This window comes from Rosa chinensis, chromosome 3 (assembly GCF_002994745.2).
Source record: "Rosa chinensis cultivar Old Blush chromosome 3, RchiOBHm-V2, whole genome shotgun sequence".
In the NCBI taxonomy this organism is placed as follows: domain Eukaryota; kingdom Viridiplantae; phylum Streptophyta; class Magnoliopsida; order Rosales; family Rosaceae; genus Rosa; species Rosa chinensis.
The window spans coordinates 37,846,379-37,917,701 of record NC_037090.1 but is presented as its reverse complement, the minus strand read 5'-3'; the positions used below and the strand labels follow the sequence as shown (position 1 = coordinate 37,917,701).

At 39.0% G+C, this 71,323-nt stretch overlaps 3 protein-coding genes and 1 long non-coding RNA gene across 6 annotated transcripts; 3 read left to right on the top strand and 1 right to left on the bottom strand.

Moving 5' to 3' along the window:
• The first annotated feature begins 36,145 nt into the window (after positions 1-36,145).
• Positions 36,146-38,684, top strand: LOC112192974 (plasmodesmata-located protein 7). Of its 3 annotated transcripts, none has more exons than XM_024332944.2 (4): positions 36,146-36,655; positions 36,877-37,732; positions 38,046-38,159; positions 38,308-38,684. In XM_024332944.2, the coding sequence occupies exons 2-4, from the start codon at positions 36,997-36,999 to the stop codon at positions 38,313-38,315; spliced, it is 858 nt and encodes a 285-aa protein (XP_024188712.1). In that variant the 5' UTR covers positions 36,146-36,655; positions 36,877-36,996; the 3' UTR covers positions 38,316-38,684. The 3 variants fall into 3 exon arrangements, with proteins under 3 accessions (XP_024188712.1, XP_024188710.1, XP_024188709.1); XM_024332942.2 differs by having other exon boundaries at positions 36,873-37,732; XM_024332941.2 differs by having other exon boundaries at positions 36,146-37,732.
• Positions 38,685-39,408: 724 nt separating this feature from the next.
• On the bottom strand, positions 39,409-40,753 carry LOC121052136. Its single transcript, XR_005808162.1, has 2 exons — positions 40,560-40,753; positions 39,409-39,712 (listed from the first exon to the last, which is right to left on the bottom strand). It is a non-coding gene; the product is annotated as an uncharacterized LOC121052136 (long non-coding RNA).
• Positions 40,754-43,887: 3,134 nt separating this feature from the next.
• LOC112194539 (plasmodesmata-located protein 7) lies at positions 43,888-48,237 on the top strand. Its single transcript, XM_024334765.2, has 3 exons — positions 43,888-44,626; positions 47,589-47,702; positions 47,851-48,237. The coding sequence occupies exons 1-3, from the start codon at positions 43,888-43,890 to the stop codon at positions 47,856-47,858; spliced, it is 861 nt and encodes a 286-aa protein (XP_024190533.1). The 3' UTR covers positions 47,859-48,237.
• Positions 48,238-67,607: 19,370 nt separating this feature from the next.
• Positions 67,608-69,897, top strand: LOC112195341. The gene is made up of 3 exons (XM_024335759.2): positions 67,608-69,153; positions 69,280-69,398; positions 69,499-69,897. Exons 1-3 carry the CDS (start codon positions 67,608-67,610, stop codon positions 69,895-69,897), a joined length of 2,064 nt encoding a protein of 687 aa, XP_024191527.1.
• Positions 69,898-71,323: the final 1,426 nt, after the last annotated feature.

Sequence of the window (71,323 nt, the reverse complement as noted above, 5' to 3'; positions counted from 1 at the left end):
CTTATATTTGATGTAAACTTCTCCATGCCTCCTCATCCAAGAAAATTGATTCTGCTTGCTGCCAAGTAATGGTTAGAAGCTAGTGTTGCAGCTTGTAGAAAATAAGACACAAACTGACAAAAGTTTGTGGAAGTTTTCTGGTATATTACTTCATGATAAAAACTATTTACAATCTACATCTATATAGGAGATGGAGTGAATAAACAAACTTCAATCACTCCCTAAATTACTCGATCAACAACTTTCCCTTAATTTAAGGGACAAGCCATACATTATTTTTCAAACCACTCTATCAACTGAAAACTAGGAGAGATTTACTTACACGATCCTATCTTAGGAGCTAGAGATTTAATTGCACAGTAACAGCAAGTATGCAACTCCCAATACAGCATGTAACTCCTTCCAAGACGGATTCTTTTATCTTGTGAGCCTCCTCCAAGTGAACTTTTAAGTTTTAAGCCAAATGCTATTCTTCTACTCGCAAAATCGATGCCGGTGTTATCCTCTGAGAATGGAAAGGTGCTTGGGTTGGAAGCTGCTGTTGAAGTAAGTTGGATTTTTTTATTTTTTTTTATTTTTATTTTTTATTTTTATTTTTTTTTATATAGCAGAAAACGATATATATTAAGGGGTGAAGATTACACATGACGTCCCTCCTTTTCAGGGCATAACAGAAACGGACTTCACTCAAGTAACTTCACCTATTCTCTATTGTGCTGTATAAGAATTGACAGATTCTCGAACATACAATTTAAAAATGTGGATCTCAATGTCTGAAGCTTCCCTCGTTGTTCTACTAAAAAAACAAGCTATGTCTAATTGTCTAGAGGGAGGCACAACAACATCTCTTCGTGTACTGGAATAGGTCGTGCACAGTTATCCACACCATATAGTTATGCTAAAAAGCCTGAACTAGCACAAGTTGGGGAAAAATCCTTCTTCCCTAGTAGAAGTAGTTCAACATAAATAGAACCGATGAAACAATAACAGAAGTACGAAGCAATCTGGCTCCAGTGGCAGACCTAGAAAATTAGTTATGCGGGGGTGAATTTAAACCATAATAGCTAACGAAAACTGAAATCCTTGTCCACCCATTTCCAAAAAAATAATTTATGCATAAAACATATGGAAATAAGGAGAATTTTTTATGATATTAGATTAAACATGCATGAAATCATTAAAATCATGAAACTTGTGGGGGCAAAAGCTACATAATACACTTTCAAATGCATAAAATTGTCCAAAGCTTATATATATATATATATATATATATATATATATATATATACAGATCCTATCTAGAGCGGAGCTCCGCATTGAAATTAACGTGTGAAGTTCGATTTTTGGGTCACTTTTCGGTCGCATATCCATATCTCAACCGTTCAGTTTTTAGGTACTAGTGTATAGATCATCCCTGCAAATTTTCAGCCAAAATGATGATCGTTAGGGCATTGATAATTGCCTTAAAGCTAGTACGATCCATGTTGACAAATTCAGTCCGTCCATTGGTTTAATGAGTTAGATACCTTAACGATCATCAATTTAGCTGAAAATTTGCAGAGATAATCTATACACTAGTATCTAATAACTGAACGGTCGAGATGTAGATATGCAACCGAAAAGTGACTCCAAACTCAAACTTCATACGTTAATTTCAAAGCTGAGCTCCGCTCTGGATAAAATCTATGTGTGTGTGTGTGTGTGTGTGTGTGTGTATTAGTGTGTATATGATGATGCAGTGTGGGCGGCAGCCCCCACTAGCTTTATGCTAGGTCCGCCAGTGTCTGGCCCCTATGCTCATACCTATGCCCAGGAGGGAACCTACCAATCGATAAACAACCATAAAAAGTTTGACCCAATAAGCCCTAGTTGACCAACCAGGCCAAATCCAACCATGAACCATTATATATAACGAGGATCTAGAGAGAAACTCCTTAAATTTGAAATGTGAAGATGTTTTTATTTTTAGCATGTGGTTTAATAATTTAAATCATTCATTCTCTAGTTACACACATATATGAATCATACAAAAAATTAGTTAAATTTCTAACCACTTATTAGCACAATGTTCTTTTTAGTTTTATCTAACGGATAACATTTGTTTACACAATTTTGAATGACAAAATAATTATGGATTTAGTTGATTTTTTATAAATACACTTCTTGTATAGGAATCTAAAAGATTAATGGTTAAAATTATTGAATTAGGTCATATACTAGCGTAAAGTAGTTAAAATTCTCAAATTAAATTCTTAAAGTAAAAACGTCATCTCTAGAATGGACCTCTATATATATAGTCTTTGCACTAAGAGATCTTTTTTTGTTGTTGTCATTTTAAGGGATTGATAGCGGGACCCATTTTTCGATCATATATTGACGTCTTGACTGTTCAGTTTTTGGAGCTCTATAAATAGATCAATTCTGAAACTTTCAGCCAAATTGAAAATCCTTTGGGTTTTTATAATCGTGATTTACTATTATGAACATAAACGTTCATGTTAGACAGATTTGGTTTGTTCATTGATTTGATCTAGTTCGGTACCTTAACGATTATCGATTTGACTGAAAATTTTAAAAAATGATTTACTCTTAGAGCAAAAAAAAACTGAACAATCGAGATGCCTGTATGTGATCCAAAAAGTGTGTTCCACAATTAATCCCTTAAAAAGGTAAAAAAACAAAAAAAACAAAAAAAACAAAGAATTCTTTAGTGGAAGAGCCTCTGTGTGTGTGTGTGTGCGAATTTATTTATGGGAGTGAAATTGGCAACCCGTTTTGCACCCACACCCCCTTTTTTCTTTTATTTTTTCATTAGTGTTTCACAGAACAAAGTTTTGTATAACAAAAGGGCTCTAGGTGTAGGTTACAAAAGAGGGGGTGCCAATTTCATCCCATTTATTACTTCGCTAATGCACACAATTGTGGTGCTCCAGAATCTTCTTTAACTAAGTGTAAAAACAATTCATAGAATGTAGGCTAAGAACTTCCCTAACCATTAGGCTCAAACCCACTGGACAATCCACTTCCTCTCAGACCAAGATTTAGGCCCAAAAGTCCAAACCCTAGTCCAAGAAAAAGTAAACCACCCAAAAAGTGCAAGCATGATATCCATCAGCAATGACCAACAATTCAACTTTGGCAGTCAACGCTACTAGCAGCCCATTGTACCTCCCTGGAAACCTGGATCAAGCCACCAAACCCCTATATACACGCTTCGAGATCAGCCTGTGCCGCTGACTGCCGATCTCTACTTCAAAATTAAAATCAGCTGAATTTGATCAAATCCAAGAGTACCCACTATCCTTTGTTGCCAAATCATTGCGTTGCGGAGGTCACTCTAGATGATCGTACTGTAGTCCTCCCACATTAGAACCGTCATAGCACCAAGATCAAGATGGACAAAGACGATGAAAGTAGTCGTTGTGGAGCAACAAACCAAGCCTAAGATTTAGTCGTCAGTAGTCGCCGAGCTGACCCCAAGAGGATGCCGTTGATTAGAGAAATGAGTTAAAACCCCCTAAGAAGGTTGTCACTGGTAGAGGCGGAGAAGCAAACCTCCAAGGAGGTCAGCCGTCGTTCAGAGAGAGCTAGGGTTTTTGTTTTTGCTCTTTTTTCTTTAATTCTATCCAAAATAATTTTTGGTAGATGAAGTTATTATCTATCCTATGTAAAATATTTTAAGAAATTTATGCTCAATAGAAAATACTTACGTCCAAACTAGTTTGAACCTGTGTGTCGTATTTGAATATATCAGTAATCTAAATCCATGACTTAACTGTTCAAAAGTCAAATCAACCTTCAAACTCTTAGCTGTTAGCTTTTACCAGAATTGTTCACTTGTTTAATATGATCGAATAAGTAATAATTCTTGTTTGTATTGATTTTTTTTTTTGTAGAGGTGATTTTTAAAGGATCGAATAAGCTCTAGACAATGTGTTCATGGTTTCTAATTGTCAATTCATTGACCGGTGTTGAGGAAAAATATTGCATACAGTGAGCATAAATGTCACCCAACATAATTTCACTTGTATTCATTTAGTGAATAGAGTTTTATTTATTTGGGGTTCGACCCATTCAAGACAGAATGTGTCTCTTCATTATATTCCCTTGTTACAGGGAAACACCCTTTGATTCCATTTATGAAGAAACCAATTGTGGATGTATGTTTGTTTGTTTTTGCGGCTGCACCTGGATTTGAATGGGTTGCCTACGTACCCTTGGAGAGGGATCAAGCCACTCGTAGTTCAAGAATTTCAATGAGTGAATGATCCATTAGAGGGTATTGCTTTTTGGAAAAGGAATTGTGTTTGGACGAATTTGGTATGAGTGAACAAGGGATTTGATTTGTGCCTGAGGTCATTTTGGGGATGGTTTGACCTTTCTGGTGTTTGGATGAATTTGACTGGTGAGGTCAGAGATTCGGATTGGATGAATTTGATTGGTGGAGTCAGGGATTTTGTTTGGACTTGCAGTTGCATCTAGTGGGTCGCTAGATTGCCTACATACCCTGTATAGGGATCAAACCATTGTAGTTCAGAAGAATTGGTATTTCTGGTGTTGGAAGAATTTGACTTGAGTCAGTGATTCAATTTAGGACTGGCTGAATTTAACTGGTGGAGTCGGGGATTCTGTTTGAATTTGTGGTTGTATCTAGTGGGTCGCTAGATTGCCTACGTACCCATTGTGGGATCAAACCGATCGTAGTTCATAAGAATTGGTATTTCTAGTTTTGTACCAACTTTTGTGTTCGACGGATGTGTGTGTGTGTGTATTTGTAGACACCAAAAATTTAATGAAAATAAAATTCATTAAATAATTCAATCAGCACTTGAAATTATGACCGAATAAATTTAGTCGGCATGTGGGTCCCACAAAATGTGCACAGGGCTTATAAGTAAGCAGAACCAGGCAGACTCAGGGAATGACACGTGGCGGCATACAAAAAAGCCCGACGGCAATAAATAAATTTGTTCCGACTTCATCAGCTGATATTAAGGCGGATCAATTAAATTAAATCAATTGATTCCGAGTCAAATCAAGTATTAAATTTTGTTTGCTGACTAGATGTCAATTTATTTAAATTGATAATCAAGAGGAAAATCAGCCATCAAATTAATTGGCTAATTCCTTAATAGTAGTGATTAAATCAGTTAATTAAAGTTGATTGATTTGATTATGCTATTAATGAAATTCAATTAAAATCAGCCATCAAATTAATTGGATAATTCCTTAATGGTCGTGATTAAATCAGTTAATTAAGATTGATTGATTTGATTATGTTATTAAGGAAAATGCAATTAATTACACGTCATCAAGGCATTCCAAATGAAGAGAGACGCCGACACTATAAATACCCTTTCTCAAATCAAGAAAAGAAAATACTCTCAAAATTTCTGAAGCCTCCCAAGCACGTGTGAAGAACCTTCAAGCTGCCAAATAGCCGGTTCTTTACCAACCTTAAGTCAAAACATTCGTCACGTGTCGACACTCGTGACCATCGAAAAAATCAAGATCACGCGTCAAGCCCTTGAGCGAAATTCATCGTCAATGATAGAATCAGAGGATTACCAAAGATTGTAACCCGCACTTAATTTAATAAAATTATTTTTGTACACGTGTCTGCATTCTGTTTGATTTCAGATTCCCGTGTTTACAAATTGGCACTCCCAGTGGGACCTCTTTGCCTCTCATTCCTTATCCGTAAGACGATTCCAAACAAATTCGTTCGAGCAATGGCTTCCAAGAACACTCAAGTCATCCCGAAGAACAAGTCCAAGACAACGACCTCAAAATCGAGCAGCAGCTCATTTGGTCACGTCACTCAAAGCATGGCAAAGGTTCAGCCAACAACATTTGTGACTTTGCCTTCTAAGCCTCGCTAACCAATCATCACCCTGGAAAGTTTAGGGGCAGGGAAGCATGTCCCTCGAAGTGAAGAGAGACAAGCTCCAAACACAAAACCAAGGGAATGGTCGTTCTCACCTGCCTTAGATGGTCACTCAAGCACCGGATCATACAAAGGGAGTTCTGATGCTGAAGAAGATAACACTTTTGGAATGCAGTCAGACTGTACGTCTCACCCCTCAGCAATGCAAGTCATGATGACTGGGGCAGCCATACTCGAGGAGCAGGTAGCTAATCTGATGGAGGCGGTTCAAAAGCTCACCAATACCGTCGAAGAAAAGGATATGCAGATTGCTCAACTTTGGAGTAGGCTTGGGAAAAAAATGATGAGGATTCTGCTAGGATTCCGTACAAGGATGACAGAGAGAAACAAGAAGAAACTTCAAAGACAAATGACAAAGACAGTGAAGGTCTACTTGGATCTTTATCTGTCCAGCAGCTGTAAGACATGATCAATAACTCCATTAGAGCTTAATATGGAGGCCCCTCTCGCAATTCTCTCACATATTCCAAGCCATACACAAAAAGAGTGGATAGCCTGAGGATGCCATATGGGTACCAGCAGCCCAAGTTTCAGCAATTCGAGGGCAAGGGCAATCCAAAACAACATATTGCTCATTTTGTCGAGACTTGCAACAATGTTGGAACGGAGGGAGATCATCTTGTTAAGCAGTTTGTACGTTCATTAAAAGGAAACTCCTTCGAATGGTACAAAGATTTGGAGCCTGAGTCGATCGATAGTTGGGATCAGATGAAGCGTGAGTTCCTGAATCGTTTCTATAGCACGAGACGTACAGTGAGCATGATGGAACTTACTAACGCCAAGCAATGGAAGGATGAACACACAGTTGATTACATCAATAGGTGGCAATCGTTGAGTCTCGATTGCAAAGATTAACTGTCAGAAGTATCTTCAGTGGAAATGTGCATCCAAGGCATGCACTTTGATTTGCTATACATCCTACAGGGAATGAAGCCCCGTATGTTTGAAGAGCTGGCTACACGAGCACACGACATGGAGTTGAGTATAGCTAGCCACAAAGGGAAGAAGGAGTCAATTGTTGACCAAAGGAAAGACAAGGGCTTCAGAGGCAAGTTTGACAAGACACCGAAGAAGTCTACAAAAGAGTTGATGCCCATCAATATTGCCCCAGTCAAAATCTCTACACGAGATAAAGGAGGTTAGGAAAGCAGAGCCAATTGGCACCTACGACAAAACAAAGCGTTTGTTGAAGGAATGGCAACAAAAGACAGATCCCTTCCCAGATTCCGACGTGGCAGGCATGTTGGAAGATCTACTTGAGAAGAAGGTGATAGAGCTCCCAGAATGCAAGAAGCCCGAGGAAATGCATCTTGTCAAGGACCCGAAATACTGCAAGTACCATCGGATCGTCAGTCACCTAGTGGAGAAATGCTTCGTTCTAAAAAATTTAATAATGAATCTCTCCAAGCAACGAAGGATTGAGCTGGATGTCGACGATGTTGCTGAGGTAAACTGCACTACCATCGTGTTTGGGTCATTCAGGCCTGCCCCTGTGCCCTCTCTTCCAATGAAAGCACCATATCAGCTTTCAAGAAAGCCATGCATAAAGTCAAAGTTAGAGAAAGTCAAGCCAATCCAGCAACCAAGCCTCGCGCCTGTTGCTACTCCTAAAGTTGACTCAGTTGTTGATGACGAGGGATAGATTCTTGTCACTCAAAGGAGGGCACACAAGAGCCCATCGCAAAGTTTACCTATAACTCAAGCAAAATGCAAGCAATCACAAGAAAGTCGTCGGTGTCTCGAGAAAGGAGGGACAAGATTTGTCAAAAAGAGGGGCAATCCTTTCGTTCGAAGACCCCATGGTGTGGTTTCATCAGCAAAAGTCTTTCCCAAGAGAGGCAACGAACAAGAAAAGGTGAGAGCTTCCCACATGACAACAAGCTACGAAATTAGTTCGAAGGATTCTGCCAAGGCTGAGTCAAGCATGGTCAATACGAACCAAACGTCAGAGAAGAACGAGCTATTGAAGCAGCTAGAAGATCTACCATTGCACTTCAGTATTTCTGATCTACTATAATTGCCAAAATTAGCAAGATGTGCTTTGGTACAGGTGCTGATCGACATAGGCAAGTACTCCACAAAGATTAACAAGGTAAAACCGAAGGAATGCGTCACGTGTGCTGCAGATTGTGATGCCATTCATTTTACGAATGAAGACCTTCAGTTAGGCTCTAAGCCGCATAATAGACCTCTCTTCGTGACAGGGTATGTGCGAGATCAAAAGTTAAACCGCATGCTTGTAGATGGAGGGTCTTCTGTAAACATTATGCCTAGGTCGACTATGAAGCAGCTTGGCATCATTGTGGAAGAGTTGTCCCGAAGCCATCTCATGATTCAAGGCTTTAACCAAGGGGGGCAAATAGCTAAGTCGAACACTTTGTTCCACGTGATCGATGAAAAGACCTCCTACAATTTATTGTTAGGACGACCATGGGTTCACAAAAATGGTGTCGTCCCCTCCACTCTTCATCAATGCTTCAAGTTCTACGATGTTGGAGTAAAAACGGTAGCAGGTGATACTAAACCATTCACTGAAGCTGAATCTTACTTTGCGGATTCCAAGTTCTACATGGATGATGAAACAGTAAAGGAAGTTCTCCCAGTTGGAGTACCCTCTACAGGGAAGACTGCAGAAGTGCGTAATAAGGAAGTGGAATCCAGCATGGCAAGAAGTCTCAATGAGGAACCACATCATAAAGTTTCGTCGGAAACTAGAGTGGCAGCTTCAAAGAACAAAATCTACTCCTCTACTCCAGTCCTTCGTAATGTGCCAAAGTCTAAGCGAAAAGAAGGGGAATCTCCTTTTGTGGAGGTAAATGAGCAAGAACGTCTGCGAAAGCTAGATGAGAAGGACATAGAATTGCTAAAAGAAACATCAACCATACCGTTGATGAAGTTAAGCAACGCAACTCCCACCAAGCAGCCGCTAAAGGGGTTTGTCAAACCTATTCAAGGCAAGATAGAGCACGGGACACTTCCAAACAAAAGAACAAAGGAAGGATTCGACCCTAACGCTTATAAGCTGCTAGCAAAGGCTGGATATGACTTCGGTTCGTCAAGCAAGGAAGGTGGCCAAGTCATCCCTGGTAAAAAGGTGCATGAGCTTAATGAATCTCAAAGGAGGTTGAGAGAGCAAGGATGCACAGCTGACCCTGCTAAAGCAGGTCTTGGTTTTGTACCAGGCAAACCAATTAAAATTTCAGGAAGAAGAAAATTTACAAAGGCAAGCACGCAACACATTAGTGTTGAAGTAGTAGAAGAAGAGGCTCAAGAATCTGAATCTGCCTCTCGCGTTTCGGCATTTGATCACATTCATCCTAATTCTCAAGTTGCGGTGCCTGAACAAGTGGATGAGTTGGCACCTCGAGTTTCTGTATTTGATCGTGTTGACACATCAACAAGCAGAATCTCAGTTTTCAATCGTATTACCCAAATGACCACTCGAGCTTCCGTGTTCAATAGGTTGTCATCTTCCGATGAAGGAAATAAGAAATCTGAGTCAGCCCCTCGAAAGTCGGCACTTGAGAGGATATAAGCACCCAAAGAGCAACAAAAACAAAAGAGAAAGAGGGTTGACGACCAAGGAAACGACAAAGAGATCCAAAGTCTCATCCCGTCACGCATGAAGCGACGCTCTGTGTTAGAGGTGAGCTCAAGTGAACAACTCAAAGTAAAGGAGCACACCATCGTACTCACTGGCGAAGTTGGAACAAGTAATGTTGATGGCAATGGCGAAGATGAGATTGTTTAGTCTGCCTATCATATCAAGGTAGCAGAAGCAGAGGCTTTTGAAGAAGAAGACCATGATCATTCCGAGGTTGAAGTGGATGAAGCTCCTCCAGAATTTGAAGACGGGGGGCAAGCTATTGTCGTCGATCTTAAAGAGCTCAATTTGGGAACTGATGAAGATCCAAGACCTATCTTTGTGAGCGCTTCGTTGAGTCCCGAAGAAGAAAAGGAATACTATGATCTGTTGCTTGAATATAAAGACGTCTTTGCATGGACGTACAAAGAAATGCCTGGCCTTGACCCAAAGGTAGCAGGTCATCGTCTCGCAGTTAAACCTGAGGCTCGACCGATCAAGCAAACACAACGACTCTTTCGAACAGAACTCCTTCCTCAAATTGTAGCTAAAGTTGATAAGTTGATTGCTACAGGTTTCATTAGAGAGGTTCAATATCCTAAGTGGATTGCAAACATTGCTCCTATCAAGAAGAAGAACGGATAACTCCGTGTATGTGTGGACTTCCGTGACTTAAATGACTCATGTCCGAAAGATGACTTTCCTTTGCCCATCATTGAACTCATGGTGGATGCAACAATAGGGCATGAAGCTTTATCCTTCATGGATGGGTCATCTGGATACAATCAAATAAGGATGACCTTAGAAGATGAAGAGCTTACTGCATTCCGCACTCCCAAAGGCATTTATTGCTACAAAGTCATGCCATTCGGGCTGAAAAATGCTGGTGCAACATATCAACGTGCTATGCAGAAAATTTTCGGAGACATGCTTCACAAGTACTTGGAATGTTATGTTGACGATTTAGTGGTCAAGTCAAAAAAGAGGACGGATCACTTGCAAGACTTAAGAAGGGTGTTGATAGACTACGCAAGTACCAGCTCAAAATGAATCATCTCAAATGTGCTTTTGGCGTCAGTTCAGGCAAATTCTTGGATTCATTGTGAAACATCGTGGCATTGAAGTGGACTAGTAAAAGATTAAGGCCATTCAAGACATGCCTGAGCCAAGAAATCTACGCGAGTTAAAAAGTCTCCAAGGACGACTTGCCTTTATTAGACGGTTTATATCAAACCTTGCAGGCCGTTGTCAGCCGTTTAGTCGACTTCTGAAGAAGGATGTACCTTTCGTATAGGATGATGCTTGCCATAACGCCTTTGAAAGCATAAAGAAGTACTTGGCAAACCCTCCAGTGTTAGGTGCACCCGTCTTTGGGAAGCCGCTTATCCTCTACATTGCTGCTCAAGAGCGATCACTCGGAGCACTCCTAGCCCAAGAAATTGAAGAAAAGAAGGAGAAAGCATTGTACTACTTGAGTTGAACTCTCACAGGATCATAATTGAACTATCCACCGATAGGGAAAATATGTCTTGCACTCGTCTTCGCCATCCAAAAGTTAAGACATTACATGCAAGCTTACACAGTGCATCTAGTGGCACGAGTTGACCCAGTCAAGTTTGTTATGTCACAACCAGTCTTAACAGGGAGAATGGAAAAATGGGCACTACTCCTCAATCAGTATGAAATCATCTACATACCGGCCAAAGCAGTTAAAGGACAAGCATTGGCTGATTTCCTAGCGGACCATCCTATTCCTGCTGATTGGGAGATCTCAGATGACTTGCCGGATGAAGAAGTCTTTAATACAGAGGTCCTCCCTGCTTGGCAAATGTTCTTCAATGGGTCTTCACGGGCAGATAGGGCAGGAGCTGGTATGGTCTTCATTTCTCCGCAAAGGCAGATATTGCCTTATGCCTTTACTCTTGGTGAACTATGTTCTAACAATGTTGCTGAGTACCAAGCGCTAATTATGGGACTACAAACCGTAGCTACAATGAAGATCTCAAATCTAGAGATGTATGGAGACTCGAAGTTAGTAGTTGATCAATTACTAACTATCTATGAAGTGAAGAAGGAGGATGTAGTTCCTTATTTTCAGCGCACCACACAACTCTTAACGGGTTTTGATGCTGTCACACTAACGCAAGTGCCAAGAAAAGAAAATCAAACGGCAGACGCTTTGGCCAACTTAGCAGCAACTTTGGCATTATCAGAGGATGAAATCATACACCTTCCAATCTGCCAACGGTGGGTCGTACCTACAATCTCTGAGCTTTGGCATGAAGACTCCAATGTTGTCTCTGTTTACGTGATTGATGTTGATGACTGGAGGTACCCATTGATTGATTACCTCAAGCGAAATAAGCTTTCCGATGACCCAAAGCAACGCTTGAACATAAGACGAAGAGTACAGCGCTTCTTCTACTATAGGGAGACTCTTTATCGACGATCATTCGATGGATTGCTTCTTAGATGTCTGGGGAAAGAGGAAGCTGCTAAGGCTATAGAGGAAGCTGCTAAGGCTATGGAGGAAGCTCATTGAGGAGTATGCGGAGCTCACCAGTCAGGTCCTAAGCTCCATTTTCAAGTGAAGAGGATGGGTTACTATTGACCCGCCATGGTTAAAGATTGCATGGAATATGCACAAAGGTGTCAAGCTTGCCAGTTTCACGCAAACTTCATCCATCAACCACCAGAGCCATTACATCCAATGATTGCTTCCTACCCCTTCGATGTGTGGGGACCTGATGCTGTAGGACCCATAACTCCAAAATCCTCCGCTGGTCACTCATACATTCTAGCGGCTACAGATTCCTTTTCAAAGTGGGCAGAGGCGGTGCCGCTTAAGGAAATAAAGAAAGAAAATGTTGTAGACTTCATCAAAGGGAATATCATTCAACGATATGGTGTTCCACGTTGCATCATCACAGACAATGCCAAGTACTTTTCTAATAGTGCCATGGAGAAACTCTGTGAGAAATATCACTTCAAGCTACACTTTTCTTCTATGTACAACGCCCTGACTAATGGGTTGGCTGAAGCATTCAATAAGACATTATGTAATATTTTGAAGAAAGCTGTCAGCAAAACAAAAATGGATTGGCATGAAAGAATGGGCGAGGCGCTCTGGGCCTACAAGACGACATATAGAACTCCCACGAAAGCTACACCTTACTCCCTTGTATATAGTGTTGAAGCGGTCCTACCCTTGGAGAAACAAATTCCATCTCTGAGGATTGCTCTGCAAGAAGGACTGACTGATGAAGAGAATGCCAGGTTACACCTGCAAGAGTTGGAAGCCTTAGACGAAAAGAGACTTGACGCGTAACAGCACTTGGAATGCTACCAAGCTCGAATGTCACGAGCTTTCAACAAAGGGGTTCGACCCCGATCCTTTCAAGTTGGTGACCTAGTGCTTGCCGTCCGCAGACCTATCATCATGACACACAAGACTGGTCCTAAGTTCAAGTCAAAGTGGGATGGACCTTATGTCGTCAACGAAGTCTACACCAATGGAGCCTACAAAATTGTGGTTGAAGATGGCTTGAGAATTGGCCCTATAAATGGAAAGTTCCTGAAGAGGTACTATGCTTGAAGAAAGTAAGAAGACGCTCCTACCTAGCACGAGCCTAAACTGCACATGGCACAAAAAAAAAAAGCACAAAAAATGACCTTGAGTCAAGTCTACCAACGAGGACAAACGAAAAAGAACGACGATAGACAGAGGAACGCAAGCAGACAGAGGAAATCTCTCCAAAGCTCAGAAGTCCCCAAGATCGTGAAGAACCATCAAGTTGCCAAATAGCCAGTCTCTTTACCTCACCGACTTCAGACAAATAAGGGAAATCGCCTACAAGCTCAGAAGTCGTCAAACTCGCTGAGGATTAACAAGCACCAAGCAAACGTGCCTATTTATCCGCCATCAAAACCATACTCGCCAAGTGACACCGCTCGTGGTTCAAATCTGATCAAGTTCAAGCCTCTGTAGCCCTTGATCTTCCGTCGTTTTTAAGTCGTCAACAAAGCAAAGCCTCTGCCAAGTTTTTTCATCAAGCTCATGGAGAATCAACAAGCACCATGCACACGTGCCGATTCATCCGCCATCAAAGCTAAAGAACACTCACCATGTGACACCACTCGTGGTTAAAATTCGATCAAGAGAAAGCCTCTGTATCCCTTGATCAACCGCCTTCCACAAGTGTTTGCCGTGCGCATACCTATCATCATGACACACAAGACTGGTCCTAAGTTCAAGTCAAAGTGGGATGGACCTTATGTCGTCAGCGAAATCTACACCAATGGAGCCTACAAAATTGTGGCTGAAGATGGCTTGAGAATTGGCCCCATAAATGGAAAGTTCCTGAAGAGGTACTATGCTTGAAGAAAGTAAGAAGACGCTCCTAGCCAGCACAAGCCTAAACTGCACATGGCACAAAAAAAAATGCAGAAAAAAAAAAGTCTGTTGAGTTGAAAACCCGAAAGGGCGGCTCAAGCAAAAAAAGGACCGAAAAAAAAAAATTCACTTCAACCATAAACCCTTGAACTACGTGATGACTTGATTCCTTCATTAGAAGGATACATAGGCAGCTTGGGAATAACAATCTCAAGTTCAGTCAAATCAAATAAAAAATAAAGTGTTTGTTTACTATTCATAAAGTAAATAAGTAGAAAAGTACTTATTTTCATAATAAGTTATGACTGTCAAAGTTAGACTTATTACAAGTGATAAAGGAAAATGAAAAAAAAATCATCATAAGTTACAAATGGAGAACAGCTCTTCACACCAAAGTCAAACCCTTGAAGCTATTGTGGTGGTTCTCAAAAGTATCTCGCATTGATTTTGTCGTCTCAAGCTCTGCAGTGGTCACCTCGGGGGTCTCTTGGATTTCAGTCTTCTCTTTTTCTAGGTCGACAAGCTTCTTCTCCTGTAGTAGAAGTCTCTCGTCTAGTAAAGTCATTGTTTGCTCCAATTTTCGCTGCTCTCTTTTAATTTCTCCAAAGACTTGAATGCAGATTGGCGATGATCAAAGTCAGCTTGACAAATTGAAATGACCTTTGCAACTTCTGATTCTGTGTCAGCCAGACGTTGATTGCGTATGCCTGGAGTAGCCTTGCGTGAACAAGCAAGCCTTGCTAAGTTGTATTAGTCAACACTAGTCAACAATCCTTCGACTTTGTCCCTTGCGGATGAAGGATCAATCCCATAAAGGCTAAGCTCAGCTATCAGCTTGTCAAGTTCCCCCTTGCTGGAAAGAATGGTCTTTGAGGAGTGCTTCATTATCAAATCTTCAATTTGTTCACAAACTTCAGCAGCAGCTTGTTGACGAATATCACAAAGTCTTTGGCTGGCATCTATAATAGCAGCTTCACCAAAAGAGGCCTCAGAAAAGGCTATGGTGTTCAAAGACTTGGGAGGATGCACCTTGGTAAGTGGACTTGTACACGTATCATTAGCTAAAAAATAGGGCTTAAAGTGCAACAAAAATACGCAAGAGTTAAGAATACAAATGATCAATTTGCTGTGAGTCATTCTTTGCATTGGATGTTCCTTTCGTGGGTAAAGAGTAAGCCTTAAGCTCCATTGCAGAAGGAACTCGTGCAGGGTCTGAAGAGGCGTCATCATTTTCCCAAAGTGGATGACCATCAATCTCTACACCCTGAAAAGATAGGAAAAGAACAATTCAAGTTCCAAAAAAAAAAAACTGACGCAATCCAAAAGAGGGTTACCTCATTACGTTGCAGCATCGGTTGTGAAGAAGTTGGAACGTCACCAAGAAAGTCGGTATTCAGAGTATATTCAGCATTGAGATCGCAATAAGTAGGGCCAAGGCTGATATCGGTCTTCTTACGCTTAAAGTGTACCTCGCTATTATTTCTAATATTGCTCCCACTACGCCTTCTTTCTTGGATTGCGGGTCTTTTCAGCTTAGCTGGACGGACCAAAGTGACGTGAGAATCTAAAGAGTCTCCATCATCCTCTAGAATGTTGACCGGATGAGCCTGACGGTAGCTATCTGGGAGCAAATTAGCAGTATTAGGAGGGGCAGGGACATTGGTGCTACATTCGACTTCACAAGCAATCACATTTTGGCGACGGGGCGGCGCTGCGCGGTTGATTTTCTTGTCTTCTTTTGCTTTCGGAGGCTTGTGCAGGGATTCATTAGTAGACGCCACTTTTGTTGTCTTCACTGGTGTAGAACAGTATACTTTAGACCACCAATTGACATAGTCTCGGGTAACCATGTACTCCGTGATAGCACTCTGGATCGGCAACGTTACCACGCACTTAGTGTTCATTCTGGTGCAAGAATCCCAATGCTTATAAATCAAAGCCAATACGCTGGTGCGAATGTCATTCTTAAGGCTGCCAGGAATGTCTTGGACATAACCAAACTGTCGATTGAACCGATGTGGACTGTATGGCTGAATGACTCGTCGGTTATATTGTCTGAGAGAAAGATACCCGGATCGAGGGCTGATGAGATATATGAGGTATAAATGGGAGATGTTATCGCGGTTGATAATCACTCTGCTCTCCGAAAATACCCTGGCAAATGCATCCATCCTCACATTATCACATGAATTGAACAAAGAAAGCGCATGTGAGTCCCCACAATGTTTAGCTGAAAATTCTCTGGAGAAGCGAACCATATGGGGCCTTAGGTCATTGGGAAGTGGAGACTGAAAGTGGGTGCCAAAGTACTCTGCTAGCCATGCATAAATATAATGAAATGGAAGAGCAGCCGAGCAGTTACCTGGATCGCTGGAAACGGAAATCTCGCCTAAACCCTGATAGATGCTAGCTAGCACTGGTACTGCTAGGCGAAACTGTACACCCTGTGACATTTTGCAGGCAACTTTGAATACTCTCGGACGAATCAAACCAGTGTCGTCTCTGGGTAAAACAAACAGGCACAACCAACAAGCAAGAAAGGCAGCCAAATAGGTGGGCTCTATATCTTCACCCTCCATGCCTAAGTCATCAAATACTGCGAGGTCCGCAGAAGTACGTTGTCGGATCTCATGGATCCTGCCAGATGGATTAAACACATTCGGGGGCGGATCTCTTTTGTTCCTGGAGCTTTCGTTTGGAGGCCTCTTATAGCACAAAGCTTATTGTATCCATGAGGTTATCTTCACTTTCTGCCCTTGCCCTTCCTTGCAAAGCTTATGGTAGGCGAGAAACAAATAGTGGCAACTCTGTTGACTCCCTTTGCTTGTTGCAGTAAGATCTTTAGCAGCTGGAACCACCTCATCATAAAACCGTCCAGTAATGGGCAAACCTTCAAGTTGGTCCAAATCCCAGAGGGAGATGGACATTTCTCCGCTAAATGTGTGGAGGGTATTAGTCGCGGGGCACCAGTACGAGCAGAAAACCTGTATGACAGGTGCAACATGGTCATAGCTGAATAGTGAGGCGAATATTGCTCGATAGAGACCAGCCTCTCGAGTAAGCTTGCCATTCCTGCTTAAGATATCATCTACCCATTCGTAGTAGAACTCTGTGTAAGAGAAGCCCCCGTTTGCTCGAAATGTACTGCTCCACTGCACTGAACCGTTGCATATACGATCGCTGAGAAGCGTGAATGGGGTCTGAGGAGTGTTCTGATCATGATGCGAAGACTTCAGCAATAGTACATTCGATTTTGTTGGTCTCTACCAGATCTCGGTTGTGGAAACATAGCTAGCTGGCGAGGTACCACATGAGTCCATTGGAGGATGTGAGCTGAAGGGTCATAAGAAGGGACATCGATTGCTTGAGGCCCAGTCAACGATGGATACACCTGCAGAGTAGTGCCATCACTTTGAGTGTCCTCCGAATCCTCGAAGATGGTGACTGTCAATTTCTTGAAGCACTTAAAGAAAACCATGGCCACAAAAGGACGGGAAGCGCGATCGCAAGTGCCTGACGATGTAGGCAAAGCTTAACCGTTTTCAGTGGACCCTACCACGCACAAAAGTGGAGGAATCCAAGCACTTAGGACGTTCGCGTTCTTCTCTTCGTGAGCCACCAAATACACAAAGCCTAACCGCTTTCAATGGACCATACCACGAGCAATGGTAGAGGAATCCAAACACTTAGGACACTCACGTTCTTCTCCTTGACTTCAGCAAACACGCAAAGCCTAACTGCTTTGAGTAGATTTTTCCCACAATCAAAAAGTGGAAAAATTCAAGCACTTAGGTTGTCTGCGTTCTTCAATGATCACTAAAAATCCTGAAAAGAAAGAGAAATAACATATATTTAAAATAAATTTTCAGAATGCATGTACGGTCCCAAAAAATGAACGGTACGGACCAAAAAAAAAGGGGCAGCGGCATTATCATCAGAACAAGAAGGAAGGGGGGGGGGGGGGGGGCATGTGAGAGAAATTTTTTTAAATAATGGGCCATGCTCTGGACGTCATCAATCATGCTTTTACTTGTTATAAAAAAAAAAAAAAATTATGCTTGGACTGCACGTGAATGTGTGTGTGTGTATATAAAAAGCATCAAGCATGAATCATGGAAATATGTCAGAGGGTACGTGCATACATATATATATATATACCGAAAAAAATTATCACGCTGGCTGCACATGTATATAATCATAATTATATATATGTTCATATGTCAGAGGATAGAGTCATGGCAAAAATCACAGTATGCAACTATGCATGAAGGAAATAGTAATCAATAAACAGATGAAGACAGAGCAGCTTACCTTGCTGCTACCAAGAACCTGCGTCAAATCACGATCCCAGGAGAAGCGGCACATCATTAGCAGTGGATTCCTGTCAGTAAACAGAAAAAGCAAGAATGGAGTTCTTCAATCACCAAAAAGCTATGAAAAAAAAAAAAGAGAAAAAAAAAACATATATTTTCAGAAAATGCCCGAAGCAATCCTGCGCCGTTTGTCAAAAAAAAAAAAAATCAGTAGTAAAATGTTGGGCACATGGGAATAGTCCTGGACATTATTCAATGACCTATACTCATAAACAATAATAACATAAATGGGTCCTTTTTTTTTGGTCTGAACATAAATGGGTCCTTAGTCCTCTCGGTCATCAATTCACAGCCAATGAATTAAGCTTTGGGTTGTTTGGGTCTGCACGTGCATGCATGTGTGTGTGTATGTATATATACATATACTGTCAGGAGATGGGCCAGTGATGGAAAGGTCAAGTTACTTTGGTCCTTTTTGGCCAAAAAAAAAAAAAGAGAAAAAAAAACAAGCAGGCTATGAAAACATAAAATATATATATCAAGGGAGGATTGATCGAGAGACGTACCTTTAGTCTCTTCTATGTGGTAACGACAACAAAGGCAGAGGCAAGGAACCATGTAGCAGCAAGTCCTGTCAGTAAAAAGAAAAAGGGCAAAAGTAAGTGCAGGCCATCTCTATTATTAATGAAGAAATAAGTGAAGACAAAGCACCTTAATTACTTGGTGTTCTTCTGCAACACAAGGATAACAGTCAACCAAGCAGGAAACTGAGAGCCACAGCCGAGTCTTTTTTCTTAGTCAAATGAAACTTCGATTAAGAGGCCCAAGGCCTAAGAAACAACACAGCCCAAAGGACATGCCCCAACAACACGGCTCACACGGTCAGAGCTAATTAAAGCAAAAGACCAGGACACCAAACAACATGGAAACAAAGAGAGCAGAAAACAAAGAAACTGGAAAAAAGAAAATCCGACAGCAGCATCACAGCTCCGATGAAAAAACACACCCGCCAACCTCGGATAAATCAGCGGTGTCTCAAGTGATCAATCTGAAAAGGTGGGCAAGGGAGGATGTCGCGAGATAGGACATGCACAAGGGAAGAAGGCGGTCGGTCAATCCAGACCTCCGGGCACTTCTTCCGCACTACTAGCGAGGCAACCAAATCAGCTGCAGAGTTCGCTTTCCGAGGAATCCAAAACCAAGCTAAGCGCGGGTTTGAGGTAATTGAATTCCTGATCAGAGACACTATCGGAGAAATTCTCCATTCACATGCACTTGTTGACCTATTGATAATGTCCACTAAAGACTTTGAATCTGATTCGAGGATAATCGGCGAGCCACAGCCGAGTCTAGAGTTACCGTTATTGAAGAAGAAGACAGGTTGAACAAGCAAGGGTGAGGAGGCCTTTATTTATATTGAAAGGTCAACGCATCATTTATTTCCTAGTTGAGACTAGGAAAATATGGCAAAAATCTTAAATTTTGTGCTATATATGGCACCAATATATTGATTGCTGAAATTTTGTGAACAAATATTTTATTCGGAAAAAAATCAAGGATTTATTCCATAAATATTTAACAAAAAAATACTCCTATATTATGGGCTTTGTCACCTGCCCATTTGGAGTCCTTGCCATATTTGCAAAATTAAATCTTGATTGCAAGAGAATCTCTAAATTAAATCAAGATTTCGGGAAACTCTCTACAATTTTAAATCAAAATTCCAAAGGAATCTCTACAACTTCAGAGTTCTAGAAGTTGGCTACAAGTGAAGCAAAGTGCTGTGTCAAGTTATGAAAAAAAAAAAAAAAAAAAGAAGTCAAATTCAAACTTCAAGTCACACCTCCAACACGTGACAACATGTTTATGGCGCACCTTGAAGTGGGGGCATTTGTAGACACCAAAAATTTAATGAAAATAAAATTCATTAAGTAATTCAGTCAACACTTGAAATTATGACCAAACAAATTTAGTCGGCATGTGGCTCCCACAAAATGTGAGTAAGCAGAACCAGGCAGACTCAGGGAATGACACGTGGCGGCATACAAAAAGGCCTGACATCAATAAATAAATTTGTTCCGACTTCATCAGCTGATATTAAAGCGGATCAATTAAATTAAATCAATTGATTCCGAGTCAAATCAAATATTAAATTTCGTCTGCTGATTAGATGTCAATTTATTTAAATTGATAATCAAGATAAAAATCAGCCATCAAATTAATTGACTAATTCCTTAATAGTCGTGATTAAATCAGTTAATTAAAGCTGATTGATTTGATTATGCTATTATTGAAATACAATTAAAATCAACCATCAAATTAATTGGATAATTCCTTAATGGTCGTGATTAAATCAGTTAATTAAAGTTGATTGATTTGATTATGTTATTAAGGAAAATGCAATTAATTATGTGTCATCAAGACATTCCAAATGAAGAGAGACGCTGACACTATAAATACCCTTCTCAAATCAAGAGAAGGACTTCAGCCAAAAAAAAGAAGAAAATACTCTCAAAATTTCTGAAGCCTCCCAAGCACGTGTGAAGAACCTTCAAGCTGCCAAATAGCCGGTTCCTCACCAACCTCAAGTCAAAACATTCGTCACATGTCGACACTCGTGACCATCGAACAACTTGTCAAGCCCTTGAGCGAAATTCATCGTCGGAGATAGAATCAGGGGATTACCAAAGATTGTAACCCGCACTTAAATTAATAAAATTATTTTTGTACACGTGTCTGCATTCTGTTTGATTTCAGATTCCCGTGTTTACAATATTATTTTGAATATGTCAAATGTATTTCTTTTAGACACCCAATTTGGTAGAATGTCCTTCGACTTGATCCGGGACCCGATGTACCAAGCTTTGCAGTGAGCCCAAGATTTGAAAATGGGCTATATACTGCCTCTGCTCTTGTAGACGAACAAATTAATCGGGCTCGAGCTTCAAAGTAAATGGACTCAAGTAAATAAGTGATTTGGACACCCATTGCGAAGAGTTGAGCTTTACATCGCATCATTGCTTGTCATTTTGAGGAGTTGAGTTTTCAATTCGGAGCTCAATATTTAAAGTGAAACTCTGTAGACCGGGCTTGGTTCCGTTTCTTTCGTAGGAGGCCCAATGACTCATAATTTTGAGAATTCCGGAAACTCTTCACTTTTTTCCGAAATTAATGATCGTATGCTTTTGTCGAACCATTAATTTATAGGGAAAATCGTCCGTACAGTACCTGACGTTTGGCCCATTCTAAACTTTCGTACCTCATGTTGAGAAAATATCAGAATGGTACCTAACATTCTAACCCCGACCGAAGATCGGTACCTGGAGCAGTTAGCTTCGTTACTGAAATTGATAGCTGAAGGATATTTTCATCTTTTCATGTCTTAAATTCATTATTTTTTATCTAAACATTTTTTTAAATTTACTCTCTCTCTCTCTCTCTCTCTCTCTCTCTCTCTCTCTCTCTCTCTCTCTCTCTCTCTCTCTCTCTCTCTCTCTCTCTCTCTCTCTCTCTCTCTCTCTCTCTCTCGCTCTCTCTCGTCCTTATTCAAACCCAACAAAATCCAGAAATATGCCATCAACAATATTGGTGGAGGAAACATGCCATCAACAACCGCCTCCGACCTGGAAATCTCGTTGGACCTAACTTTGACACTTGGCCAGTTGCATCTTTATATCATTGATTGGTTTTCAATCAAGTAGAAGAGGGGATTTGTTCGGTCCATCTTTGAATCGGAAAGCACATGGCAGTGACCTCCATGGCTTCCAGTCCCTTTTTGTTATCCAAATCTCACCTTGCTCTTGTACTAATTACAACAAAGGGGATTCCCACTTCGACTTGCACTGTTACTTCAATCCCATTTCAACAACCCATCAACGGGGACTAGCTACTTGGAACAAGAGTTCAGTGGCCATGGAGTCATATTCAAAGGCATTGGTGTCGATTACGTTGCCAAGATGAGTCTTGCTAATGGCAGCAAAGCCATCTTGAAGCTGCCAAGTGGCCTAATCACTTCCTATAAAGCATCCATGTCGCATGGTGGTACTGTTGAGTTGCTCTAATCTTCAGTCTCCCAAGAAGAAGAATAGCATTTGAGTAGGGGTGCATGTGGCTTTGGAATGTCTCAGTCTCAGTCTCGATCAAGAACAAGTTTCATGGTCTCCGAATTCTTAATAAAGATCGACTCTCAGGTTGGAATTCCGGGTTCGTTTCGGAATTGTAACTTTTCGTTACGGAGGAAGATTTTGATGCCAAGTTAAAGATTCAGGGGAATTCTTCCTTTAATGGTGGTGGTGATGGTGCTAATAGTAACGTTCAGAGAGCCAAGAACTTTGCTTGCAGGGCTCCCCAAGAAATTTTAATATCCAATACTTTGAATTGGGCAAGATCTATGGCGTTGGTTCATATTCAAAGGTTGTGAGAGCAAGGAAAGAAGGATTCAGTAATTGTCTGCACATTAAAGATCATGGACAAAAAAAGGAGGAAGTGAAAGAAGAGGCAAGGGTCTACGGCACTGAGCTTCTTGGGGTAGAGGAAGTGGTCTACGACGGTACGGCACTAACTCGGGGCGCCGGAGGCGAAGCAAGTCTGGCATTCCAGTAAAAGAAAAATTCTTTTGTTTTGTTTTTTTTTTTTTTAAATTATATGAAGAAAACTAAGTAAAAAAAAAAAGGGTAAATTAGTCATTTAATGATCAAAATATGACAGCTGTCAGCTTCTGTAACAGAGCTAACGGCTCCAGGTACCGATCTTCGATCGGGGTTAGAATGTCAGGTACCGTTTTGATATTTTTTAACGTGAGGTATGAAAATTTAGAATGGGCCAAAGGTCAGGTACTGTACGGACGATTTTCCCTAATTTCTATGTATCCACTGTTTGATGAAACTTTTTTTTTTTTGACAAGACTGTTTGATGAAACTTTGCTGCTGGACTTGGAATTAATGGACATATATTTTTATAAATCCATCAATTGTTCTGTCTCATGTCAACCTTTGAGAAGTCTTGAATCTTTGTTCCAGAAGCCTTCGGGAGAACCATACAAAATGCTGCCATTGGAGTTGTGAGATTATCTTTTAGCATAGGAATTATGTTTTCCTTTTGTGAAAGCTGTGGCCAAGAGAACTTGAAACGTGGCTTCTCAAGAATAATCATGGAGATCAATCATGGTTCAAGCTTGGTTAGGACAAAATTTGCCGCTCTAGACTTATCATCTTGCATGTGCTTGACCTGTTGGTTTAATTGAAACTCCCTAACTTTGCAAAACATTATTTGCTTCTAATTCCCAGCGGCTTGCATTAGGAAATGTTTGAAGCCCATCATATTAGTACAACTTGACAACTTCATTGTGGCCTTCGATTTTCTTGTTGTGACTTGAATATTCAGCTTCATTTCCTCTGTCCATTTCTTATGAAGACAGAGAGCAACTGGTGGACGTTTGAGGTCATTCGTGAAAGACCCTATTTGTGCATCTGGAGCATCATACGATAGTAGCAATGGCGCCATGTCAGGGGACTTTTTAGCATTAAATGTGGCTGTTCATGAACAACCATTGCTAATGCAATGATTTAATTTCAGAGGCGCTTCAAGCATTGAAAGGAGGCTGTTCATGAACAACCGTTTTGTTTCAATGCATTAAGCATTAGAGAGCAGCGACGTCATTTCGACTGGTTCGAGAAGACTATAATAATTGTGGTCGTTCATGAACGGCCTATTAGAGTCTTGGAGGGCCATAGGACATACGGCAAAGTAGTCATTCTCTTCCAGATTAATCGAAGGAACTTGTGTCACAGGGAGGCAGCCTCCTTTTTCCTATCATGAGCATCTAGGAAATCTCATACAAAATAATTATGGACGCAGCCGTATACCCACAGCTTTTCTTTTTCCTTCTCCGGTAGAACTTTTGTTAGGAAACTGTTCCTAAATATCCTCCATATTAGGAATATGTAATATGTAGATATCTGTTGTATTTGTATCTCCTTGATTGTAGCATGATTGTAGGATCAGGTAGAATCAGAGAGATTAGTTACCTTGTGAGTAAGGTTTGTGCCTTCTATATGTAATCGTTTTTGTATCAATGAAAAGATATTCCAGCCAATCTTCTTTCATTCATGGTATCAGAGCGGGTCCCTCTCCAATTACGTCTCCAATCATCATGGGCCTAAATTTGGGTTCCTTATATTGGCATCGGAAAATTTCGATTGGATTGTTACGAAGTGTCCGATGTGGGCCTTGGATTGTTATATTGGCCAAGTCTCCAATATGAGACTTGTGTCCCAATTTCCAATGTGGGAATTGGATTGTTAATTAATTTCACATGCAGACCTAGAGTTAGGTTGCACGTGAGGGGGCGTGTTGGAGAGGAAAGATCCCACATTAGAAAAGTGACAAATAAAATATAACTTATAAGTGGGTGGATCTCACTCAATTGTACTGAGACCTTTTGTGATTAAAACTCAACACCTATCGGGTGGTTAAGTTGGGACAATATCAGTACAATGGTGGGCCACGGGCCACTCATGGATCATCAATTCCGTTACTCTGGAAATTTCTGATAGTGTCATCTACTACACCACTGCTCGTGAGGTTTAGGAAGATCTCCGTGAGCGCTTCTCTCAAAGCAATGCTCCTCGCATCTTCGAAATTCAGCGAGAGATTGCTTATCACCGACAGGAACAACTCTCTGTTTCAGCCTATTACACCAAACTGAAAAGCTTGTGGGATAAGTTGGCTTCTTATACGGATGCATCGTCTTGTATATGTGGAGCACAACAAGATCGACAAAAATTGATGCAATTCTTAATTGGTTTAAATGAATCTTATAGTGCTACTAGTGGACAGATACTCTTGATGAATCCCCTTCCTTCTGTCCGTCAAGCTTATTCTTTTGTTTGTCAAGAAGAAAAACAAAGGCTTCTCAGTGTTACACGTGGTTCCACAGACTCCAATACAAGTGCAGCCATGGCAGTCAGAAACAATCTGTTCAACCAAGCCCGGTCAACCAAATGTGAACGTTCACAAGAAGGACGACGCAATGATCAAGATCAGTGTTGTTCTGGTTTTTAACTTCTTATAGAGGACGTCCAAGCTGTTCCTATTGTGGTGATATAGGACATTTCGTTGAGACATGCTACAAGCTGATTAGGTACCCACCTGGCCACCCAAAAGAGAGATCAAATAAGGTTAAACATGATGGGAACCACAACCGTGCCCCTGCTGCCAATCAAGTCTCTGATGGCTTGACTAGAGACGACCTAAAGTATGTGGCTTCTAATATTTTAGAAGCACAACTGCAGCAACTCATATCTATTATGAATATCAAAAATGGAGACGCCAATACTCAAGCCAACACTCAGGTCAATGCAACAATAACCAAACCAACAACTCCACCAGGTTTGTCTCATATCTGCTCCAAACACTGGATTATTGACAGTGGTGCAACATACCATATTGCTTCATCTACAAAGTTATTTTCACATGGAGATAAGAATTATTTATTACCTCCCGTATTGTTGCCTAGTGGAGAGAGAGCTAATATCATTGCAAAAGGATCGTTGCCTTTGAATTCTACCTTTTATTTGCATGATGTACTGTGTGTGCCTACATTCAAGGTTGATTTGATGTCTTTAGTCGGCTAACGAGAGGCATAAATTGTTCAGTGACTTTTTTCCCTTATTGGTGTGTCTTGCAGGATCTGGCTACGAAGAGGATGATTGGTTTGGGTAAGCAGCGTAATGGCCTATATTATTTGGTGGCTTTAGCGATGAAGAAAATTCAGTCAACCAACCAATCAACCTGCAACCTCACCATCTCATCCACCGATCTATGGCATAACCGTCTAGGACATGTTTCCTTTTCTCATTTAAATTTCATTGCCAAAAATTTCCTGAATGTCTCTGTTAATTCTAATAATGCTTGCCCTATATGTCCTCTGGCTAAGCAAAGTCGTTTGCCTTTCGGCGTTAGTTCAATTTCATCTGAGAGACCATTTGATCTCATTCATTGTGACATTTGGGGTCGATATAGACACCCTTCTCTTTAGGGTGCTCATTATTTTTTAACTATAGTTGATGATTATACGTGTTTTACATGGATTTTTTTTAATGAGACACAAAGATGAAACACAATCACTTTTGAAACATTTTTTTTGGCTGTGTCCACTCAATTTTCATCCCATATTAAAACTTTTCGAAGTGATAATGGTGCTGAATTCCTCTCACTCCAATCTTTCTTCAAAGATAATGGTGTAATTTTCCAACATTCCTGTGTTTATACGCCTCAACAGAATGGGGTAGTAGAACGCAAACATCATCATATTTTGCAAGTTGCACGAGCTTTGAAATTTCACGCACAACTCCCTACAAAACTTTGGGCGAGTGCGTTCTTTTCACCATTCATATCATCAATCGTCTTCCAACTCCTCTTCTCTCTTTTCAAACTCCTTTTGAACGTCTGTACAATAAAATCCCTTCTTTTTCTCACCTTCGGACCATTGGTTGTTTAGCCTACGCTTCCAATCCTCTTGCTGCCCATAAATTTCTCCTCGTGCCCTCAAGTGTGTCTTCATTGGTTGTCCTGCTGGACAAAAGGCTTACAAATTGTTTGACTTATCGAGTCGGCGAATCTATACTAGTCGAGATGTTGTTTTTCACGAAGACATTTTTCCTTATGCCTCTGTCTCAGCCGAACCCAATTCTGTTTCAGTCACTATGGGCACCACTTCAGACCCAATACCCATTTAATCCCAGACCCAACTCCTTTTACTAGCCCTACTCGTGAGTCTTTTCCTCCAGTTGACTTTTCCATCTCAGATCCATCTTTTTCTCTTTCGACCCCAGCTGTCCCACCCTTTGAGAATGACCTCCTACCCAGCTCGCCGGCGCCGGCGCCTTCTCCGACGTCCGTTCCTGCTTCCTCTACGACCCCTCCCCCCCCGCGTGGCAAATCACTCCGCCACCTTGCCCGAACCATCACCCATCGTTGCCCAGCCCGCACCCTTGCTCAACCCACCGCCCGTAGCCACCCAGCCCGCAACCTTGCTCGCCGAGCCTTTTTGTCACTCCAGCCGGACCACCGCACCTCCGGTCAAATTTCGGGACTACATCATCTCCGAGGTCACGCTTCCCTGCTCCGATCATTCATCCTCCATGTTTCCAGGTCTGACTCACGACACCTATTACCCATTATGAAATCATGTCTCTTATCACCGCTGTACGCCGGCCCACCACTCTTTCCTTGCTCAAATCAGTCACGCACTGAGCCCCATTCTTATTCCGAGGCCGCTGCTCATCCTGCATCGTAGGAAGCGATGAAATCCGAACTACAAGATCTCCAATCCAATGGCACAAGGACCCTCACTCCTCTTCTAATTGGTAAGACTCCAATTGATTGTCGTTGGGTTTATAAGATTAAGCATCAGGCTGATGGTTCCATCGAGCGCTACAAAGCTCGCTTAGTTGCCAAAGGGTTCACACAGATGGAGGGTGTTGACTATCAGGATACTTTCTCTCCCACTGCCCAAATCATTTCTGTTCGATGTCTCCTTGCTTTGGCAGCAGCTCGTGGCTGGTCTCTTCACCAATTGGACGTCAACAATGCTTTCTTGCACGACGACCTTGAAGAAGAAATCTATATGTCTCCTCCACCGGGCCTTCGCAAATAGGGGGAGGAACACTTAGTCTGCAGACTCCATAAGTCGCTGTATGGCCTAAAGCAAGCGTCCCGTCAGTGGTTCGCCAAATTTTCAGAGGCTATTCGGTCTGCAGGCTATGTTCAATCAAGAGCTGAATATCACTCTTTGTTCACCAAGAAACATAGCAAGTCTTTTACTGCTCTTCTAATTTATGTTAATGATATTTTGATTACTGGGAATGATCCTGTGAGTATTGCTACACTCAAGAACTTTCTTCATTCTCATTTCCGAATTAAAGATCTAGGGGACTTGAAATATTTTCTTGGTATTGAGGTTTCAACTTTTAGTAATGGGATCTTTATCTCTCAACGTAAATATGCATTAGAAATTGTCAAAGATGCGAGGTTAATAGGGGAAGCTCCTGCTGACAGTCCTATGGAAAGAGGTTTAAAGTTGTCTGACAAAGGTGAAGTGCTAAAAGATCCGGCCCGTTACAGAAGACTTGTTGGGAGACTAATATATCTTACAGTTTCGAGACCAGACATTACATATTCAGTTCATATATTGAGCAGATTCATGCATCAGCCTGAAAAGTTACATATGGAAGCAGCTCTGCGTGTTGTACGGTACATTAAAAAGGCACCTGGTCAAGGATTATTCTTTTCCTCTAAGAGTGATTTCCGGTTACGTGCTTTCTGTGATTCTGATTGGGCATGCAGGATGTCCGATCAATAGGAGATCCACCTCAGGTTATTGTGTTTTTCTTGGTCCTTCATTGGTTTCTTGGAGATCAAAGCGACAGAAAACGGTTTCTCTATCCTCAGCTGAAGCAGAATATCAAGCAATGACTGGTGCTTGCTATGAACTCACATGGCTTCGATACCTTCTCAAGGATTTGGGAGTGTTACATCAAGAACCAGCTTTTCTATATTGCGACAATAAAGCAGCACTGCACATTACAGCAAATCCTATCTTTCACGAGAGAACTCGACACATTGAGATGGATTGTCACTATATAAGGGATAAGATACAAGATGGAACTGTGGTCACGAAGTTCGTAGGATCTACACATCAATTGGCAGACATTGTCACCAAAGCTTTGGGAAAGGATATCTTTGTCCCTATGGTTGGCAAGTTGGGAGTTAGAAACATTCACTCTCCAACTTGAGGGGGAGTGTTAGGAAATTGATCCTAAATATCTTCCATATTAGGAATATGTAATCTGTAGATATCTGTTGTATTTGTATCTCCTTGATTGTAGCATGATTATAGGAACGGGTAGAATCAGAGAGATTAGTTACCTTGTGAGTAAGGTTTGTGCCTTCTATATGTAATCGTTATTGTATCAATGAAAAGATATTCTAGCCAATCTTCTTTCTTTCAACTTTGACCTTCTCTATTGCTTTGCTGCGTCCAGGAATGAGCAAACGGGGGATTCCCCCACCCCCGCACCTGCCCCAAATTTCCCCCGTGCCTCCATTCCCTATCTGGGGATATTTTCAAATGAGGGATTCCCCAGCCCCACCCCCGCATTTGCCATTTTCTCTATATGAACTTTTTTGTTTTTCTATTTTGAAATTTTCTATTTTCTATCTTTTTAGAAAATAGAAAATTTCAAAATAGCATACGATCACAAAATCACAAATGATCGGTCAGTGCAATTCCGTCAAGCACCTAATCACATACGATCTTAACTTAGCATACAATTTACAAATCACAATTATACGACGATCCAACGGTCGGATCCTCATGGATCGCCTATAGGATCATCTTTACCAATTTATATGATTATCCAACGGTCAAATCCTCACGGATAACCTCGAAGATCATCTTTACTAATTTATACGATGATCCAACGGTCGGATCCTCACGGATCGCCTAGAGGATCATCTTTACCAATTTATATGATGATGCAATAGTTGGATCCTCACGGATTGCCTCGAGGATCATCTTTACCAATTTATATGATGATCCAACGGTCGGATCCTCACGGATCGCCTCGAGGATCATCTTTACTAATTTAAATTTATACGATGATCCAACAGTCGGATCCTCACGGATTGCCTCGAGGATCATCTTTACTAATTTATACGATGATCCAACGGTCGGATCCTCACAGATCGGCCATAGGATCATCCTCTTAAAATTATACGAAAATCCAACGGTTGGATCGTCCCGGATCGTCTCGTTCAAGACTTGAAGACTTGAAGGTGGGAAAGAAAAATACCCCGTGTATAGTTTTTTTTTTTTTTTTTTTTTTAGGAATAAGAAAAATTATAAAAATGCCCTGGTTGAAAATAAAAATAAAAATTGGGGAACCCGCATGGGTAATGGGAAACCCCACCCCCGCCCCCGCACCCCCGCGGGGGGAATAAGTCACCCCACCCTCGCCCCCGCCCCCGCTTGACAAATGAGGGGAAAACCCGCGGGTAACCCACCCCTAGCCCGTTTGCTCATTCCTAGCTGCGTCTTCTCTCCTGCTCTGTATTTTTGTATTTGTTTTCTTTTTGCTCTCCTCTATGTACTTTTCTGCCCTCTGATCCCCCTTCTTTGTTACGTACACTCTCCTTTTTATAGGCAATTGAGAGAGAGTTGGTTTTTTGATCAGATAAGCTTGCATTTAAACTTGAACACGGACATTCAAGTTTCAATCTACGTTGACCCAATCTTCGCGTGCAGTTAAAGCTCTTATCTCATTTGACCGACTCATGAATCCTCTGTTTTGATTGCATATAAATTTGAATACTTGTTGATAAGCTCACAAGTTCAAAATGATTTATAGTTAAAGCCAATCTATATTTCTTGTTGGCTTGCTGTTTGTATTCCTTTTGAGATAAGCATAGAGACCAATTAACCAATCACATCAAGAGGTGCAATTTAGTTTTGGCCTTCCTCCATATATATTTATCTCCTTTTGGTTTGAACGCTTCTAATCAATCAATTACATGAAATTGATTTGCTGATCTAGTGGCCAAATGAACTTACATATTTGTTGCTTTGGGCTCCAATTTTCATCGAACTAGACTTTTGAAGTTTTTTTTTTTGTCTCAACAACCGGTACTTTTTTTTATTTTTTATTATTATTGACCTGTACTTTATGAACTGGTTGCATTAGAAAATATGTGACAGAGAAAGCCGTAGACTCTGAATTCATGGTTTTAATTTTGCTTTCCATGATCTGTACTCTATGAAGTAGTTGCATTAGAGTATGTGGAGTTACTTAGATGATGTCTCTTTATATAGTGTTTCAAAAAAAGTAGGACATCATGTGTAATATTTGCTCTTAACATGCTATCGTCTTTTCATTAAATAAACCGGCAAAAGAATAATAGTACGAATACAAAATTGTTGCTCATAGTCATTTGGTATAGAGATATAAGTCACTCTTTTTGAAGATTTTGAGTTCAACTTAAAAATAATTTATTGACGTATAAATAAATTCTAGAATGACTTTTTAAAGTTACACGCGGTTCTTCTTTTAGAATGTATAGGGTGTATGCTTTATCCCACATTGCAAGATCTAGGAATGAGGTGCTTCTCGATCGATCTATGATGATTGCACTAGTTATAAAGCTGTGGGTTGTTCTTGTGGACCTTCTATCTAAAAATGCAAACTGACAGTGAGGAAAAGACCAAGACAAAATGCCATAAAATCAATACGACATTACTGAATTGAAAACTCGCCCTTCCAGTCCCAGTCCTTCTTCTATACTCTGGTTCCGAGACAAACAGACCTTGCACCTCCACTAGTTCAGTCTTTGGTGAAAGCTACGTTACAAAGTAGCAAACAAAGATAACGGCAGAGGATGAAGGTGGAATTCACTAGTGTTTGTTGTGGAGTGGGAGCTACAGCTCTAGGCATTAAATTCAGTCTGCCCCATTCTTTACGAGTTGTAACCATGGAGAATTGGAACCTAATCTCAGAATGCAGACACTTCGATTGACTAGAGATAATATCAACCCCTCATTTTGAATATATGAGGGAAGAAAAAGATCAACAATCCTTTGATATATGGTTCTATTTTTCAATGGAGTTGCTAGTAATGTCTTTGGCACAACATTGTCATACTCTTGTTGAGATGGGCACTTTGATGGAAGTTTAACTAATAAAAAGTCAAGTACATCAATACTTTTTTTTTTTGAACAAAACACATTGGACATATCTGACAAATACGTTTTTGAGAAAATGACACCAATATCATTGGAAATTAAAAGAAACTGAAAAGTATCACAATAGACAATCTTGTGTACGTAGCATACTACGACCCACGATATGATTAGAAAAACGAGTAATTAATTAATACAGCTCACATCCAAAACACCTTAAAATAGAGAAAACTATGAAAAACTGATCGCCATCCACGGCATACTATAGTATTGGCATAAGACTAAGGGCGAATTGTGGCTCTACTCAATCTTAAGAGTAATGTATAGTTAGATTTTAGATTCTAGTTTTGGTCTATGCTTTTATTAAGTTAACACTATTGAATTAGGAGCAATATTTTACATATAAACAACATGGTTTCCTACTTCCTGGTTCTCTCTGAAGTTTGTGTGCATCTCATGGGAATGTTCATCAAAGCATGGACTGTGTTTTTTTTATAGTGTAAAATTCCTTAAAACTCACATGGAGGTTAGGGCTCCTCGGCAAGTAATAGAGAACTTTCAATTTTGGTTTTGACCAGCAGCTGAGAATACAGGTGGAACTTGCATGTTAAGCAAACATCATACAGTGCTATTTATGCAAACGCAAAGTTTTACATAAACGGACTGTAGAAGGATTTCTTCCTTTGTAAGTATGATGTCCTATAAAGTAAAAAAGCTAACTAGTACAAGATAATATTAATGGTGCGATTGACATAGTTGTGTTTGTGTCTTCACTCGGAAAAGGCCTATAATAATTCACATAAAGGCCAAAGGAGTCTATGTATGATTCATATGGTCCATCTAGCAATTCTAACATTAATGCAAAGAAGGATTTGCCCTTTTGTGTCTGGAGGTTTTTATTAAAATGAAAATGCCAAAAGTAACAAGGTCTATTAATTAAGTTTCAATAATGCTCTTCACGCATCAACAGTTCTCTACATTGCAGGACATCGCTTAAATGACAGCAATATTGCATGAGAATGATAATTTTTAAAAGATAAAAAAGAGAAGAAGAAGAAAAGAAAAGTGAGATTCAAAGATAGACCAATTGATCAAATTGGACGCTGCCAACCATTTATATTAGTAAAATTTCGAAATCATTTTTATTTCTAAAGTTTTGGTAAAGCACAAACACTTTTATCTTCCGTGTTTACAGTTTAAATCGTCATAACACTTTAAGATCGAGGTCATTGGTTCGAGTCACCATGGGGGTAAGAGTGAAATCCTTTGATTCTCTTTAAAAGAATGAAGAAAAAAATGTTCATAACACTCTTTCTCGCTTATTGCAACTCTTTTTAACAAAAAATAAAATAAAAAATACGAACATATAATCAATAATTAGTTATTTTCATTAGAGAGAAATGAGTTCATTGGAACTACATAAAGATAAAGCACGCATGTGTTGATACCCTTAGTCTAGCGGTTTAGACATTTTCCTTTCAAACAAAAAGATGTGAACCATTTCCCTCCAAAAAGGTCTTGGTAGAGGACTACTCAACTTTAATTATCCACTTATTAATGACAAAATTTTTTTAGAGTATTGATAACATAAGAAGAAGAACCTAGTGTAAAAACTGTCGCTTTTTCATGAAGTAAAATATCCACAAGTACACCTATTTTTTAGCATGTTCTTTTTCTTTTTTAACGTATGTTGTATATGCTTTTGGTTTGTGGTATTCTTTACCTGTGTAAAAATATATGAAAGCCTAAAAAAAGAAAAAAAAATTCAAATTATTAGTGTGTTATTAAGGGAAGGACTTGAGATCCAAACGTTAATGTTCCTTAAGCCAATGTAGAGATTTTCCAACGTTCCAATACCTCTCTTTCTTCTCTATAACACTCAAACACAAAGGAAGGAACAACATCAAAAATGGTGTCAATCACAAGCTCTCTACTCCTCTCCCTCTCCACATTCATAGTTTCTCTCTCATCTATCTACATTCCTTCCCGCTCTTCCTCCACAGACACCTTCGTCTACGGAGGCTTCACACGAGAAGTACACGCCCAACTCGCCTTTCGAGTCCAACATCAACTCGCTCCTGACCTCCCTGGTTAACTCAGCCACCTACGTTAGTGTGAGTGGACAAAATAAATGTTTCGAAAATAATCGGCAATTAAAGAAAAATATGCTCTCCCACAATTTCTTCTTTAAAAGTCTAATGCATGCCATTTTCTAAATTTGTCGTTTGAAATAAATCGCACAACATATTTGCAATTTATTTAAATAAAGCTCAGAACTCCAATAATAGCATGTCAGCCCCGCTGATCGTTAACTACTCGGACTAGCCCCGCTAGCCAAAGATAAAAATATTATCCACGAATTTAAGTATAGAATTTTATAATTTTATTGCTAATGCGAATTCTTTTCGGAATTAATTAGTTGTTTACGAATAATATTTTTGCATAGGACATGAGGAGCCTCCATTGGAGGAGAATTCCGATCGATGACAAGGTTAGCCGTTAAACTGTGAATGGACTTTTAATTTTAAATTGATGCATGCAAAGTAATTTTCGAATTATCGATTTTAATTTATTTATCGAGCATTTTACCGAGTACTCATGCCTCTAGTCCTAGTGTAAAATCAAAACCACATCACGTTTACATCTCTAGAAAAAAGTTGCAAAGCTATTCCTTTTGTTTTATTTGTGTACTCACTCCTCTAGTCCTAGTGTAAAATCAAAACCATTAAGACTAGAGGCGTGAGTACTCGATAAAACTGCTCACTAAAATGGAAAAGACAACCCATTTTGGGAGAAGGTCGGCCAAAAGTTTTAAATGCCTTGGGGGATCAGGTTTCTTACGATTGAAAGAAAAAAGGAAAAAGAAAATTACTTTAAGGTTTAATCAAGACGAAATACAATTTTTGGTTTTGCCCCTGTTGGCGAATGTGCTATACCTACAACTGAAGAGGCAAAGCCTTACCTATTTTGTGGTCGTTTTGAGGTTGCTGCATCGATGATTTCTTCTATGTGGTTCCCTATTAATTTGTAGGCTTTAGCCTCCCTCACTGATAGTGGGAGAGGAGGTTTTGTGGTGCGCTTGGTTGCTGATTAGGGGTTGATCTATGTAGGTGAGACATCAACGAGAAAGAAAAGAAAAAAAAACGAATCATGGGTACCCACAATACCGAATTCGACCTATCCCAACTAGTTACGGTTTTCTTTTAGCTTTTGACACTCTCATGTTCTAAAATTATTACTCGATTGAAAGGGCGCCTGAATTATCAATCAGTATACATCGACCATTCTCATGACCGTGATCTTCATACTTGTAAGTGATCGAGAGCTTAAGATAGGACCTCACGTCCTGACCTATATTAGTTCACTCAATCCCCTCAAAAAATGATAATAACAAGGGTTTCAGGTTCATAGATATTGCTGATTAAGGTTGTAATTACTTAGCTGCGCGATGATAAGGCTTCGCGTTATGGTTGATGGTGGTCGCTACAAGGTTGTGGAGTCAAGGGGGGTAGCCGTACTTTGTGTGGTATGAATTTTTTAATAGTGGCCAGTTCATTTAGGCTTGACTTTATGTCTATCTCTTTTATGGGTTTCTTTTAGCTATGGCGGGAGTGCTTCAAAAGTAAATATTTCTTTTAAGATTTATCATAATTCAACTTTCATGGCTCTATTTTTCACTTTTATTATCGGTTAAAATTTATTCTTTTATTTATATTTTTGTAGGCTATAAAATATTATTTTTTATTTTAATTTTTGTGTAAAGATGGATGAAGAAAATAGTACAGTCTAGACAACTCCATCTTCTTCTTTTTTTAATTTTTTAAAGTTAAGTATTTTTTGATATTATCGGCTTGGAAATGTGGTATACACATGGCACCGGATTATTTTTCAGAAAAAGAAAAGGAAGAAAGAAAAGGGGTGAGAAAAAGAGGTATGGTTGATAAAAAAATGAGGAAAGCTTCACCTCTATGTCTCACTGACACGTACTCGCTCAATGCATGCCACAACGTTCCATCAAATGCCAACAAAACAATTAAATGGTCCCTTCTATCATTTTCCCGATGAAAATGGTCGCATTACCGACTTGCCCTTTGCCCCGAATCCCTAACCCTCTGATCCATTATGTCTATAAATCTAATTATCAAAACAAAACATCATTTTCTTGCCAAAAAAACATCATTTCAACTAAACGTGAATCTATAGGCAACTACACGAGTACATCTCCAATCGAAGAGGACCCTTACAAGAGTTTCATTTCCAAACAGCAAGAAGGATATATAGATTCTAAAATCTAAACTCCAATGTCAATTGTGCGCCAATTTTAGCACTTTCGAACGAGGTCTTTGGCACATGCTCCCCAGGCGGGTAGAAGTAGAGATAACGCTATTCTATTGTTTTTTTCTTCTCGTTACATTCTCTTGGTTTTAATATTATACATGGTTTTGATTTCCAAGGATTCTATTCCTTTTCTAAACCAAAAAAGAAAAAAAAGAATTCTGTTGTTTTTGTTTTGCTTATATAAGACCCCTGGTGGTTTCGTTCAGCTCCAAAGAATCTCTTCTACCCAAAACTAAAAGAAAAGGAAACCACCAAACAAGGCAGCTATAGTATCTCAAGAAAACATGGTTTCTCGCACAGGAAGGCACTTGCAGCGCTACAGCGAAGGTCGTCTCCAAGTCGTAGGGTTCGTCTCCATCTCTTTTTTCCTCTTTTAAATTCAAACAAGCTGATCAGTTTTTTCTGAGTGTTCGATTGTTTTGGATGAGGGATTTATATCTGTAGTGCATTGCTTAACTGTTACTGAAGTTGGGTATACTTAGATGAACACGAAAGGGATGAATTTCATTCTCATAGTAGCTGGAAAACACAAACTGATAAACACTGCATCTCTCTCATCAAAGCTAGGTCCACACATGGAGTTGTAACTTGGAACAGGAGAAAGCCAACGTAGAGATTTCCCAACGTTCCAATACCTCTCTTTCTACTCTATAACACTCAAACACACAGGAAGGAACAACACCAAAAATGGTGGCAATCACAAGCTCTCTACTCCTCACCCTCTCCACATTCATAGTTTCTCTCTCATCTCTCTACATTCCTTCCCGCTCTTCCTCCATAGACACCTTCGTCTACGGAGGCTGCACACAGGAGAAGTACGCGCCCAACTCGCCCTACGAGTCCAACATCAACTCGCTCCTGACCTCCCTGGTTAACTCAGCCACCTACTCTTCCTACAACAACTACACCGTCATGGGATCCAGCCCCCAAGACGTCATCTACGGCCTCTACCAATGCCGTGGCGACCTCTCCATGCCCGACTGCGCCACCTGCGTCGCCCGTGCAGTCAGCCAAGTCGGGAGCTTCTGCCCCTACAACTCCGGCGGTGCCCTTCAGCTGCAGGGCTGCTACATCAAGTACGACAACACCACCTTTCTCGGCGTGGAGGACAAGACGGTGGTGCTCAAAAAATGTGGGCCGTCGGTCGGGTACGATTCGGACGGAATGAGCCGGAGGGATTCAGTGTTGGCTGCTTTGGTTGGCTCCAGTGGGCCGTACAGGGTGGGAGGGTCCGGGAACGTCCAAGGTTTGGCCCAATGCGTCGGGGATCTGAGCTTCACACAGTGTCAGGACTGTGTGACGGAGGCAATCGGACGGGTGAAAAGTGAATGCGGCGGTGCTGTTTACGGTGATATGTTCTTGGCCAAGTGTTACGCCAGGTACTCAACTGGCGGTGCTCAATTTTACTCCAAGATGCATCATGGTAATTATCAATTTAACCTACTCTTATTTTCTTCTTGATTATCTTATAACGAATGCTAGTAAATTTTTCACTTTTGCACGAGAGAAATTTTAATTATACAACAATTAGCATTACACAACCATTACGTGGGTTCATATGTCGAATTTAGAACATTTCCGAACTAGTTTCACATGATCGATCTTATGTACAAATAACATTACAAAAAAATACTCGAAAAAATTTTCTTTTAATTGTAAAAGTAAATGTTAACACCACTCCAGTAAGAGATTTTGTCTATTCTATTATTATAGCGTTATGAGTGTTATTTCTGCAGATAAATCTAGCAATGAGGGTGAGAAGACATTTGCAATTATCATTGGATTATTAGCAGGAGTTGCTCTGCTCATCATCTTTCTTACTTTCGTAAGGAAGGTGTTTGGGGAAAATGGTACAATCTTTATCACATGCTTTTTCACTTTGCTTTATTTATATTTATTTATAATAATAGTCATGAGCTTTAGAATCAGGAAGCATATACCGTATATTCAGAGATATAACGTTGACAAATTCCATTTGTTGTTACTTTTCATGTGCAGGTAAATAAATTATGAATTTGCTTCAAAGTTATTGGGTTGGTGATTCTTTTGCTTCCCAAGTGATTTGGTTTTGCTTCCTTTCTTTTTTCTTCATTATGTCGACTTTTCCCCTCTCTAGCTTTGCACCCTTTAACGTCTTGGGTTTAATTACTTAATTTATGTATCTCTCCAAAAAGGGTGATTTAGAGAAAAGATGGAGCACTTACCCATAAAACAAAGTTAAAAAGGGAGCAAGAGAAAAGGAGGAGGCAAGGATTCCTCTATCCCCCTCCACTTACAAAAGTTGTACGTGTTGTCTAATATGAAACAGATGATATTGATTTGTGATGTATTATTATTGTGTGATCTATAAAAATTCAAAATTCATTGTGCATGTATGTATTGTTTCTTGATGATTAAGTCTTGCAAATCTAACTAACTAGAAAAAGTTTGGGTATCAACGCCATGCATGTTTCTATCATTTGCTCACAAAGATCCGAAGGCAAAATGCTCTGGCAGGCTTATCTTTGCACATTACAAAAAAAATTCATTTTGCCACGGCTTTGTGCAGTCGCGGAAAGTCTGTGTGCCGTCGCAAAATACTAATGGCGACGGCTAGTCGACGGCAATTACACCGTTGTTGTTGGTGGCGTCGCCACTGCTCGTGGCTACGGCAAAACGCCGTCGCAACAAGAATTAGAGATGGCAACGAGTGTAGCAATCCATTGGTAGCTTATTAAGCGACAACATGTAGCGACTGAAAACGCCGTCGCAAGTAACCTATTTGCAACGGCATCTGCCGTTGCTTGCAATGAACTACTTTTTCAAATATTTTTTTTTTCAGAAATTTTCCCTCCAAATTTTATTAGAAATAGGTGGGAAATTGATTTTCCCTCCATAATTGCGACGACATCATTGCCTTCGCCACCTCAAGTATTTTTCATATGAAGCTTTAGCGACAACTAATGATCGTCGCAACTAATTGGCCACCCAATTTTTTCAAATCAAAATGTTTTTTGTCATTTTACACACCTAATCAAAAGATATAGTAAAACAATATAAAGCGCCAAAACAATCCTTTCAATCATAGTATCTCACAACTGAAATAATACAATCAAAAGATAAGTGCCAAGTTATACTTCATTACCAAGTACAAACCAAACCAACCACATTTCATAATTATAAGGTCCTACCATACTAGATAACTGAAAGGAAACATTGCCAAACTTAATATTGTTCAAACGCATCCTTGACCACAATACTAGTAGTTATCATTAACCAGAGAGGCAATACTAGTTATCATTAACTAGAGGGGCTTTGTGGGTACTGAAGCATGCTCAATTTCTTGATTACTAGTTGAATGTGGATGAACTCCTTCTCGTATGGACTCCCTTCTAACTTCATGGCCACTGGTTGCATCATGAACCTATGACATAATGCACAAGTATACAAATATCAAACTGGATTCACATGAAAACGAAACATGAACAGATCGGATACTATCACATGTAGTTTGGATTCAAAATCTGGGATTTTACCCTAATACTGATAAGAATCAGCTGTTACATATAAATCTCAAGTCATATAATTTTGTAAGGTCTATTATCAACAGCCTTTCAATAATGAACCAATGTGTAGCATTGAACAACCTGCATGTAATACCAATGGTAGCATCTGGATTGTTTTTTTTTTTTTTTTTGCCCCCTTCTCCATTTTCAATTGAAAATAGAAAGTGTCATAAACATGTATTGATGATTTGTTAAAAAACTGCTGCATGAATGTTATCCTCATGATATTGGTTACAGAACATGATGATTTTGGCTTATTCCATACTCAAATAACATGCATCTGTTATGAAACGAAACACATAATAGATGATACAAAATCATTGAAGCACACCAACACAACTTCCCTTTCTTTCTTCAAAATTGAAAAAAAAAAAAAAAAAAAAAAAAAAAAACACATCAACTTGCAGTTTCATCAATTGTCATACAATAAGTGAAATTGAAATGATATTAGACTCATAACCTCTCAGCCATATCAAAAAGCTAAAGCTAACAAAGTTTGTTCATAAACTCAAAATCAACAACAAAAACTTCAACTAAATCTTCAACCTATCTGAGCTAGCAATCTCAATATCTACACATATCGTTTTATACACTTTCAATATTTACATAATCATGCATATATATACACAAACATGTATATAAAAAAATTTGCTGAAGATAAAAATAGCCAACTGTTGTAACAAATAATATTATGGATTTGTGTACCAACGTATCCACATAGATTTCTGTTTTGCCCCTCATTTCTCTCTAAAAAGTTAATCCGAGCTTGAAGCATATCTAATTGGTCCTGCATCTTCTTTGTGAAAGCCTCTTTCACTTTCTCTTTAACCTCTTCAATTATTTTCTGTATGAGGTCATTGGTGTTATGAGAAGGCATTGATTCATGTGGATACACCAAACTGCGAGGCACGGTAGAACCATAGGTACGACAATAACCATGACAATCTTCCCCAAGCATTTTATGGAATATTCGGTCTTTTACAGCCCTAAGTTCTCGCTGGTCCTCAGGTTCCAATAGCAATTTCTTATCATATTCCTCCTACATGAAAGTACTGATCAATTAGCTTGGAAAAGATTAAAAAAATAACTAAAATTCTTAATATAAGATAGAATTAAATACTGTTTAATCCCTATACTTATTAGGTTTTATCGTTTCAGTCCCTGACCTTCAAATTTCACCTAAAAAGTCAATGAACTCTCAATTTCCTCCCAATTGGTCCCTGCCGTCAAAATTTTCTGTTAAAGTTGTTGAAAAGTCCATTATGCCCTCACTTATTATTTTTTTTAAATTTAATTTTTCTTTCTCTTTTATTTCTTTTTTTCATTTCACCTCTTGAAGGTCAGTGGATTGGAACCATCTTGATGAGGAGATGAACAGAAGGAGGTGAAAGAGCCGGAAGAAGAAGAGGTAAAAATAAAAAAATAAAAAAAAAGAGGAAGGAATTTTTTTTTAATTTTTTTAAGTAATTGAGGGTATAATAGACTTTTTAGGGGAAGATAACGAAGTTTTTGTCAGATACTTGACGGCAGGGACCAATTGAGAGGAAATTGAGAGTTCAAGGACTTTTTAGGTGAAATTCGAAGGTCAGGGACTGAAACGATGAAACCCTATAAGTATAGGGAGTAAGCAGTATTTAACCCTATAAGATATGAGAAGCTAAACATACAATGACTTGGGCAACATCTGCATTTGATTGGTTTTTCTTTTAACATGGCGGAGTAATGTCCAGACAAGAAAAAATATGTTCTCAAACTTGGAATATACATAATCAGACAATCTTCAGATTAAGCATGTAATTAACTAGTCAGATGAATATAGCATGCAAGTTTTTCAAACCAATCCAATTCCATCACTTTCTTCATTTCAAACTAACAAAATTGAACTTACAGGGAAGATAGTAAGATATGATGCAATATAAGTTTGTGACTAGATACAATTAGATATGAAATGAACTGCTTATCAATCTCATAATTCTAGACTTTTTGTTTTCATTTTTTAAAGTTATATATTTCTTGTGTGCTTTAGCTTGTCCCCTTGGGGATCTTTTCGGTTTACACAAAATTAACCAGTCCATAGGTCACTATTGAAACATTTTTACCCTATAAGATGAACTATGTTGTACATTATGAAAGAAGTTAATTACAAAAAAGAAGAAGAGTTCAGACTGCTGGAGGTCTTGTTGGAGTTTGAATAGAGATATGTCTCAAAGGGATCCGTCTTAGATTTCTTCCACACCCGGATCCATCTCAAGGGGATATTACCTCTCTAAGATCTGTCTAGAAGAGATTTCTCCGTCTCAAGGAGATATTATCTCTCTAAGATCTGTCTGGAGGAGATTTCACCTCACTTGAATCTTCTTTAAAGAGATTTCTTCTCACTCGGATTTAGCTCAAGGAGATTTCTTCTCAAAAACATACACATCTAAACAAAGAGAAAGCAAAAAGGGGATATTACCTCTCCAAGATCTATCTGGAGGAGATTTCACCTCAGTTGAATCTTCCTTAGAGATTTCTTCTCACTCGGATTTAGCTCAAGGAGATTTCTTCTCAAAAACCGACCTGATCAAAAAACACGAATTAGTTTTTAGGAATCACCAAGTCTAAGTTCACAGATAATTAGTAATCATATACACATCTGAACAGAGAGAAAGCAAAAAGGTACCCCAATTCCTAACAAGACCGGCAAACTTTGATCAGTCCCATTATACAAAGCCAATTGTTCAACAGTGAACAATCGATCTCTGCAAATATTAGCATCATCCAGATTATATATCCAAATATTCCAATCCAAACCAAAGTTACATAACAAATTAAATATACACTATTTTTGTTAGTGCGCAAAGCCCAAAAAAACAAATATCCCATTTGATTTGTTGAAATAAAGGACCACTTCCGATCCCTAGAGTAAACCCAAGCCAAATCGAATCTTGGTTTTGATTAGCTTCCAAAACATGAAAAGAAGTGAGCTTTGAGCTTCTGACCTGTTTTGAGAGTGGATATCGACAAGATGCAGTCCACAAAGTGAGAGACGAACATATCTGATTGATTTCTGGGTATTAGAGTTTAGGATCTGAGCAATGTAGGAGGAAGAAAAATAGGAAGGAGGTAGAGCTGAACTAGCAGATGTCGATCGACTTGGCGGATTGCTATGATTGACTTTGTCGTCTGGACTAGATGGAGTGAGCGGGGAATAGCAGATGGAGGAAGCGGGAACAAAAACAATGTTCATGAACCCAAATTTTTTGCCGACAAGTTAAATTTTGGCACCTATGTTCACCCAAAAGTAAAAAAAAAACAAAAAAAATGTATAAAATGAAAATACAAGGCGATACATTCTGCCGTAGTTAAAAGTAGAGGAATTTAGCGACGGAAAGAATATGCCGTAACAATTGAAGCCACATTTTTGCGACGGCGACGCCATGCCGCGGCAAATAATTTTTCTCTTTGCGACGCTGCATTTGTTGTAGCAAATTTTTTATCAATGGTGACGACATTCTGATGCCGATGCTAACTGGTGAAGCTAAATCAACTAATTATTGTTTCATTAGAGAGAAATGAGTTCATTGGAACTACATAAAGATAAAGCACGCATGTGTTGATACCCTTAGTCTAGCGGTTTAGACATTTTCCTTTCAAACGAAAAGATGTGAACCATTTCCCTCCAAAAAGGTCTTGGTAGAGGACTACTCAACTTTAATTATCCGCTTATTGATAACATAAGAAGAAGAACCTAGCGTAAAAATTGACGCTTTTTTATGAAGTAACATATCCATAAGTAAACCTATTTTCTAACATGTTCTTTTTCTTTTTTAACGTATGCTGTATATGCTTTTGGTTTGTGGTATTCTTTACCTGTGTAAAAATATATGAAAGCCTTAAAAAAAAAAAAAAAAATTATTAGTGTGTTATTAAGGGAAGGACTTGAGATCCAAACGTTAATGTTCCTTAAGCCAACGTACAGATTTCCCAACATTCCAATACGTCTCTTTCTTCTCTATAACATTCAAGCACACTGGAAGGAACAACACCAAAAATGGTGGCAATCACTAGCTCTCTACTCCTCACCCTCTCCACATTCATAGTCTCTTTCTCATCACTCTACATTCCTTCCCGCTCTTCCTCCATAGACCCCTTCGTCTACGGAGGCTGCACACAGGAGAAGTACGCGCCCAACTCACCCTACGAGTCCAACATCAACTCGCTCCTGACCTCCCTGGTTAACTCAGCCACCTACTCCTCCTACAACAACTACACTGTCATGATGGGATCCAGCCCCCAAGACGTCATCTACGATTTCTACCAATGCCGTGGCGACCTCTTCATGCCTGACTGCGCCACCTCCGTCGCCCGTGCAGTCAGCCAAGTAGGGAGCTTCTGCCCCTACAACTCCAGCGGTGCCCTTCAGCTGCAGGGCTGCTACATCAAGTACGACAACACCACCTTTCTTGGCGTGGAGGACAAGACGATGGTGCTCAAAAAATGCGGGTGGTCGGTCGGGTACGATTCGGACGGAATGTGCAGGAGGGATTCAGTGTTGGCTGCTTTGGTTGGCTCCAGTGGGCCGTGTAGTGTAGGAGGGTCCGGGAACGTCCAAGGTTTGGCCCAATGCGTTGGGGATCTGATCTTCACAGAGTGTCAGGACTGTGTGATGGAGGCAATCGGACGGGTGAAAAGTGAATGCGGCGGTGCTGTTTACGGTGATATGTTCTTGGCCAAGTGTTACGCCAGGTACTCAACTGGCGGTGCTCAATTTTACTCCAAGATGCATCATGGTAATTATCAATTTAACCTACTCTTATTTTCTTCTTGATTATCTTATAACGAATGCTAGTAAATTTTTCACTTTTGCACGAGAGAAATTTACTATATACTAAAGCTCCTACACTGTTCCTAAGCACCGTTCATCACTGTTCACCTGAGAAATGACGGTTTTGCCCTCATTTTAATTTTTTTTACGGCTCTGCCATTGACCGACTAGACGCTTCCGTCGGTTTCTTCTTTGCCGTATAACCATATAACCAAGATTGCTCTCTCAATTTGGATCTCCGCCGTGAATCCCACTCTCAGCTCTCCCTTATCGATATCGTCATCCGTCACTGCTAGATACTAAGGTTGAGCTAATAACAAGTACAAAAGGTTTGGTTTTCAGTGTTTACGTACTAGATTTGATAAAAAAAATTTGGGATTTTGATCGTAGATCGTTGGGGTAGGAAAAAGAAGAGTAGATATTCAAGATTTTGGTCCTTTTTTCGGGGGAAGGTTTGGGTTGAGGAAGCTTTCAATAGAAGAAGATGTATGAGTTTAATTTTTTTTTTTTTTTTTTCAGTTGTCTAATATTGTGGTTTCGAGTGAGTGTTTTTATTTTTGATTTTTTGTGTATTTATATATGTGATTTTGTGTGAAATTTTCTGAGTTATATTCTGTTTTTTTTCAATTATTTTGTGCTCTCAGAATTAGCAGATGTATTGAATATGCTTTTGTTGATATTGGGTTGTGATTGATTGCTTGCAGGTTTTGCTTGCTCCTACTGTTTCTTCGAAGTTATTTATTTGTGAGATCATCTTTATTCCAGGTGAGTTTTTTTTTTTTGAAGGTTTGTAGATAATTTCATAGCATAGGTGGTTGGATATTGAGTTTCTTAAACGAGATTCAATTAGATTGTACAGTTTTGTATTGGCTTTATATCGGTTTTGACGTTTTAGGGATTTGGTTTATCTTCAGCTTTGGGAATCTGGTGATTGATTGGAAAGGTTGCCAGGTACGGATTTGAATTTTTTTTTTTTTTACTATGGATTCACTATTGAATTTAACTGCAAATAAAGGCTTTGTCTTAACTTTGATTCATTGCATTGGAGAGAATGATTAGTTTGATTGAAATTTCTTGACAGCATTTTCTTTTAATTAACATGAGAACTGTTGCTCTGATCTGATTCGTTATGGGTAATATGTAAGTTTGGTAAAAAGCTAAGCTGGTTTTGCTCATAGATATTTGTCTTGCATTATAATTTATAAACGCAAAATCTAAATTGCAAAGCTCTGATTTTTGGTGTCGGTGGAGACCTTTAATTGGGTTTCATCACATATATAGACTTACAATGCAGATCTGTATATACTGGTTTCAGGCCTTTAATTGGGTTTTGTAGCTTATAAAGAAAAAATATAACATGAATTGTTTGCATTGTTTTGGTATTCCCATGTCTTTGCTTGAAATTGCTATTCATATAACCTTAACAATTCGTTTAAAGGCATCTTTGTATCATCATCTTATATAAATTTGTATCCCAAGTTGGGGCATTCATTCATCTATACTGGTATATCCTCCCAACCCATGTTCTTTTCATGATATATACCCATGTTCATTTAAAATGCTTTTGTTTCTCTTTGAACTATTTATGTATCAGCATTCTATCGTCAGAGGTGAAGTACCCAAGAGACTTCTTTTCATTCATATTCTAATCCCATGAACATGTTACACTTGCCTTCTTCAAAATTGAGTACTTGATCATAAAGAGTGAGTCTTTCGTTACGCTATTCTTGATGTTGGACTGTCATTCATTTTGCTTGCAGGTTTCACTTACTACTACTGTTCCTGTTTGAAGTGATTCATTTCTTAGAAGATCAGTGTTTGAGGTCTGAGTTTTTTCTTTTGTTGGATGTTATTGATTTACTATAGCAGTTTATAGTTTTTCATTATTGAAAGGATTGAAGCTTTTGTTTTTTGAATTACACCTAGCTATGAGCTGTGGCTTTTGATATTCTTGAACAACAATAATCTAGAGTATGAATATTTGTGTGGTCTGTGAATCTGTTAGTCAATAATTAATGAATGGATTTTGGCAAGCAGTGTGTATTACTGTTTGTTAGGCTCCTCAAATGAATAAACTGGACACGCTCTTTATACTTGGCATAAGTAATCTGTATCTTTATTTTAAGCGATCAAGAGAATGGAACCTTTTTATTAAAAGTAGGTATTTTATTGTTCAATTAAGCTTCTTGGTAATTGGGTTTAGGGTTTTACTAGATGTTCTGTAAAAATTGGAACATTTCATGGCAAAAAAATTGGTCTTTTTAAATTTTTTTTTTTTCAAGTTACAGTGATGAACTTTTGGCTTTTAAGTTTGATAATGAAAATTATTAACTTTTTTTACACTGAAATTGCAAGAATATTTTGACCTGATTTTCGTGTTTGATTAATCTGATTCTGAAAGTTCTGATCTATTGTTGCTCTTGGTTTTATTTGCAGCACCTGCTAACGGACATCATCAACTATTTTTTGCAAACTATTGTAGCAGCAATTGTAACCAAGTTAGCGTTAAACTATGACAACCTATTTTTTGAACCCTATACCCCAACACAGTGGTGATCTTACTAGGCATGATCTACTTCATCTTTTGTTAATATAGTGATCAAATCAACTATATTTTCTATGCTTTTAAATTTACTGCTTAAATAATAGTGTTAGCTCCAAAATCCGCAGCAAAACGCGGGCACAATTTCTAGTTTTAATTATACAACAATTAGAATTACACAACCAATACGTAATAGGTGGGTTCATATGTCGAATTTAGAACATTTCCGAACTAGTTTTGACATGATCGATCTTATGTACAAATAACATTACAAAAAAATAATCGAAAAAACTTTCTTTTAATTGTAAAAGTAAATGTTAACAGCACCCGAGTAAGAGATTTTGTCTATTCTATTATTATAGTGTTATGAGTGTTATTTCTGCAGATAAATCTAGCAATGAGGGTGAGAAGACATTTGCAATTATCATTGGATTATTAGATGGAGTTTCTCTGCTCGTCATCTTGCTAACTTTCGTAAGGAAGGTGTTTGGGGAAAATGGTACAATCTTTATCACATGCTTTTTCACTTTGCTTTATTTTTATTTATTTATAATAATAGTCATGAGCTTTAGAATCAGAAAGCATATACCGTATATTCAGATATATAATGTTGACAAATTCCATTTGTTGTTACTTTTCATGTGCAGGTAAATAAATTATGAATTTACGGCAAAGTTATTGGGTTGGTGATTCTTTTGCTTCCCAAGTGATTTGCTTTTGCTTCCCTTTCTTTTTTCTTCATTATGTCGATTTTTCCCTGTCTAGCTTTGCACCCTTTAACATCTTCGGTTTAATTACTTAATTTATGTATCTCTCCAAAATGGGTGATTTATAGAAAAGATGGAGCACTTACCCATAAAACAAAGTTAAAAAGGGAGCAAGAGAAAAGGAGGAGGCAAGGATTCCTCTATCCCCCTCCACTTACAAAAGTTGTACGTGTTGTCTAATATGAAATTCTTTTAATTTGTAAAAGCCAAAAGAGCAGATGATATTGATTTGTGATGTTTTATTATTGTGTGATCTATAAAATTTCAAAATTCATTGTGCATGTATGTATTGTTTCTTGATGATTAAGTCTTGCAAATCTAACTAACTAGAAAAAGTTTGGGTATCAACGCCATGCATGTTTCTATCATTTGCTCTGACAAAGATCCAAAGACCAAACGCTCTGGCAGGCTTATCTTTATTGCAAGAACATTAAAAGGGGACATTCAAGCTCAAAAATGTAATCGAGTTCGTATAGAGTTTGGCTCGTAAAAGTGTTTGAATCTAAATTTACAAGTTACATATGGTAAACAAATAGGTCAGCATATGGGTAATAAAGCAAAAATGACGCCACAGGAGGCTCGGCGAGCCATAAGGGTTACTATATCGGTCCAGTGAGGTTTTTCATTAGGTTCTGCCAACCTTGATTCAAACTGAATATATGGACTTAATGAAACTCATAAGCACCAATTGAGGTCAACTCTCACAAGTCAGTAGTTCCTACAATCAAATACACAGTAGGTAATTAACTCCCGTGATGTTGCGGGTTTGAATTTTTTTTTTAAACTTAAATTTATACAAATTATAAAATTCTGTTTCTAACTAGACCTGCATGTTGACATATTTCAAAAATGTAAGTTCTAGGCAGGAGCTGGGTTTTAATGTTATTTACATTTTTTCAAAAAATAGACATTCTAACCAAAGCTGTTCGTTATTTACAAATTACAAAACTGGTTAGTTAGTACCAAAATGTCCTACACTTATACTTTGAACCAATTACTCTACTTGGGTTCTTCAGATGTGACGTAGTTGGAAAGTAACCCTAGGTTTACAAGTAATAAACCTAAAACAATAATTCTGGAGTCCACCAGAAATAGATGAGAAAAATCTCAATTTGATTGATAATACGATAAAAGATAGGTTCTGCAACCGTTTAAGGTTTCTTATGTATGGGAAAAGAAACTCTAGGGCGACTAACAATGAAACCTTAAAGCACACATGTTAAAACAAAACAAATCCAAATTGAACTAGAAAACAAAAAATGCGGAAACAATGTACATTGCAGTTTTGAGGCCCGAAATGATCTCGAAAGCCCGAAAAAACCCACACATCATGGCATAGCAACGAGTTTTGTTCCTAGCGTCATTCCCTTTCTGAAAAGGTATAGCAATCAAAATTCTGACACCGAACGTAAGATTTACAGCAAACCAGTTTTCTCTTTTCACAATCAATCTACTCTTCAATCTTTGTTGCCATCGCATCAGCTGGTTCATTTGCTGTTGATGGCTCTCTTGTGTTGATGAGCAGTCCATTTATTTTTGGATGCATTGGGTTGCCACTGCAATATTGGATAGTAAGAGAAACTAAAATTAATGAAGCTGCAGATGATATTTCATCTTGAATAGGATGAAAGAATAAAATGTAGAAAATAGCAACATATGAAAAATAGTATTGGTGAGATATTATGAACTACAGTATGAGATAGTAGGCAGTACATTGCAAAGGCAATGTACCGAGTGTGTGTGTGTGTGTGAGATAAATACAAGCATCTTCTTTGTTCCCAGCATAAATGATAAAGAAGATAACTGATATCATGGATCATAGACACATATTGATCTTTACATTCACTAACTGAAATACCATTTTAAGAACCTCTAATGTGAATGGCATGATCAAATTCATTTTAGATGAGAAACCAAGTTGTAATCTGGTCACAGAAGCAAAGTAATGAAAGAATTATGTGCAGTTTTATGTAGGAAGTTTGAAAATCTAACTTGGGAATTTCAAATTTTTGCTTTGTGTAATGTAACAATTATGTTCTCTGGGCATATCAGCAGCTCACTTTGTGGCTTTCTCCTCATTTTCTTGAGCATGTGGGGCATACTGCATAATACCACCCATCTTCAGAGACGAACCTGGTCAATGTAGCTTTGCAAAAGACCAATTTGTCTTGAAATGTAAAACACAGTGTATTTAGCATTGAGATATATATGAATGTGAATACATACTTGTTTAAAATCAAATGTCAATAATGAATGAGTTGAAGGATATTCGACTCATGTGTGCCTTACCAAATTAGGAGTACTTCTATTGTTGTAATAGGAGAGGAATGTTCTAGTTTCCTAGTTCTGTTTAGAATAGGATTCCTTGTACTTAAAAATTATGTACTTGTACTCCCTATATATAAGGCTCCTATTATCAATGAAAGACACACCAATTTTCTCTACAATCTTCTTTGCATCCTTTAAAACACATTATCAGCAAGAACCCAACCCTGAAACCAAAAAGCCAAAATCCTAAGAAAAATTCCTTGCTGTTAGCCTCACTTGCACCCTTGCTAACCTTACTAGCCACTCCTGCCAGCGCGCCCCCACGCACGCCTGTCTGCCCGTGCACCCCCAAGCATGCCTACAGCCCAGCGCGCCCCTGCGCCTTGCTTCTGCTATCTCGCTACTAGCCTCACTTGCTTTTCGCAAGCTTCTGCTGGACCACCTGCACACCCATACACTGTACCTGCCTCACCACACTAGCCTACGCACGGGCCCGCCAGCACACACCCAGGATTGAAGCATCCTCTGCAATCCCGCTCTAGGATCGATAGCACACCAGTAATCCTAAAGATCCCTACACGCCTGCATCAACACGCCCGTAGATCAAGACTTTCAAGCTTCAGATTACCAAGTAAGTTTTATATTAAAGTTCCCGCTTTTGAATTTAATTTTAATTTAAATTCTTTTTCTTCAGGGACTTCCAAAATCCCTTCTTCTACCTCCCACCTTTTCTCCAACCCAAAAGGCTAAAAATGGCCTTGGGGCTAAATTTTAGCCCTAAATTCTGTACTATTCATTGATCTAACATCAACCGTCTTCAACCCGTCAAGGCTAAATTATAGCCTTAAAATATATTTTAACATTTTGGATTGGTTATATATATATATATATATATATGTGTGTGTGTGCTTATTAGTAATTGAAATAATTTATATGATAAAAAATATTTTTTCGGTTGTATTTTTTTAAAGATAATTAAAAATATTTTTAGCTAATTTTGAAATGAAATAAAACTGGAATCATATTTTTAATATTTATTTTATTCATGACAAAGTAAGAAAAGATAAAAGTTACAAGCAAAATTTATTCATAATAAATAAAAGTTACAAGAAAAATGTGTTTTTGCCACCGAGATTTGCAACTCTCCCACGTCCTTTGTACCAAAATAGTATTTTGGATCTCCATGAATTTTTGTTGGACTTGGACCCAAAGACCATCTTCCGATTGACTTGTACCATTGACGGAATTTTGGGATACTTTCACGAAAATAACGGTGAGTGCTTCATCTTCCAACGGTGACCAATTCACACTTCTTTTCGACGAACTAGCCATTTTCGATAAAAGTAAAATAAATGAGAGATTAAGAATAGGGAGAAAATAAAAGATTTAGAATAGAAAGATATATATGAGGAAGTAGAAGGAAGATGTCAAAAAGAATGTTGAAATCATATGTATTTATAGTGTAAAAGTTTTAAAAAAAAAACAAAAAAAACAACTGCTAGCTGACGTCAGCAACTAGCCGTTGCTGACGTCATGCTCCCGTCAGCATCAACTGCAGCTCGTGGACCACCACCAATCTGATCCATTTTTTTAAAGGGGCAAAGTGCTACTCAAAGTGCTATATTTAGCACTACAACCTCACCTTTGGCCCTCTATTTTGGCCTTTTGGCCCTTAGATTGTTGGGTTGGAGTCCAAATGGGCTAAAATTTAGCCCTTTAGCACTTTAAGATTATGGGTTGGAGGTGGCCTAAGAGCATTTGTGAGCATCGAAATTTGACAACCATTCAAACATCATTGTTTCGGTCTAATCTAAATTTCTTAGAAAAACGATTTCTTAGAAGCAAAGAGGCTCAGAAATCTTTAATTAGTTGTCGTGGAAGTTTTTATACTCTGAAACTAATTCATTCTCCTTTTCCTCTTTAGGATGTCGAATGACAATTTGCAAATGCTCGACTTTGCTAAATTGGATTCTATTGGCACATGATACCATAGTGGGTAACTGATGTTGAGAATTATCTCACTGCAAAAGGGATCTTGCTCATAATTCAAGAGCCAAATACTGATACACAGTTTAAGCCTGCTACGGGTAAAAGTGCTCAAGCCCTCATCTTGATGTGACGACACATGGATGAGCCACTCCGATGGGAGTATATGTCGATTGAGGATCCTAGGGCTTTGTGGGGTCATGCTTGAAGAGCTCTTCGAAAATATTCAAGAACCCTTCTCCCTAACTTGAAGCTGAAGTGGAATGATCTACGCTTCACTGACTTCAAGAATGTTTCTGATTATAATTCAGAAGCTCTACGTATCAAATCGATGATGGAATTTTGTGGAACTGAAATCACAGACCAAGAATTAATTGAGAAAACCCTCTCAACCTTCTCCGTCTCAGCATTAATGGTAGTAAAGTAATACATGCTTAAGTGCAATGCTAGATGAATCATGAGGTTTCATCAATTCATTACTGCTGTGTCAGTTGTTGAGAAACGTGATAATATACTCGTGAAGAACTATAATTTGAGGCCCATTGGAACTAAGAGCATTTACAGGCGAATTATAGTAAGCACACCTAAAGGAGGGCACAAGGAGCAAAACCTTAAAGATAAGGGATAACAAAATGGATGTATGGGTCCATATAATGGCCCTACAAAGGAAGGAAACCACCAAAGTGATGCGCAGTCATGTGGAAACACCAGCCAACATGAGAGAAAGGCACGACACCGACGACAGTGGTGGAGCCGCACCGTCCATGGTGAAGAAGCCAACGTCCCTAGGGGGCATCAACATGCACAAATTGCACCTCAATTAACGGGAGGCAATCACAACGATGTATGCCATAAATGTGGATCCATCGAGCATTGGTCTAAGCAATGTAAAGTGAGTGAGAAGTTAGCTGCACAATACAAAGAGTATAGAGACTTGAGAGAGCAAGAGGCTTATCTCGCAGCTGAATGAGAAGATGGAGATGACAATGATGTCAATCTCACTATTGTAGACTTCAAATCTGCGAGGAAAACAATGTTGATGTCGCAGATTTTGATTAGTAGTCTTTTATTTCCAAGAATTTATGTAATGGCAATTTGCCTTAAACATTATTAATAGATTAAAATAGTCATAACTCCTTCACAACTAGGCCCATCCAATTAAATGCGATGTTTAGGAAAGATTTGATCTAAAAGAATGGTTTTACAAGTGATCTGCAATTTCTTACAAGAGCTTTACTTCGGAAAAGGATATCAAGATAGGATACAAATTGTGTTTATCTTTTTTCTTTTTATTTTTTAAAAAAAAATTATGTGTCTGAGACAATAACTTTTATCACAATTATGTGCATAAGACTTAAACTTTTCGAAGGATTATTTATATACACAACCCTTATTAAAGTATGCATTAGTCACACTTTCTACTCATAGTATGTTGTTTTCACTTTATGAGTATTGATGACTTCATAATATAGAATCACAAAACATCTAAATACTTGTACCAGCATTAATTGTTTTTCTCAAACATATTCTAACAGGTGAAGGATGTTATCATTTAGGAAGAGGATGAGCAAATTGTCACACCCCCTTGTCTAGTTCAGGTCGACAATAGCTAGAGACATAAACAAGCGAAGGAAAAGTGAACAAAATGTTCAACCTTGGAATTGGTCACTTTTCTTCAAGCTTTAACTTAGATTGATATTAGAACATAATTTACATATATGAATCCCTCTAAATATTGAATTTAACTTGTCATCAACTTCATTTTAGTCTTCACTAAACTATTTCCTTATTTATGTAAGAAGTTAATTTTGCAAGAGTGAATAAGACATTCATTTTGGGGCTTTCCAGTGGAGAAACAGAGTAAGGAAGAATGATGGTCTAATGTAAAGAATACATGCGGTGGTGAAATGTCCTAGAGGGAACTCCGCAAGAACATAGGAGTGGGCCAGGTAAGAAGAATACATGACGTGGTGGAATTTTATACTGTAGATGACTAATGCAGAGAGTGGTGTTTAAGCACGGGAGCAGCGCGTTTGTTTGTCTCTAGCCAAGTTCACAAGTGGGCGTGAGAATGTTATGGAAAGAATGTCATTTGCCAAGTTCACAAGTGGGCGTGAAAAGGTTATGACAAGAGTGTCATTTGCCAAGTTCACAAGTGGACATGAAAAATTTGTCATAAGAAGTAATTCCACAAGGGTGGAAGGGTAGTAGTCAGTGAATGAAACATATGTTTTGGTATGCCTATAAAGCATCTTGAAGAAGAGACGAAGTGCATATCAATGAAGGCAATGATAGTATAAGTAGGGGAGAATGTTACGTTCTGCATTTAAGCTAGAGTAGTGTCCTTAAGACACTTTACAAAGGAGACATTTATGAGGAGTGAGTATTGGAGCCCCAATGAGTTTAGAGCTAAATGGATGAGTGGCATTGTCATAAATAAGTATAACTTCGTGATTTTCAGGTTTGAGGTACTTTGGCTTGGAAAACTCAAATCACAAGAAGTGTCAAAAAGATCGAGACAAGTGCAACACACTTGACAACATGTCATTTGAAATTCATATGAATTAGTTATGGAGACCGTTATGACTTCTCGGACACAATGATGTTTCCTCCTACCAAGTAAGAACTTGCCAAATATGCTCTATAGGGGGGAGACCTGATTTAACTCTTCGCCACCGCGTATGCTTACCTTCATAGGGCACTAAGCTAGCTTCTTCTAGGCACTCTTAGAGGCCTAAAATGTTGGCATAGGTGGAATATATTTGCATGAGTCAAGACGACTCATGGACAATATCAGCCTAAAAAAGGGCTAGTATTTTGTGTCAGCGTTGCTGGCGAGGTTTGTTTGTGAACAATCCTTAAGCTAGCAGCATCTAGACTATGGGCGTATGGAAGATATGTCAAGACCTCTAGAGCTCATTGGCCATGTAGTAATTGACATGGACATTGATTTGGGTTCAACCTTACCCGGAGAAAATTGATGCCAGTAAGCACTAGATGGGGGAACCATGCTAAACTAAAGGAAGCTAAAGAGCGGCACCGAGCAACTGCCTATTCAAGCCGCATGCTTGCAAGCAAAGTGACGTACTTTGCTAAAGGATCTGTCTATGGGCGAGAGTAAGCCCTTAGAGCCATGATAACCACGAAGAAGAGAATAAAGCTACCCTCACTAGAGGGGAGAAGATTGCAAGGCCATGTGGCGTATCGGTGAAACACTAAAGGCTTGTGTTGAGGGCAGGTCATGGTCATGAGTTGTGTGGGAGTTGCATGCCTACTAAGGGAACATTTAACAAAGGAAGGTGAAGGCCAACTAGTTCTTGGCGCACTGTCATGTTACACAACAGACATGAGTCGAAATTTAATGAAAGCCTAATGATTCAGCGAGTGTCTTAGAAGACAACCATGACACAAATAAGTGATCAGTTAATCGTAAGATGTGAGACTCAAAATGATTAGCTTTTGCTGGTATGAATATGAATATAGGAAGACCTCGGTTCAGAAAAAAAAACTTGGCACCAGACAGGTAAGCTCTGCTGCGTGAAAAGTTTGCCTGTGACACAAAACAACTCTTTTCCATTCATCGTAATTTTGGGTACTCCTTATGTTCTTCCCATAAATGATTCATGTGAAGCTTAAGGTTATTGGGCAACTATACATATCGACTTGTAATTGAATGAGAGGTTTTCGTCCCCAGCTATTACAGATCTTGAATGGAGGAAGAGGATATGAAAAAAACTCAGATCCATGATATTATATAGATTTGATTTGACCCTCAAATCGTTCATTCTTCTCCATCGGAGATCTATAGATTTCTTTCAACTAGTATCGAAATATAATTTTGATTTCTTCATTAAAATCTATTATAAATTTTAGCTATATAGAAATTTACATGGAATGGTAGTTGGGCCCGAAAATATAAAGAGGAAAAAAAATAATTGGGAAGAAACACTTGCTAAGAGTAAAAAAAGGAAAAAGGACAAATGGGTTTTTTTGGCAGCCATGGTTTCATCTCTCAGTATAGAAGTCATCAAGGGCCGAGCTAGGCCTAATAAAGTCAACAAAATTTAGAGCCGGGCCAAGGGTTAAATATGCTAACTCTTACCCACTCATTAAGGCCAGGCTGGGTCGGGCCGGCGTTCTAAATAGCGCCGAAAATGGCCTTACTTTGTTTAACAAAAAGAAATACATTTTTTTTTTCTCAAAATGTGGCTCAATAGTTATATAGGCAATCCAAGACTTTTATATATATATATATATATATATATATATATATTAGTTAGGGCATCTCCAACCCTTTAGTCAAAAGCCATAGCCATTTCATGAATTTGACACCCCTAGTGTCATTACTGTTCATTCAGATTTTGCATCTCCAACCCTCTTTAGTCAAAAGTCATAGCATAATCTCAATGGATCATGGGGCCCACCTCCTCTCCCTTCTTCTCCATTTTGGCTTTCATTCTACAAAACTTAGTCAAAATGACTAAGCTTTTGACTCAGGGGTCATTTTGATCTCTTTTCTATTGGGTTGGAGATGCTGGAATTGAATTGGGGAAGCCAAAATGGCTTTTGACACTACGGTTGAAGATGTCCTTAAGGTGGTTATATTCAATTAACTATCTCTCCAAATCTCTCAAAATTAATTGTCAGTTAACAAAGAAAATAAAAATTAAATAAAATAAAGCCTATGAAATCAATTACAAAGAAAGATATAAGTTTTATATTATAGAACAAAAGAGAAACATATTTAAATAATAGAAAACATAGAAAATTACTTGGGTTCGATTGCATGGGTTTAAAGAGTTCGGTTTGGCTTGGCCCTAACGGGCTCAAATGTTTGCATGACCCCTATACTACCTTATTTGAGAAAAGGTTAGGCTGGGCCTGACGAGCTTAGGTGCAAGTCCACCCGTTGGGTCATTGGGTCAGTTATTATTCAGTACTTTTTATGTTTATTTCCACCCTCTAGGTCACGGGCACAGTTTCCAAACTAACTTGGGTCACTCTGGGTCAGTTTCATGACCTGTAAACTGACTTGTGTCACTTTGGGTCACTCTGGGTCAGTTTGCAGGTCACGAAACTGACCCAGATTGTGGAAATAAATGCCTAAAAGCAGTGAATAGTATTTGACTGAGTGACCAAATGGGTGAACTTGCTCTAAGGCTCAAGGGCCAAATGATGACCCTTATCACCCTATCTCAGTATTCGTGTTAATGGGATACCTGCTTTCTTTGAAATCAACTCTGTATTCTTTAACACACAGCTAGAGAGAGAGGAGTGTACGATTTGAGCTCTGAGCTCTGTGGGATATGTCTGCAACTCTACGCTGCTTCCAATGTTTTTACTCGTTGATTTTCTGTAACATTTTCACCGAGCATTTTTTTCAGCTTTTGTCAATAAGAGCATGCCACCGGTCTATTCTTGACCGGCCTCCAGCAGGGATTAATGAGGTGGTGACCGGCAAGAAGCAAAAACATGCCTCCACCGACCCAAGAATGACCAGCCAAACTTTGGCTTTTCCTGACCAAGTCCAAAAAAAAAAAGCCAAGCCCATGACTATATTCTTGACCCAAACTTGGTTGGCTACTAGCTCGGCCCAAAATGATCGTGGCTAACGTTATTGCTGTCGGTGGTGAGAAGGACGCACGTGTTGAGCCGAGTTTCTTGTCGCGTAGTGATATAATTGACGGAAGAACGTGATTTTGTCACGTAGCGCCATTTATAGGGCAGGACTTAGCGACGTAGCAGACGACCGTTGTTGCATTTCGAATTTTATAGCCAACTATCAAGTAATCTCAACCGTCAGTTTCAATTAACATGCAGATTTGGGGCAACCAATTAATATGTATGTATATTAAACCAAACGATAAGAAAAAAAGTTGTAAAAAATTCTAAAAATTTCTCTATAAATAACTACCATTTTTGTTACATCTCACACCCAAAAAATTATATTTCATAGTTACACCTTCCTCCTCTTCATATAGCTCTCATCTTCCAAATTTGTTTATATCCAATATGGCCGAACAAAGGGGAAACACACGTCCAGTGGCCGGACAAGGGAGAGATCAAAGTGAAGATGAAAATATCGAATCTGGGAGGAGATGGATGAATGAGGAAGATGTTCAATTGTGCAAGTCTTAGAAAGCTGTAAGCCAAAATCCGGCTGTAGGCACAAATCAGAAAAAAAAAATGGACCTATGGAGGGGCGTGAAACGACACTTTGCCTCAAATTGGAGTGGAAAGGGCCGATCATCTTTCTCTTTGCAAGGAAGGTGGAAAATTTTGAAGGTTGAACTCTTTGAGTGGCATTGTGCATTAAGGCAAGCTCGTAATTGGTACAAGAGCGGTTCGAATGCGGTTGATGAGGTATGTTTTTTTATAAATCATTTAATTTGTTGATACATTATAGTTAAATATTACTTGATAAATAATGTAGTAATTATAATATCATTATAATTGTAGTAATTGCTTTTCGTTATAATTAAAATAAGGGAGCTTCTATTCATACCTCTAAAATTGGTATTTGGACCTCCCCACTTAATAGACCTCAAACTTATTTTTATAAAATACCAATATGCTATCTACACCTCCCTAATTTTCCCAAAATGCCCATTGTCCAATAAAATCAACAAAAATCATTTTTTTTTCTAGATTCTATTCATACCTCCAAAATCGGTAATAGACCTCCTTCAAATTTTGAACAATTCACAATCCTATTTTACCTTTGAAAAAAAAAATCTCCAGGTGGTAGTGTGTTTCTTTCACATAATTTTGTAGCTTCTATTTTGTTTTTTCAATCCATATGTTAAAGGAAAAGCATATTACGTGCCTTCGTCAAAGAAACAGACGAAGAGGAAATCAAGCAATTACAAATCACAGCTCAATCAACATTTAATATCATCAATGTAATTGATATTTCCGTTGTAATCATATCCCTATATAAAGGGGTTATGAATGAAATGAGTAGACCAATTCCAATTGTCATTTTACTTTAACACGTTATCAGCACGCTCAGAGCAAATAAGCCCTCAAAACCCTAGAGAATTTTTTCCTTTTCTGCCGCCACTAATAAAAACAAAAACAAAAAATCTCCCTAGGCCGGCCCTGCCCAGACCGGCCTCACCTCTGCCTCTCAGGCCAAGCACCACAGTGCCTAGCCCAGCACACGGGCCTCCACCCCAACCCACCTGCACGCGGCATCCCCCAGCAGCATCCCCGTGAGGCCGGGCCCACCTCACCTATCCCAGCTTGCACGCCTAGGCCACTCGATCCCAGACCACCGGCCCTCCCTGCCTACAATACCCCAGCCTACACGGGCCTCACCTGCGCAGCCCAGCCCCGATCACTGCCCAGCCCTGCCCTGCAGTCGCTGCCACCAAACCTCAACGGCCTCAGAACAGCCTCGACCTCACCCCGACCTCGCCTCCTGCAACACCTGCAGATCACAGCGATCCAGTCGCAGCGGCCCAGCAGCTCCCGGCCTTACCTCCCTGCAGCCCAGCCGCGTCCAGCATCGCATCCCCGCGCATCAGCCCCCGCTATTGACCCCACCGCGTCAGTCCACTGTGAGCAGCAACTAGGACTGTCTGAAAACCAAAAAAAAAAAAAAAAGAAGAGAAAATCAGAAAGAAGAAGAGTTGGAGGAAGAAGCGAAAAGAAAAGAAAAAGAAAAAAAACCAAGTAAGCCGGCCCAGAGGAAAAAGCATTCCGGTCCAATAAAAAAAAAAAAAGGGCCAAAGTATACACAGGGCTAAAATCAAAAAAAAAAAGAAAAAAAAAAGAGAAGAAGCAGTCCTAGAAACGAAAAAAAAAACAGAAAAAATAAAAGAAAAAAGAGAAGGTCCAAAGAAAAGACCAGGCCCCGGAAAAAAAAAAAAAAAAAAAAAAAAAAGATCAAAGCCCACTGCTGAAAAGGGAGATGAAGCGGCCTAGTGTCATAAGCACAAAAACATCGCTACGCACGCCTGCATCAACACGCGCGTGCGCTTGGATTGTTTTATTTTTTCGAAACCAAGTATGTTCTCTTTCATTTATTTAATTTCATACTATGGTAGATTCTCGTTATTTATTTTCTTGAGCATGCTATATATTTTATTGTTTATGCTTTTATTATAAATTTTTCGAGCATGTTTAGTTAGATTATATTAATCATTTTAAGCATGCTTTGTCATTTATGTTTTATATGATTATCTTTAAGCATGATTTATATATTTTTACTGTTTAGTAAAATTTCAAGCATGTTCTGTGAATTTCATTTACGCTTTATAATTATGCGTACACATGCATTTTCATTATGTTATTGCTTATATTTTTTTTAGCATGCCATATATATTTTGTGATTTATGCAATTTTAGCATGTTTTATTTTATTTACGCTTATATAGTTTTCCTATGCATGCCTTTATTTGCTATGATTTATTATTAAATATGCTATGGCTATTTTTAGAATGCAATATACAAAAATTGCGTTTTGCCATGATAATGAAAATTCATGTGCATTATACACACACACTTACTGTGATAAAGTATTTTCACATAGCATCGAAAAAAATGTGACCATTACGAATCTTGGTCTTGAAATCTAATTCATATTTTTGGAAAATATTTCACGTGGATGTCTTTATGACTGCGTAATTTATATCTTCCCTCTTGTTTATGTAGATGGCTGATCCAACTCGACCTGAATTTGAAATTTTGGACTCAGACATACTTGAGTACCATCGTTGGGTTTCCGATGTAGAAACTGCCTTTGTGGCAAGAGATTACACTGCCACCATTACCGACCCTAAAACAATGGACCGTCTGACAAGGTGAAAGCAAATGCCTTAATGTTTCTGAGGCGACATATTGATCCTACCCTCCGCTGGGAATACCTTCAGTTGAAGACACCCAAAGAACTGTGGGATGCCCTTCAGGGATGTTTTGGGAACATTCATGACACATTGCTCCCAGAACTGACCGTTCAGTGGAATGAAATCCACTTGCTTGACTATAAAAGGGTAAATGACTTCAACAAGGATATGTTGCGCCTAAAAGCACGTCTCAATTTTTGTGGAAAGGAACTCACAGAAGATGATATGATCCAGAAGACTCTTTCCACTTTTCCTACTTCAGCAATTATACTAGCGAACCAGTATAGGCAGGAGTATGATAACAAAAGAATCACAACCTTCAACAAGCTGATCAACCTACTACAAGTGGCTGAGAGGCATAATGAGGTTCTTTTGAACAACAATGTCAGGCCTGTTGGGACAAAGAAAATTCCTGAGGCTAATTATGGCAAAGTGAAAGGTGGAAAGAACCCCAATGCAAAGGGGGTTGGATGTGCTGATCCCTACCCACATGGCAACAATGCACCATGTTGCAAGGGACATGGGGGTCGTGATATGGGCCGTGAAGGCCCTCCCAATGTATGGCGTAGAGATGGTGGTGCTGCCCTAGTGGTCATGGAAACAAGGTGCAAAGGGCACCTAAGAACCCTTCAGTCAAACAGAATAGAGTTGGCAATGAACCATGCTATAGGTGTGGAGTCTTTGGGCATTGGTACAAGAACTGCCAAGCAAGCACCAGAGTAGCAGCCAATTACAAGAGGTATAGGGAGTCAAAAGAACAAGAGGCTCACTATATGGAAGAAGGAGGCCAAGACCCAGACGTCAACCTCACAATTGCAGACTTTAATGGCAACAAGAATCTTGCTCAGTCAATGGATGCACTAGATTTTGACTGATCTGCTTTATTTACTTTATTTTCCAAAAACAGTTGTGAAGGCATAATGCCTCATTTTTAATTAGACTATTACTTGGTCTTAAAGTTTATTTCAATAATGGTTTGATGAATTAGAACAAGACCTTGATTTAATTATCGTTGGCTTATTAATAAATTTCAAATTTTATTCTGAAGCACTGAATTTATTCAAATTTATTTATTACCCATATTTACATGGTTCGAAATAACACTATAAAGATGTAAAGCAATACATCTAGAAAAAGAAAAATTATTAGAATGCAAAGATTATAATTCTACTAAAATAGAAATACTCTAAAGAATATGAGATATGCTCTATATGCACCAAGAGCTAATCGAACCTTGTTAAGTATCAAAGATATTCGTGCCAACGGTTATCATGTAAAAACACACCGTGAGAATGGAACTGAATACCTTGATATTACATCTAATGACTGTGGAAGGAAACACAACTTAGAGAAACTTATGAGTCAATCTAGTGGACTGTACCTCACTACGATTCGGATCATTGAATCCTATACTGTCACCAACAATGAAATGTGGGACACTGACTCATACAGGCTTTTGCATGACTGCCTATGGCACCGAGGTCGTGACATGATGATCCGTATTTTAAAGAACTCATACAGACATCCCTTCATTTGAGTTAAAAATAAAATGGGAGAAAAATCCGCCACACTGCAAGGTGTTGGTCCTAGTACTGCTCAAATGCAGTCATTGCTTTCTGAAGTACCAAAAACACTACCTCCATCCCATTATGCCTCATTGACTATTTCAAAGGCACATCACTCATTTTGCAAAGCCTGCTCGTTAGCAAAAACCGGAACGAGACCTTCCTATGCTAAAAATACAAAACATTCCATTCTTACAAAGGATACAAAGAGATGTCTGTGGACCTATCCATCCAGAATGCGAACCATTCAAGTACTTTATGGTTCTGGTGGATGCTTCGACAATCTGGTCACATGTCGTTTTATTGTCCACAAGAAATGTTGCAATACTCCTAGCACAGATTATACGTTTAAGGGCTCACCACCCTAATCACCTTATCAAGTCTATAAGGCTTGATAATGCTGGAGAGTTTACATCAAAAGCATTTGATGATTATTGCATATCTATTTGGATCGATGTAGAGCATCCTGTACCCCATGTGCATACACAAAATGGTCTCGCAGAAGCCACCATCAAAAAGGCTACAGATGGTGGCTAGGGCATTGATTATGCTCACCAACCTGCCTATATTTGCATGGGGTTATGCAATATTGCACACAGCTTTACTTATTTGTTTCAGACCCACAACTAGCCAACCATTTTCTGCGTACCAGTTGGTAACTGGATATGAGCCTGACATTTCACACCTACGCATATTTGGTTGAACAGTATATGTGCCTATTGAGGTCCCACAGCGCACTACAATGGGTCCTTAGAGACGATTAAGTATTTACGTTGGATACGAATCCCCAACAATTATCCGCTATTTGGAAACCTTGACAGGCGGTCTATTTACCGCTAAATTTGCTGAATGTCACTTTGATGAGACAGTCTTCCCGTCGTTAGGGGGAGATAGGAAAAAGGATTTTCCAAGGGAACGACAGGAATTGTCGTGGTTTATCCCCACTCTGTCTCATTTTGATCCCCACACTTCACAAAGTGAAAGTGAAGTGAAAAGAATAATCGATCTTCAGAACGTAGCAGATTCGATGCCTGATGCGTTTACTGATATCGTAAAAGTGACGAGATCATATATACCAGCTGCAAACGTGCCTGCAAGGTTAGAAGTCCCCAACAAGGGGCACGGTGCCGCAGATAGAGGCACTGCAACTGCACTTAGTAGAGGTGTGGTTGAGGCCGTGGCTCCCCAAGGAAGAGGGGGAGGTCACTTGGTTCGATTGACACTCACCCAAGGAAGAAGAGGATGAGTAAGGTACAAACCAATCATCAATGTATAGAATCCCTCTCATGAGATTGTCTCTCATTATAGTTATGTCCATGAATCAATACTGGAGGACGCTCCGATGTTTGAAATGATTCCAGAGAACAAAGAAATCTCAAAGGATTACGAGAGTGCGTATGAGTTGATAGAAAGATCTTCCATACACATTGATGATATATACTGTTGCTCAAGGAATCATAGAGCACGATGATATCGAACCACGCTCTGTTGAAAAATGTCAACAAAGAGCAGATTGGCCTAAATGGAAAGAATCAATCTAGGTAGAATTAGATTCTCTGACAAAGAGACAGGTATTTGGTCAGGTAGTGCTAACCCCATCAAGTGTAAAGCCTGTAAGACATAAATGAGTCTTTGTCAGAAAGCGTAATGAGAAGAATGAAGTCTTGAGGTACAAGGCTCGCCTTGTGGCACAAGGTTTCTCACAACGCCCTGGAATTGACTACGAGGAGACATACTCTCCCGTAATGGACATTATAACGTTCCGTTACTTAGTTAGCTTAGTAATTTCCAAAGGATTGGAAATGCAGCTCATGGATGTGGTTACTGCATATCTCTATGGGGATCTAGATTCAGAGATATATATGAAAAGTGCCTGATGGCCTTACATTACCCAAGTCAAGTGACTCTAAACCACAGAGTGCGTTTGCAATTAAGTTGAAATATCACTTTACGGATTGAAACAATCCGGGCGGATGTGGTATACCCGTCTAAGTGACTACTTGATTGGGAATGGATATAAGAACGATGAAGTATGCCCCTGCGTATTCATAAAGAAAACAAGTTCCAGATTTGCAATTGTTGGTGTATATGTCAATGATATGAACATAATAGGTACTCTTGATGAAATAAGAGAAACCGCGAGCTACTTGAAATCCTAATTTGAGATGAAGGATCTTGGGAAAACTCGATTCTATCTAGGCCTTGAACTAGAACACCGAGTTTGTGGAACACTAATCCACCAGTCTGCGTATGTCCAAAAGTCAGGCGATATAACATGGACAAAGCGCATCCTGCTAGCACTCCCATGATCGGTCGAAGCTTGGATGCAAGGAAAGATCCATTTCGTCCAAAGGAAGATGACGAAGAGGTGTTGGGAGCTGAAATTCCCTTTCTAAGTGCAATAGGCGCATTATTGTACCTAGCCTAATGTACTCGACCAGACATTGCACTCTCAGTGAACTTGTTAGCTATATTTAGCTCAACGCCAACGCAGCGTCATTAGAATGGTATCAAGAACATTTTCCGATACCTAAAAGGAACCATTGACTTGGGACTGTTCTTTCCCTACAGAGAGACAAGAGGAACCGCAGATGGAACGCAATCCCTAAAGGAAATATTGATGGCGAAAGCGCCACTCCCTACAACGAAACGCCAAATGACGTTTTGGTTGGTTTTGTTGATACTGGGTACCTCTCTGACCCACATAAAGGCCTTTCCAAACTAGTTATGTATTTACCATTGGGAACACGGCGATATCTTGGAGATCAACCAAGCAAACCCTTGAGGCTACCTCCTCGAACCACCCAGAGATCATTGCTCTACATGAGGCGGTTCGTGAGTGTATATGGTTAAGAGCTATCATTACACATATTCGAGGGACTAGTGGTTTGAGTTCTACCACTAAAGAGTCTACTTGCATTTATGAAGATAATGCAGCTTGCATCAAACAGATGAAGCGAGGATATATCAAGGGTGATAATACAAAACACATATCGCCAAAGTTTTTCTACAATCAGCAACAACAGGCTCTCCTCAAGATTCAAGTGAATCAAGTAAGGCCTGAGGAGAATATGGCAGATTTGTTCACCAAATTATTGCCTAAGGCCATATTTGAGAAACATGTGAAAAGCATAGGAATGCGAAGACTTTCCAAGCTCCCCTGATTAATGTAAGTATCAGGGGGAGGTGTAGACGTTAGGGGGAGTCTAACACACACATGTCATACTCAAATGTAGAAGGTGCGTTGTGCTCTTTTCCTTCGACCAAGGTGTATTTTTGTCCCACAAGGTTTTTATTGTTACTTGGCAAGGTTTTTAGTGAGGCAACAACTCATGCACCATTTCGTCTTTGACTTGGTACAAGGGGGAGTGTTAAAGGAAAAGCACATTATGTGCCTTCGTCAAAGAAACAGACGAAGAGGGAATCAAGCAATTACAAATCACAGCTCAATCAGCATTTAGTATCATCAATGTAATTGATATTTCCGTTGTAATCCTATCCCTATATAAAGGGGTTATGAATGAAATGAGTAGACCAATTCCAATTGTCATTTTACTTTAACACCATATGTATTTTTAGTCTTTCTTCCAAAATTCTAACTATCATAGTTTGACTTTTGTTTCAGTTTGGTTTATGTTACTGTTATGCTTTCTTGCTTTGTTTTTCTCTTTTTGACCTTCTGGCATTTGTGTACTACTATTGTATTACAACCAATGTTCTAAAAAACGGCCGGTGAGAGGCCGAGGCAAGTAAGAGGGAATCGGCGGCATTAGGCGGAGAGAAGTTAGGCGGCGGACTGGGCGGTTCGGGCGTCTAGGCGGTTTTTTTTTTTTTTTTTTTAATGTGTTTGCTAAATGCCTAAACCTAAACACCGAAACTTCGATCCCAAATCTGACCGCAGCTTTCGCTCTGTAGCTCCTTGTCTCCTCCAAGCCACTGCCTCACTCCTCGTCTTCTCCACTCTTCCACTGCTGCTCCCTGAGCCACCGCAGCTCCCCCAAGCCACCGAAGCTCCCCCCAAGCCACCGAAGCTCAATTGCGCCCTTCCACAGTAGCTCCCTGAGCCATCGCAGCAGCCCCCCGAGCCACCGAAGCTCCATTGCGCCTCTGCTCCACCACCTCAGACTTCCTCTGCTCCGCGCCGCCTTCAGACTCGCGATTGTCATTCCCAAAATCGACCCAATCGTCTATGCATTTCAGGAGTTCTCGTAAGTTCTTATCTTTAATCTCAGAAATTGAATTCAGATGCGATTTGATGATTATGTTTTGCTCCGGAATTTGATTGATGAAAGAAAAAAGTGAAATTTTGATTGTTTTGGAAGAGAAGTGAAAGAAAAGTTTGAAAATTTGATTGGTTTATATGGTACAAGAGAGTATGCAGTAGCTGATTTGAGCTGGGCTAAGCTCAATTTTACAGCTTCAGAAGATTGATGAATGCCAATTAATTGTTCTGTATTCTGGATATCTGGGTAAACTAGAAAAGTGATAATCTGGGTAACTGGGTTTGATTGTTTGAATGTTTGATAATCAATCTGCTTGTTGCTGAATGTTGATAATTACTGCCTCTAAATCTGATTTGTATGAATGCCATCGTTACTCTGCTAGTCTGCGAATTTCAATTTCTTCTGGAATCTAGATATGAAACTAATGAAAGTATGAAACTGTTGGTTTGTTGTTGGCTTTTGAGTTGTTGGTTTGTTGTTGACTTGTTGCCTTGTTGGTTGAGTTTATTGTTGAATGTTGATAACTTGATATATCTTTTAGACTTTTACCAACTTTGTGTCTTTGTCAAAGACCGAAGACTTGAAGACTCTTATTGTTGAATTTGTTTTATTGTTTTTGTTTTATTTGTTTCATTGTTTGTTTATTATTTGTTTTATAACTTTTATTTTTTTGTTTTATTTGTTTTATTGTTTTTGTTTTATTTGTTTCAGGCTTTCATTGTTTGTTTATTGGTAGGGTAAAATAGGATGGCATCTTTCGGAGGATCTAATGCTACTAATGAAGTGGATAGATCATTGAGGCGTGGGTCAACCGATGTTGGATGGGACTTTGCGGTATTGGCGGATCCACACAACTTAGACAAGTTGAATTGTAAGTTGTGTGGGAAAGTTGTTAGTGGTGGAATACATCGAATGAAGCAACACATTGCCAACATCAAGGGAAATGTTGCCTCATACAATAATTCTATAGATACCAATAAAGCCAAATGTATAGCAATTTGGAAGGAAAGAACACATAGTGTGCATCAATGGTTGGCTAGGTGGGTGTATGAAGCCGGCATTCCATTTCATGCCATTGATAATGATAGCTTCAAAAGATTTGTAGAAGCGGTTGGTCAATTTGGCTCGGGTTACCGACCTCCAACTCAATACCAACTAAGAGAGCCATTGTTGAAGGAAGAGGTTGAGAGGACGAAAAATTCACTCAAGAAGCATGAAGAAGAGTGGGCAAAGAATGGTTGTTCCATTATGACCGATGCTTGGAGTGACCGAAAAAGAAGAAGTATTATGAACTTGTGTGTTAATTGCAAGGAAGGCACTACTTTTCTTTCTTCAAGGGAAGATTCGGATCAATCACACACCGGGGCCTATATCTTTGAATATGTTGACAAATGCATTGAAGAAGTTGGGGCACAAAATGTTGTTCAAGTAGTGACGGATAATGCTACTAACAATATGGCGGCGGGGAATTTGTTGAAGATAAAGAGGCCAAATATATTTTGGACTTCATGTGCCACTCATACATTGAATCTCATGCTTCAAGGGATTGGTAACCAACCAAAATTCAAAGGAGTGATTGAGAAGGCAAAGGCATTCACTATCTTTATCTATGCACATCACAAGACATTGGCTTTGATGAGGAAGCATACAAAGAAAAGAGACATAGTGAGGCCGGGAGTCACTAGATTTGCCACTTCCTTTCTAACTTTGCAAAGCTTGATGGAGAAGAAGAGTGAGTTGAGGTGTATGGTTGCTTGTGATGATTGGACCGCTTGCAAACATTCTAAGAGTGCTAAGGGGAAAACGGCATATAATACCGTATTGAGCACCTCTTTTTGGAATGGGGTAACACTTTGCTTGAAAGTGTTTGCTCCTTTGTTTAAGGTGCTTCGCCTTGTGGATGGCGATAAAAAGCCATCAATGGGCTTTTTGTATGGAGAATTACTCAAGGCAAAGGAAGACATTAAAGAGGCATTCAAACATCAAGAGGCCAATTATCGGCCAATTATAGAGATTATTGATGAGAAAGCCCGTGGTCGTCTTGATAATCCATTACATTTGGCGGCTTATCTCTTGAACCCCTATTACTTCTACAAGGATGAAGACATTCAATATGATCATGTTGTCATGGAAGGGTTCTTTCTTTGTGTGGAGAAGTTCTATCCTGATGACCTTGAGACCCAAAGTGTGGTGACAAATGAAGAATTGTTGATGTATAAGAGCAAAGGGTGTGGATTTGGAAGAGCAATAGCTAAGTTGGGATGTGCAAAGAATGATGACAAGTATGATCCGGGTAAGAAACTAAGACTTTCATTATTTTGTGAAAATTAGAAGGCATGATATTTATTTTGTTTAACTCATGATATTTATTTTGTTTACTTATTGTTATTGTTTTGTTTGTGGCTTTGTGCATATGTAGTTGGATGGTGGTCCAATTATGGAAATGGAACACCCAAATTGCAAAAAATGGCTAGAAGAATACTCTCTTTAACTACAAGTTCATCCGGGTGCGAGAGGAATTGGAGTACTTTTGAGGGAGTAAGTGTTTTCTTTCAAATGCCTAGAATAATACTCTCTCATAATGGTTGATTTGTTACTAACTTATCAATATATATTTATATATTTTTTTTTTATGTAGATCCATACAAAGAAAAGGAATAGACTAGATACTTCAAGATTGAATAATTTAGTCTATGTCCAATTCAATGCCAAGATTATCAACAAAAAGAGAAGGGCTCAAGAGTTGGGTGTGGATGCGCTACTTGGTAATGGAGCTAGCAAGGCTCAAGGGTGGATTGTGGATGGTGGTGATGAAGAAGATGACTCGGATATTATTAGTGAAATTGAGGGAGAGTCTTCGGGAGTGGATAGTGGGCTTAGGAGAAGTTCTAGAAATGTAGAGGTAAGAGAGCTTCATAATGAAGATTTTGTATCGGATGAGGACACAGAAGAAGAGGGAGAAGAAGAGGATGTTGAGTTTGAGTCCGACACCGAAGGAGTCTTGGATGGATATGGAGAGGAAGAGTTAGAGATTTAGCCATTTAGGCTTGCAATTGTTTTATCACTTTAGTCTTTAACTCTTTATGTATGCTTACTTAGGACTCTTAAAATTTGAACATTCTAGGTGCAATTTTATAACTTTAGTCTTTAATCTTTATGGATGCTTACTTAGGACTCTTAAAATTTGAACATTTTAGGTACAATTTTATAACTTTAGTCTTTAATCTTTGTGGATGCTTATTTAGGACTCTCTTAAAATTTGAACATTCTAGGTGCAATTTTATAACTTTAGTCTTTAATCTTTGTGGATGCTTATTTAGGACTCTCTTAAAATTTGAACATTCTAGGTGCAATTTTATCACTTTGGTCTTTAATCTTTATGTATGCTTATTTAGGACTCTCTTAAAATTTGAATATTCTAGATTTTTAGGTGCAATTTTATTACTCTTTGAGTTTTTATAAGTTTATATATTTTTAATTACATAAATAAAAGCTCTAAAAATTAAATAAAAATTAAAAAATACAAAACCGCCTGGGCGCTCCTCCCCATCCCACCGCCCGACTAGCGCCTAGCGATTTTTCGAACCTAGATTACAACAACAACAACAAAAGGTCTACCATGCTATCAAGTCTATGAAACTATAGTACAAGAGAATTGAAGTGAAAACAAAGAAATCCAACAATCAGATAGTTAGATAGCATAATAGCACCAACCTTTCAGGCCATACCAAGTTAATCGAAAAGCCTACAATTATAGAAGAGTAATTAAATAAAAGGCCATTCAAAGTAAGATCAAACACAATTAAGTCCTGCACTCACTAAGGACAAATACTAATTAATCATTCTTCCCAATGGCTTGCACAAAAAAACATCGTGCCAAATCGAACAATTTAATCAAACCAAGAACCAAAATTCCAAGTTTATGAAGTGGATGCTTCTAGTTTTGAGTACAGTAGTACAAATCGAGAACATCATACCATGTAATCAAGTTGCAAAACCAAAATTTCAATTTTCTGAAGTGGATGCTTCTAGATTTTAGTAGTACTAATCGAAAAACCAGAGTGTTGGACATTGTCATTACAATGGTCAGTGATTTTAGAGTTTATGTTGGTGCGATAAGAAGATGCTTTTTTTTTTCTTTTATGTCCTTATTGGTAATTTGACATGAGTTGACAAAGTCAACTATTACTTGGAAAAAGAGAGAGGTCCAAATACTAATTTTAGAGGTATGAATAGAAGCTCCCTTAAAATAATTACTTGATAAATAATGATGTAATTATAACAGTGTTTATATTTGTACTAATTGATTTTTATTGTAAAACGGTGAGATACTTTGCTATTAAAATTATTACTTTATATTAGATGACCCTTCATAATGGCGGTTATATTTGTACTAATTGAATTTTTTATTGTTTTTTTTAAATAACATAGGTTGACGAAGCACATAAATTGTGGCATGTCGG

Excerpts from the sequence above, each read along its gene's own strand:
- LOC112195341 (XM_024335759.2), top strand. The coding sequence starts at position 67,608 with ATGGCATCTTTCGGAGGATCTAATGCTACTAATGAAGTGGATAGATCA. Across the intron at positions 69,154-69,279 it reads TGATGACAAGTATGATCCGG|TTGGATGGTGGTCCAATTAT; the intron begins GTAAGAAACTAA and ends GTGCATATGTAG. Across the intron at positions 69,399-69,498 it reads ATTGGAGTACTTTTGAGGGA|ATCCATACAAAGAAAAGGAA; the intron begins GTAAGTGTTTTC and ends TTTTTTATGTAG.
- LOC112192974 (XM_024332944.2), top strand. The coding sequence starts at position 36,997 with ATGGTGGCAATCACAAGCTCTCTACTCCTCACCCTCTCCACATTCATA. Across the intron at positions 37,733-38,045 it reads TTACTCCAAGATGCATCATG|ATAAATCTAGCAATGAGGGT; the intron begins GTAATTATCAAT and ends TTATTTCTGCAG.
- LOC112194539 (XM_024334765.2), top strand. The coding sequence starts at position 43,888 with ATGGTGGCAATCACTAGCTCTCTACTCCTCACCCTCTCCACATTCATA. Across the intron at positions 44,627-47,588 it reads TTACTCCAAGATGCATCATG|ATAAATCTAGCAATGAGGGT; the intron begins GTAATTATCAAT and ends TTATTTCTGCAG.